Source organism: Sceloporus occidentalis, unplaced genomic scaffold (genome assembly GCF_023333645.1).
Source record: "Sceloporus occidentalis isolate IW3139 unplaced genomic scaffold, rSceOcc1.0.p SCAF_152, whole genome shotgun sequence".
In the NCBI taxonomy this organism is placed as follows: domain Eukaryota; kingdom Metazoa; phylum Chordata; class Lepidosauria; order Squamata; family Phrynosomatidae; genus Sceloporus; species Sceloporus occidentalis.
This window is the reverse complement of record NW_028317132.1, coordinates 1,686,356-1,747,303: the sequence shown is the minus strand read 5'-3', so window position 1 is coordinate 1,747,303 and position 60,948 is coordinate 1,686,356. Positions and strand designations below refer to the sequence as shown.

Below are 60,948 nucleotides of genomic sequence, written 5' to 3'. Positions count from 1 at the left end.
TGTAATACGAGGCCTACCAAACAGGTGTAAGCATGCAGCAAGAAACAGTGTATTGGCTGTACAATGTATACAAAAAACAAAAACTGTCTGCGCTTCTTACCCTAATAAAGTTGGCAACAAATATATAAACATAATATAAATGAGAGGTTTTGGTTATATGAATTGGCCAAAGCATAATTAAGCTCACCCGCCACGTCATAATCATTTATATTATGTTTATATATTTGTTGCCAACTTTATTAGGGTAAGAAGCGCAGACAGTTTTTGTTTTTTGTATACATTGTACAGCCAATACACTGTTTCTTGCTGCATGCTTACACCTGTTTGGTAGGCCTCGTATTACATATTTGTATTATTTGAGCCTGTGACTAGCTTAGCGCACCGACATTTTTTCTTTTCCCTGTTTGCACATATTTGAGGTTGTTGGCTCCTCATCAGTCTGGTTGCAGCTTGCTGTCCAGGGGTTAATGGGGAGGAGGTTTAATTGCACCTCCCCCAACACATTAATAAGGTTTTGGTAGCAGTATAAACTGCTTTGTGTGTCCACTATGTAGGAAGTGAGAGTAGGTTCTCACCCTATTGAGAGTGTGCCTTGACGTGGCGGGTGAGCTTAATTATGCTTTGGCCAATTCATATAACCAAAACCTCTCATTTATATTATGTTTATATATTTGTTGCCAACTTTATTAGGGTAAGAAGCGCAGACAGTTTTTGTTTTTTGAGCTACAGTTCATGCCAGACTCTGGATCTGTCTATTGGATTTGCCTGCCTGCCTGCCTGTTACCTTTTTGACCTGGACTGCCTTTCGGATTTACCCTTTTGCCAGGACTAAAGGCAGGGAACACGGAAATGGGCCAATGGATGCACGATGATGTCATTGCGACAGACGCAAGTGAATATCGTCGTCGCGATGGCAACAGCGCCAATAACAACAAGCTCTGCCTGTGTTACCTCCGCGGAGGCACCACACAGGCAGAAGCGGTAATGATTGAGCGCCGAGAGCGTGTCGCAGCGGTTCGTTATCACCCGATCATTGCTGACCTGCCGCGGAAGCTTGAGCACACAACAGTACATGGAGAAGATGCGAGAGCGGCACCTCGAGGGGACCGCCCACCAGTAACCGGACGACGTGGGAGCCCAGCGGACACGGTAGGCATAACAGTTACAGACATCTTTTTTGAACATTGTTTGGAGAGGAAAAAGACCTCAAATAAAATTAAAAACAATGGCAGGTAAAACAAATAAAGGAGGACTGGGGTTCCCTATAATTCCATTTTATTACGAAGCCAGTGTAATTTCCCATATTTCATATTTCATTATTACACAAAGAGGAAATGAGAGAGGAAGGATGGTGGCTAATTGAGATCGAATCCACACAATCAAAAGACTTGAAAAGATTTATCTGGAATTCAGGGAAAGATAAATTAGATAATAATTTTATTTTAAAACAACTCATCCCAATTTGGAATAAAATCAAAAACAAATTAGGAATTAGACTCTGGCTAATTTCAACCCTTAGATATTTTAGAATATGAATGAGAATATTTATCTCTAAGAACCTGGAAGAATAAAGATATAACTATTATAAGAGATCTATATTTAAACAATGAACTGATGTCATTTAGTCAGCTCAAAGAAACATATGACTTAACTTCAGCAGAAATTTTTAGATATCTCAGAATTAAAAGCCTCCTAAATTCTCATAACCTCATAAATCAAGGTAAATTGTACGATCTGTTAAAATATATATTTTTTTACAACCTATGGGGAAGAAATTATCACTAAATGCCATGAGTTATTAAATTCTATGATGAATGTGGTTAAAAATGGAATGTGGTATTGCCAAACATAAGTCCATAGATCTCCACGGTTGTTCTTCCAAGTAGGGTGTTGATCGTTTACATGAAAAACAAACAGAATGATCCATACATAGTGCAACTTGTAACCAGAAGATATAAATAGAAAATGAAATAAGCACCAAAAACAGATACACTTAAAAAGAATAATACAAATTTTATAGATAGTGGAGAACCATCAGCAATGGACTATCAAATTCTTCAGTATCGATAATCAAAGGTAAAGTGAATGTGCTTACGAGAGCAGACGCAATATATGCGTGTTGAAAAAGCTTCACAGAGCCTGTTCAGATAATCAATCCATGCGTCTCTCCTCACGAAAAACGGACGTCAAAAAGCAGCAGTGTATGGGGAATGAAGAATTAAAAAAGACTGGGTGTTCCAAACTAATGGTTGCTATATCAAAACCAAGCCTTTGCCACACTGATAACTTGCCTGAGCTTTAGAGAACAGGAAAGTTCCCTATATGAACTGACAAACTAAATGTAGATACTTTTCTAAAAAGATAGCTTTATACATTTTCATGTTCTAAAAGGCGTTAGGTAAATGTTGATGTAATGCTTTGTTTTATTAAGTGTTGTACGCGTCACAAAAGATTGCTGCATATTTATATTGAAGATGTAATAAAGTTATAAAAAAAACTACAGGGGTCGCAACAGTGTGACCCCTGTAACTGTTTGTTCCTGTCTCCTTGTACTGGTTCAAAATAGTTTAAAAAGGGTCCTTCTGAACTGGACCCCACCGATCCAGGTTGGAAGAGCCCTTTCTAAACAATTTTGGTCTGGCATGGGGAGACAGGAATGTATCGGGGTCACGTTACTTCACGTGTGTGTTAGAATAACTGTGTACATGTATGAGTAATTGTGTGTAATTTGTATAAGTGTTAACATATGTGTGCCAGAGAGGGAAGGGGGCCAAGGGGTAAAGAAGCCACAGAGATGTTGCTTGGGGGCAATGATGGCACAGGCCAGCTGTGAAGTTTTTGCAGCAGGGCCCTATGGTTTCAAGTTACACCCGTGGTCCCTAAATCAGCATCTGACAATAAATGAATATCAATCCTGTAATGCTTGGTAAAGGTATGCAAGGTTTTCAGTGTCTCTGCCCTGCAAATATGATCTGGAGAGGTGTCTGTCTTCTCTGCAGCAATTTCTTGCCACCAACCTCATGGAATTTGATATTTACCTGTCGCCTTATAGGCTTCTGGCTTTAAAGAGGTGGAAATCCACTCTCTTAGATGTAGTCCTCAGAAGATACATAAGAAGACATCTCACATCTTGTAAATGGGAGACATGTTAGGAGAGAGTAGAGGGATTAAATCGGGTGAGACTTTCTGAAGGTTAATAGAGCTGAGGTCTCTGGTTAGTCGAGACTGGGCTGCAAGGGAGCGAGACAAGAATAGAGACCAGGAACTGCCAATTCACTGTCCCTAATAAATCCATATACTTTTGAAAACTAGACACCCCAGGGTATTTAAAATGCTGGTATTTTAACTCTTGCACACATTTTACTACCAGCCTTTGTCAAAGTTTGCAGTAGTATTTTTTGTGTTGTAATTTAGGTATGAATTTACAGCTCCTGGTATATGTCACTGTCACACAACACTCCAATATGTGTTCAGCAACATCTCCTGGTTACAGTGATACCCCACATGCATGGGTTTGTTGGGTTGTTTGGGGTCTAAAAGGTCACATTTGGGACGTGTGCATTATTCAAATTGGAAATTTGACATGTGGTGATCCACATAATTGGGACATTGTTGAACCCGGTCAACTCATTTACCCCATCAAATCATACTTTTTTTTTTTTTTTAAGTAGAAACCCCATGGGCTAAATGCCAGTATTTTAACTTTTTCCATGCAGGAATTGTTTGAAGATATAGCGCTAATCTTAGGACTTGCTCATAATTTTGCCTTCATTCTTCGTGGCATACTTTCAACAAGGTGCTAGAAACATTCCTCAGAGATTTTGGTCCATATGAACATGATGGCATCACATAGTTGCTGCATATTTGTCAGCTGCACATCCACGATGCTTCTTTTCCACCACATCCCAAAGGTGCTCTATTGGATTGAGATCTGGTGACTGAGGAGGCCATTCGAGTAGTGAATTAATTGTCATATTCAGGAAGCCAGTTTGAGATTGTGAGCTTTGTGACATGGTGCATTATCCTGCTGGAAGTAGCAAAAGGGGGGAGACCCAATAAAAAAACAGCAGCAGAAGTGCGGCACCAGGCTTAATACATATCCAGGTGATCACCCCCAACCCAAAAACCATCTCCAGTGCAACAGAATGGCAAATATAGTCCCCCTCCAGGCAATTGACATATACACCATTGCAAAATGAGGGGTTGGATGTATACAGTAGCTATCTGACTCCATCCATTCAGCCACTGGTAAAGGCTTAACTATGCACATATCGTCCACTAGAAAATTAAGTCAATGCAGGGTAAGTGAATGGGCATATTGGGGCAGACCAAAGATATCGATTGCAGGCCGTGAGGGGCACAAAACGGTGGGGTCCAGGTCAGAGCAGGGTACTGTAAAGAAGGGCACGTGGGACAGCAATCACAATCTAATCAGCAGACGTCTGAGACCGAAGGGAACGGACGTGGGAGCCAGAGGCATAAACTAGCCAATGGTACCAAGTCTGTCCACTCCGCCAGACGCTCCAGAGGCTTGAGCCCCGTAGTGGACACAAAAGAGCGAAATCTCGAGTCACCCCCCGGCTCAGTAGCAGGGAAAATATCTACCCCCATCCCAGGAGGAAAGTTGGGATTATGCCTAATCCGGGTGAGTGGGGAAGGAACAGTAGAAATCTGCAATGTAGGAAGCAAAAAGGGGTGAGAAGAGGCCAGGTGCTGTGCCGTAGCCACTCCCACCCATTGCTTGTGAGGTAAGGAACGGGTCCACTCCACAATACGTAGCAGGTAACAAGCCCTGTAATACGTTCGCGCGCAGGGCGAGGCCACCCCTAGACTTGCGGAGGATCAAGGTTTCAAATTTGATGCGCCACGACCAAAGACCCCACATAAATCAGAGGAAGGCGGAACGGACAGAGGAAAAGAAAGAGGGCGGGACTAGGATCAGCAAGGTTTGGAACAGATATAAAAGACGAGGCATGACATTCATCTTAATGGTGTTAACCCTACCCAACCAGGAGACCTTAAATCTCGACCACTTGAGCAGGTCAGATTGACTCGACGCCAGCAAGGGGGGGGGAGTTAAAACCAAAAAGGCGGGATAAATCGCCCGTCAACCAAATTCCCAGATATTTCAGCTTGGAAGGACACCAAGCAAAGGGGAAGGAAGCTGTTAACAGGCCACCGTCAGTCGTCGGGTAGGGTAAGTTAACATTAAGGATCTCCGACTTAGTCATGTTTACTTTAAAATTAGAAAGCATCTCGTATTCAGAAATCTCCTTTAAAATGACCGTCAAGGACAGAGGTGGGCGGATGATGGTGAACAGAAGATCATCGGCCTATCCCAGGACCTTATGGTGTGACCTCCCAACCATCAGACCCCAGATGTCTGGGTTTAACCGAACAGCATCTGATCAGGATGTACAAGCGTAGACATATATGGCTTAATACGGTTGGCTAGGATTTTGGCAAAAAGCTCGAGGTCCAAATTAAGAAGGGATTTCGGCCGGTAGCTGCCGCAGTTTTCGGTGTCCTTACCGTCCTTGGGGATCAGGGTGATGGAGGCGGATAAAGTGTGGGCATGAATATGACTGCCTTCCACATAATGATGACCCAGTTAGTTGCTAAACCGTAAGTAATATTTTAATGGAAACCCATCAGGGCCAGGGCATTTTCCGGTCGGAGACGACCGGATGGCCAGGAAAACTTTTAAATGCCGATCGTGCATTCCCTTCCGGGTCTCGTCACTGCTGACGTCACCCGGAAGGTCATCGGAGGACAATCGCTCCAATGAGGCACAGACACTGTGATCTCTATGCAAGTCTGTGGGGATTTGCATAAAGATCACAGTGTGATCGGTGCAGGGGGATTGCAGGGAGGAGAGTGAGAAACCATGTTTCTTACTCTTCTCCCATGCAGAAACACGAAACAAAGAAAAAAAAAATGATTAGTGATTTTAAAAAAACCCAAAGTGAGCTAAGTGATGTAATTGTGACATCACTGGCATTAATAACATGTTCAAGAGGTCCCTAAGAGGACCTCCAACCATTTAAAAAAAAATATATATATATATTAAGAAAATACGAAAAATAAAATAAAAATATATATATAAAAAAGATAAAAATAATAAAAGAAAAAACCCTTACATCCCATTGCCCTAACACATCTAAACAGTATAATCCTCCTGCCCCCATTCAGAACCCCCAAACCCTTTAAGCCATAAGCATAAAAATTCTACGAATAATGTACACTTTATAGTATATTCCCTATAAGTGCTGTGAAAGTATGGAAAATCTATATAAATTAGGTATTTCTGAAATCAGGACACATTAATTGATAAATTTGGAGGGGATTTTCCATCACTTTACCTCTTTTTGTGAGGATTAAGAGGGAAAAGTTATAAAAAAAAAAAATAGGTGTTTTTGTCTAATTTTCGCTAGCTCTTGCTAAATTTCTCATCCTAAATTTCCAGCTAATCATTCAAAAGAAAGCTCTATCTAAAAATAGTTTACATGGGTACACTATTCACAGGAAAAGAGAATAATCACTGAACCGACATACTGCAAAAATGGGACTGAAGGGGTTAAACTATTTTTATTATATTTAAAAAAATATATTTTACTAATCACATTGTGATTAGAAAGCTGGGCTCCACTGACTTGCATGGTTGAATGCAGTACCTGTATTCAACCTGCAAGGGGAGCCAGAGCTTCTTGGAAACTTTGGCAACTTGTTTAAGGACACGCCCCTATCTTGCGAGTTGCAAAATCTCTTGCAGTGGCGGTTGAGATTAGTGCGTCCTGGGGTGGGTGTTCGGTGTTGCTGAATGCCTCGCTATCGTTGATCGCCTCCCCTAAACTCTTTTCAAACGGGCATCAGCCACCATATAGTGTATGGTGGAGGTTGATGCCCCTAATGCTGATCTCGGCGTTGCTGAATGCCTCGACATCTCAGGAGGGTCTGGAGAGACCCTCTTGGAAACTTTTTCAAGTTTTTTTGTTTTTTTTTTTGAAAGGATGCGCCCACCATCTCACAGCAAGTCCTGGAGTGGGCGTTTGGTGTTGCTGAATGCCTTGCTATCGAGGCATTATAGCTACATAATTGAATATCGCCTCTTAAACTCTTTTAAAACAGGTGTCCACTGCCATACAGTGTATGGCGGACGTTGACACCTAGGGGCGGGGCCAGATACAGCCCCCGATGCCGATCTCGTTGTTGCTGAATGCCTCGACATCAAGGCATTATAGCAACACTGTTTGGGTGCACCCGTTTAAATCCATGACAATCCTGGCACGCCAATTGTTGCTAAGTGAATGTTTTTGTGTGACGTGCCCGGTCCGGGGGTCGTCGAGGGGTTAAGCAGTCCACCTCTACTATCTCATTTGGCCCTCAATAGCCCTCTTCTCCTTCTGTACCAGTATGTTTTAAAGGGTGTTAATATCTGTGATAGAAAACACCACTTGGACTGAGTAGCTCTGCCATAGATGCACTAGCCTGATGCACTGCCCCTATTTTACCCCTTCATAACTACATAGTAATATAGTTCATAAGGTTGAAAAAAGACCAAAGTCCATCAAGTTCAACCTATATACATATTGCGTCCCTACTGTGTTGATCCAGAGGAAGGCAAAAAAAACCCTTATGAAGCAGATGCCAATTGCCCCATACCAGGGGGAAAATTCCTTCCCGACTCCAAATATGGCAATCAGAATAAATCCCTGGATCAATGTTCTGTCCCTATTAATCTAATATCCATAACTTGTAATATTATTGCTTTCAAGAAACATGTCCAGGCTCCTTTTGAACTCTTTTATTGAGTTTACCATTACCACTTCCACTGGCAGAGAGTTCCATAATCTCACCGCTCTTACTGTAAAGAACCCCCGTCTGTGCTGGTGTAGAAACCTTCTTTCCTCCAACCGTAGAGGATGTCCCCTTGTTCTAGATACAGTCCTGGGTATAAATAGGTCCTGGGAGTGATCTCTGTACTGTCCCCTTATATATTTATACATAGTTATTAAATCCCCCCTAAGCCGTCGTTTTTCCAAACTAAATAACCCTAATTCTGATAATCTTTCTGGGTACTGTAGTCCTCCCATTCCCCTTATTACTCTGATTGCCCGTCTTTGAACCCTCTCCAGCTCCACTATATCTTTCTTGTACACTGGTGCCCAGTACTGTACACAGTATTCCATGTGTGGTCTGACTAGTGACTTGTACAGTGGTAGAATTATTTCCTTGTCGTGGGCATCTATGCCCCTTTTGATGCACCCCATGATTTTATTTGCCTTAGCAGCAGCTGCCTGACACTGGTCGCTACAGGTAAATTTACTGTTAACTAAAACTCCTAAGTCCTTTTCCATGTCAGTCGTCCCCAGTGTTTTCCCATTTAATACATATTCCCAGCCTGGATTTTTCTTCCCCATGTGCATAACCTTACATTTATCTGTGTTGAACCTCATCTGCCACATCCCAGCCCAAGCCTCCAACCTATGCAGATCCATTTGTAATCGTGCACTGTCCTCTATTGTGTTAACCACGTTACAGAGCTTAGTATCGTCTGCAAAGATTGATACTTTACTATACAATCCCTCTACAAGGTCATTAATAAATATATTAAAAAGAATAGGACCCAAAACTGACCCCTGTGGTACCCCACTAGCAACAGTCACCCACTCAGAGTATGTACCATTAATAACCACCCTCTGTTTCCTATCACTGAGCCAGTTACTTACCCACATACACACATTCTCCCCCAGCCCAAGCATTCTCATTTTATGTACCAGCCTTTTATGTGGCACCGTATCAAATGCTTTGGAAAAATCAAGATATACGACATCCAGCGATTCACCCCGATCCAGTCTTGAGCTCACCTCCTCATAAAAGCTGATCAGGTTAGTTTGACAGGACCGATCCCCTGTAAACCCATGCTGATATGGAGTCATACACTTATTTTTATTGAGATACTCCAAAATAGCATCTCTTAGGAAACCCTCAAACAGTTTACAGACAACAGAAGTTAAACTAACAGGCCTATAATTCCCCGGGTCACTTTTTGTCCCCTTTTTGAATATTGGCACAACATTTGCTATGCGCCAGTCCTGGGGAACAGACCCTGTCACTATAGAGTCCTTGAATATTAGAAATAGGGGTCTGTCTATTACATTGCTTAACTCCCTTAGAACGCGGGGTGAATGCCATCTGGACTTCCTAAAGTTCATAGTACTTGTGGCTCCTCTAAGAGTTCCCTTATTGAAGGACAAGTTATAATGTATCATATTGTGATCACTATTTCCTAGATGCCCCCTGATCTGCACATTAGTTACTCTGTCAGGTCTGTTGGTTAATATTAAGTCCAGTAGGGTGCCCCCTCTGGTCGGGTCCTGTACCATTTGGGACAGATAATTATCCTTACTTATAGTCAGAAACCGTTTTCATTTATGAGATTCACAGGTCTCTGTTTCCCAGTTTATGTCGGGATAGTTAAAGTCCCCCATAATAACCACCTCATTGTGATTAGCTGCCTTGTTTATTTGCTTTAATAGTTGATCTTCTGCTGCTTCCATTATATTTGGTGGCTTATAGCAAACCCCGATCAGTATTTTATTATTTTTCTTTCCATATATTTCTACCCATAATAACGCCACATTATCATTTCCCTCACATATATTCTCCCGCAGTGTGGCCTTTAGGCTGGACTTTACATAAAGGCAAACTCCTCCCCCTTTTTGTTTTTTTCGATCCTTCCTGAATAGACTATAACCCTGTATGTTAACCGCCCAGTCATAGCTATCATCCAACCATGTCTCTGTTATACCCACTACGTCATAGTTTTCTTCAGACATTATTAACTCCAGTTCGTCAGTTTTATTGGTCAGACTTCTGGCATTAGTAAGCATACAATTTAGAGGTGTATGGTTTTTTTCCCTATGAAACCTATCCCTATTGACTATTCTAACCCCTCCCTCCGCTCCACCCCCAGGTACATTTATAAGCCCCAGCTCTCTATCTACACTATCTTCCCCTTCTATATTGTAGTTTCCCTCCCCCCCTTTACCTAGTTTAAACACTCCTCCACCCTTCTGGCCATCTTCTCCCCGAGCACAGCTGCACCCTCCCCATTGAGGTGCAGCCCGTCCCTACCGTAGAGCCTGTATCCGACAGAGAAGTCGGCCCAGTTCTCCATGAACCCAAACCCCTCCTTCCTACACCAGCTTCTGAGCCACTTGTTTAGCTCCCTAATCTCCCGCTGCCTCTCTGGTGTGGCACTTGGTACAAGTAATATTTCAGAAAATACTACCTTGGAGGTCCTTGCCTTAAGCTTGCTACCTAAGTGCCTGAAATCATTTTTAAGGACACTCCGCCTACCTCTCACTTTGTCATTGGTGCCAATGTGCACCATACAATTCCAAAATAATGCACCATGACTGCTGGGTCTTCTCCAGCCCCTCCCAGTAATCTGTCAACCCGATCCGCGATGTGCCGAACTCGAGCGCCAGGCAGACAACACACTGTTCGGCGATCCCGGTCTTTGTGACAGATCGCCCTGTCTGTCCCCCTAATAATTGAGTCCCCCACTACCATCACCTGTCTGGCCTGCCCTGCGCGCCTCCTTCCCTCCTTACTGGAGCAGACACCCCTCTGGTGGTCAGAGGCAGTGACTTGCTGCAGTACTGCTAACTCTGAACTAACATCCCCCTCATCTGCCAACCGGGCAAACTTGTTGGGGTGTGCTAGATCAGGACTAGCCTCCCTGGTGCTTTTCCCCCTACCCCGCCTTCTAACTGTAACCCAGCTAGCTGCCTGACTGTCCTGTACCTCCATCCCGCTATCCTCCCCCACCTCTACCCCTGAGAGAGCTTGCTCAGTGAGCAGCAGATCTCAGTGTTGCCAGTTGCTCCTCTAGACTCAGGAAACTACGAATGTCACTGGAGCCTCCATGCCTTGCGCTCCTGTTGGGGCCTGAGTGCCAGCCTCCTCCCTACCTATGGGCTATGGGCCCAAGCCTTGGAAGGGGTTGTTTTTAGAGAAGTCTGTACTGATTTGGACTACTTCTTCCCCCTGGTACAGACATACTTCAGACTGTGGAGCTCAGAAGCACATTTGGGGTACCTGCATTTTGGGAGGGAGGGGGGGGGGGGGGGTTTGTGTTTTACTTTCCATCCGGTCAGGACTTTCAGGCAGAGCTCTCCATGGCCAGTATTTGCAGCAAGATCTGATATCCCGTAGGTTTCAGCCAGAAGTCACGGAACTTTACCATCTTCCCCAGACTACAAAAGCAACCCCTTTACTAGGCTGAGGTTGGCCAAAAACACATACTGATCTGTGTACAATGGAAGGCCTGATTGAGAACTATACATGTTTTGCTGTGACTGTTGTCTGTAAGTTACCCCTTGTACAGTTTTAAATACCAGTGTTTCCCATTAAAGTCAGTTCATGACTCAAATCATCTAGCCTCGGTTGATGTTTCTTGAGGGGAAGGCAGTAGCGTGGCAGATAAGCGTGAGGGTCAAAGGTCAGAGTAGAGGAAGCTTAATTTTAATGAATATAGCCATTTGGGTAACAAGAGCCCTTACAACTAATATGAAATAAAAAGCAGAGATACAGAAAAGGGAAGTTACAATGGTCAATGATCATGTATATGTTACCTAATCAGTCATTAAGCCCACAACTTTCATTATGCCAATAACTGAATGACCAAATCTTCAAAATCAAACACATGAAAAAAGGCTTCAATGCTCAAAACATGGCCTTCTGATTATCTTGCTATTTTATCTACCCTTTGTTGTACTGCAGGCTGGGTCAGTTCTTCTGGATCCACTGTAATCCAATATAGCGGTGCCACCGTATGTTTCATTCTCAGTGCAGTACTTAAACCTGATAAAACCTCACATATAAAACTTTTAAACCAATATGAGTTGAAAAATGTATCCTTTGTGGCTGCATATAGGGCTAGGACTAAGACTGCCTATTTTATAGCGTGCCCGAAGCAGACCTGAAAGCGGAGAAGAAAAGATTGGTTCTTTTAACTCCTTTGGCCAGTAAAGTATTAAAGCTTGCTTCACACATCACATGTACAAAGCTCTAATGAAAAGGGAAGTCCCATAGAAAAATATTTTTGATCATAAAAATACAAGCCGTTTCTCATTTTGTTCCAATACACTTCTTCATCTGCAGACCTGGAGCATGCCATTGCGGTTATGTTACATTTTGGGTGATTTTCTCTTTACTGATTTGATTCTCTATGCTAATAAAATCCATTGCTCCACAGGCTTTAAGTGAGTCACTATGTCTGGTTGATTAAGACCAAACCTTTCTGTTCACCACAGGCAGCAAGATCAAGAGCAAGTGGGGGGGGGAAAGGAAAAATTGCACAATATTTTTGAAAACATTTTTTTAATCTGACATCAATAAAATAAAAAAAATTTGCGAGAGCTCCCCGATAAGCAGCCTTGGATGTCATTACTTATGGTAATAGTTGGTTACATATGGTTAACCAACTATGAAAAAAGCCTTTTTATGGTGATTTCAATGTAAATTAGTAGTATTCACTTATTACCAAGAATAATCACGATTAAATTCCACTAAACTTAGACTGCAATTGGCTAAGGTTTGGGGTATCAAGATATCGTGAAAAATGAATCAAAGCAGTGTCTGGTAAACAGAGTGCCCGCGACGGAGTATGTACTGGAATCTGCAGGAGGCAATGAGCAATTTGCACAACCAGAGTAGACCTGAAAATTAGACAAAAAAAAAAAAAAAAAAGTTAATTTTCAATTAATAAGAGGATGGCCGACATTTTTATATATATTACACATATATGTATATATATATATATATATATATATATATATATACATACATACATACATATATATACATACATATATATACACACACACACACATACATACATACATATACACACACACACATATACTTAATGTCAAAAAATAGAGTATTGCAGAGTATGCGGTGATACCTTTTTTATTGGACTAACATAATATTAAAAAGACAAGCTTTCGAGAGTTATCCTCCCTTCATCAGGTCTGAAGCAATACTAATCAACATGATAGAGGTTACAACTTAAAACAAGTGATGGTATAAGGGGGGGGGGGTTGTTTTAAGTTGTAACCTCTATCATGTTGATTAGTATTGCTTCAGACCTGATGAAGGGAGGACAACTCTTGAAAGCTTGTCTTTTTAATATTATGTTAGTCCAATAAAAAAGGTATATACTCTATTTTTTGACATCGTGTCTACTAGACTAATACGGCTTCACCCTTTTACATTACATATACATACATATACATACATACACACACACACATCATGTATCCAGAGTAGTCACAGCGTGCCCTGGAGTGGGTGTTCAGGGTCGCTGAATGTCTCGCTAAAATGGGCGTCCGCCGCTATACAGTGTATGGTAGAAGACGCCCCGGGAAGGGGCCAGACATGGCCCCTGATGCCGAGCTCTGCGTTCCTGAATGCCTCGACATCAAGGCATTACAGCAACACCGCTTGGGTGCAGAGAGCGATCACTTTCTGCACATGTTGAAAGCCATGACAGTCCTGGCATGTCCATTGTCACTAACTGGATGTTTGTGCATGACGTGCCCGGATCGTCAATAGTCATCAAGGTGTTAAATAAAAACCAAGATCTGTGTCTCAGTGTGACAGTAGTGTTATATCAATTTCCTGTCCTAAATTCATCACCCTATTCCTCATCCCACAATTACAAAAGGCAGCCGGAACCAATTAACCAGCAGCTTAACGAGTAAGTTGATAATCAGGAAACATAATCATGAGATCATTGTGACAGAAAGTCAACACAGCTGGTACCACAGTATACAAAAGGGGCGATTTTCTTTTTTTTTTTTTTAATATGAACATATTAATATTTTAATATAATCAATACACAGGTTTGTGAAAATTTGACAGACACACTATAACTGGTAACAATTCTTGACTCACCACTGAGTTTGGTTAAATACTGTAGAATTAGCAGAGCGTAACAGCTCTTCACCTCGATCCAGAATCTGGCACAGCAGAGTGAGTCCAAACTATACAGAAGACATAAGTTGTTTTATCGTGCTTATCTTTTCCACAAAAAAAAATTAAACAAAAATCAGTGTTATGAAGCCATTTATAGACATTACCTTACTCTGTAACACAGATGAAAGCTGCTGCTGAAGAGGGGTTATACCAGAACCACATAGACTCTGCAGTACAGACAAAAGAGCAGCTGGAGACAGTTGATTAAGCACAAGGGCAGAAGGACCAGCTAAATATATTAAAACCTGGAGATTCAAGTATAAAAAAATAAAAATAAACAGTTAGGAGAACCTTTCCTTTTTAGCTATTTTTCAATGCATCATGGATAGAAACGAGGAATGAGGATGGAAATTGAAGTGGAAGGGTGGAGAACAGGAGTAGTTCAAGTTCAGCAAAGACAAAATAAATACCTTATTTGCTTGATTATAAGGCAAATGCTCTGAAGAATACCCCTTGTCTTATATTCGAGGTTGTCTTACAATAAGACTCCAAATAGAGGTCTGACTACAAGAATAAGATTCAGATCCCCCGCAGTGCTGAAGGAGACCTGGATCCTGCTCTCTGGCAGCCGGTGGAGGTGTGTGTGTGATGCGAGGAGACATCCTCTGCAGCTTCTACAACTGAGCACCGGTGTCACATGACCTTCCGGTGCTCCACCATAAAAGTCCCGGCGGAAGTACCGGCCAGCAGCAGCTCAGGTTGTCATCGCACAGATGTCTAGCGGCAGAATCCTCCACAACGCTGCAGGGGACCTGGATCCTACTCTCTGGCAACCGGTGTGCGATGCTCGCAGACAACCTCTGCTGCTACCCGACACTTCTGCCTGGGTTTCTCTGACGGAGCATTGGCGTCACATGACCTTCCATTGCTCAGTTGTAGAAGCCCCAGCGGAAGTCCCGACAGCAGCGGAGGCTGTCTGCGCCACATCCATCGGCTGCCCCCATCGGGGAGCAAGTCTAGGGACCTATCGGTAAGTAGGGGGGGCATATGGCATATAGGGGGGGCAGAGTGGCATTTAAGACATATCACGGAGGCAGAGTGGCATATAGGGGAGTATAAGGCATATTGCGGGGGGGGGGCAGAGTAGCAGGCCGTGGGGCAGATGTGCATAACTAGTGGGCAGGTTGGCAAATAAAAGGAAATAAAACCAAAAAAATGCCTTTTTATTAAACATGAAAAAATAGTTTGCATGTGAATATTTACAAAAAAAAAACGTTTTTCCTATAGGGTAGTCTTATATTCGGGCTCTCTTTTTTGGGGGGGGGAGGGGTCATCCTATAATCGAGCAAATACAGCAATACTTCTCAGTAATGTTTAAGTTACCTGGTCCTGTGCATCCTTTTTGATGAGGAAAGGCAAGTTATGAGCTATGGTACAGAGCAGAGCAGTGACCGGCTGAACCAGCAGAAGAGGCAGGATACGAGCTATCATACGTTTTCCCTTCCTTATGCACATGATCTGAACAAACTGTTCATCTGTCGCTCTACAAAGAAAATGTAATCATCATCAAGCACACATAACGTGGTTAATTTAATACAAAAGAGTTTTGGGTTTTTGTTTTTTTTTAACCTGTCTCCTCCTCCTCGTATTCCAAGAATCTCAGACAGCTTCTGGAGTTTTAGTTTACGTTGCTCAGCCAGGGCCTCTCTCTCTTCATTTTCACAGCACAGTGAAAAACGACGCTCAAAGTCTTCCAGTTCCAGCACAACAGAGAATGCCTGCATGGAAAACACAAGATCATTAACTCACCATCTCATAGCATGCGACAAATAATGTCTGGATACAGCAGAGATGTGAAGGTAGCAATCGGTTCTATGCGACTTGCACATGAAACAAAAAAGCAGCAGGTGTTGGGGTAAATGCACTTTTGTGTAACTTAATTTTACAATGTGTGGACTGGATCCCATACCTTTTCAATGACAACAAGTGTCTGGCGCCTTTTGTCTCTAACCTGCTTCTCCCGATTCTCCTACGGAGTGATGAAAAATGGTAAGGTGACAAAGCACTGTAGCCACAGTTAATAAAGACAGCTTTACACATACCAAATACTCACATCTTCATCCGTGCGAGATGTTGCAACAGCATCAATCATCTTTCGAGGGTTATTTACACTTGAGACAGTTAGCTTTCCAAGAGAGCCTTCAAACTGCACTGTGAGAAAGACCAAATTTAAACAATCTCTCTCAGCATACTAATATCCTCAATAAAATAATGTGCTACTCTACCAGATAATTTTAAATATCCAGAGGAAAGGACACAAAAATCCTTGTTTATCTCATGACACAATAAGCTGAACGTTACTTAACCCCTTCGTGACAATGGCTGTTTTAACATTTCTGCGGTGCTCGTGTTTAGCTGTAATTTTCTTCTCTATCGTTTTCTGAACTCACACAAGTTAGATTGTTTTTTTTCAGGACAAGGAGGGCTTTCTTTTGATTGTATCATATCATTTACCATTAAAAAAGTATAAAATATGGTGAAAAATTGAGAATTTTTTTTACTCATGTATAAAAGCTAATGGAAAAAACCTGCTAAATAGATTCTACTATTTGTCCTGAGTTTAGAAATACCCAATGTTTTCATGGTTTTTTTTGCAAGTTATTGTACAAGTAGCGTTTTGCTATTTCAAATTTTTTTTCCAAATTTGGTAATTCTTTCCCCATGTGCTATTTCAGGTATCTTTGAAGCGGGCCAATACACTTTACCCTATCAAACCATATATTTCTGAAGAGTAGGCACCCCAGGGTATTTCAGATGTTAGTAATTTAACTTTGCACTAATTCTACCTCCAGTCTTTGTCAAACTTTGTGGTAGTTATTGTTTTTCACACACATTTTACTTCATGTATGCATTTATAGCTCCTGATATATGACCCTGTCACACAACACCCCTATATGTGTTCAGTAACATCTCCCGTGTACAGTGATACCACCCATGCATAGGTTTATCTGGCTGTTTTGGGGCAAAAGGGCCACATATGAGGCATGCACATTTTTCAATGTTGAACTATTTGGTGATCCTGTGCCCATGCCCTATTTGGCACATCTTTGAGTCTGGCCAATTCAATGTGCCCTATAAAATCATATCTTTGAAAACTAGACACCCCACACACTTACTTTAGGTATGTATTTACAGGTCCTGGTATATTTCATACAAAACCCCAGCATGTATTCAGGAACATCTCCCGAGTACAGTGATAGCACCCTTGTGTGGGTTTGTTTGGGGGCTTAAAGCCACATTTAGGACGTGTGCATTTTTCAAATTGGAAATTAGACATATGGTCATCCTTCACCTGGTGTTAATAGGGACATTGTTGAACCCGGCCAACTCAATTTACCCCATCAAATCATATATATATATTTTTTTTTTTTTAAAGTAGACACCCCAGGGGCTTTTAACATGCAAGTATTTAAATTCTCGCACGGAAAGAGCTGTCTCCAGACCCTCCTGAGAACTCTTTTCAACACCATTGGTTTTTTTGAAGGACGTCGCAGTGGCGGTTGTGACTGCTCTCCGGAGCGGTCAGGGCACGTCCCGGGGTGGGAGTTTGGTGTCGCTCAATGCCTTGTGATCGACGCGCTTCAGAGATACCATTGAAGATTAGGAGATGATCGTTGATTGCCTCCTAAATGCTTTAAAAAAACAAAACAAAAAAAAAAAAACGGGCGTCCAGCGCCATACAGTGAATGACGGATGCTGACGCCCCGGGGAGGGGCCAGACCGATCTCTGTGTTTCTGAATGCCTCGACAGTGAGGCACTACAGCAACACCGTTTGGGTGCAGAAAGTGAACGTAGATCGCTGTCTGCACCTATTTTTAAAGCCATGACGGTCCTGGCACGTCAATTGTCACTAACCGGATGTTTTTACATCCATCAGATTAACTAAGCAAACACCGACTCCTTACCATACCATCTGCAGAAAACAATACAGTTGCTCATTCATAAATCTCTAAGCTGGACATGGACTCTTGAAAGTGTACGGAGGAAGGGAGTACTAAACACTGCCATAAAGAATTTACTCGGTGTGATATTTGAGGAGGAATATTCGCCCAAAATGTCACACGAATGACAACAAAAAAATGTAAGCTTGTGTTGAGGTTATAGGGTTCTTGGGGAGATGGATAGTTGTAACAGATCCAATTTTTATTCGTAAAGCCAGGACTAATAGTGCCGTATTTGCTCAAGACAAGGCTTTTTCCAGAGCAAATGCTTATATTTAAGGTCGTCTTATAGTCAGACCCCAAATAGTGGTCTGACTTCAAGACTAAGATCCAGATTCCCCGCAGATCCAGATCTGGCAGCCAGTGGGCACAGACAACCTCCACTGCTACCCGGCACTTCCGCTGGGGTTTCTATGATTCAGGGAGTCTGAAGCACAGGTGGCAAGTCTGGGATGCATTGGTAAGTCGGGGAGGCAGAGTGGCATATCAGGAGGCAGAGTGGCATATAGTTGGATATAGGGCGCATCTGCCCCCCAGATATGCATTTCTGGGTGGCAGGTTGGCAAATAAAAACAAGAAATGCATTTTTCTCAATCATAGCTTTAAAAGTGAAAAAATAGTTTACATGTGAATATTTTAGTAATTTTTTTTTTTTTTTAGGGCTGCAAAATCGATAATGAAAATCATTGACAACTATTTTCTCTATCAATTAGTTGAATTGATTTTATTGACTATACCATGAGGGTTTTTTCAGATGCTCTGAAAAATACTCCTCGTTTTATAATCCGACCTCAAATAGAGGTCAGATTACAACACTAAAATCCAGATCCCCGCAGCGCTGCAGAGAAGCTGCATCTTCCTCTCTAGCAGCTGGTGGGCATCTGTGCGATGCGCGCAGACAGGCTCTGCTTCTGCCCTCCACTTCCGCTGGGGCTTCTATGATTGAGCACCGGCATCACATGACCTTTCGACGCTCAGTCATAAAAGCTCTAGCACCGGCTGCTCCCACTAGACACCAGGGAGCGTGGGGGGGTGTAAAGCATATCGGTAGGTATAAGGAGTATCGGTGGGGGGGGGCAGAGAGCGGCATATCTGTATAAGGCATATCTGGGGGGGGCAGAGTGGCATATCTGGGGGGGCAGGTTGGCAAATAAAAGGAAATAAAAACAAGAAATGCATTTTTCCCAATCACTTTTTATTAAATATGAAAAAATTGTTTACATATGAATTACTACTAAACCTTTTTTAGGTATTAAAACCTAGTTTGAGATATATTGCTGTTTGGGTTCTTGTACCTTTAAAATATAGCTTTTATTAAGTCAGTACAATTTCGTTCAGTTTGTTCATTACATTATTTTAAACGAAAAATTTGCATATTTCTTTTTTTATCCGATTAATTGAGAAAAAATTAGCCAACAGATTATGAAAATAGTTGCGGCCCTATTTTTTCCTACATGGTAGTCATATTCAGGCTCTTTTTTCTAAATTAATATTCAAATTTTGAGGGGTCGTCTTATAAACTGGGAAATACAGTACTTAATCATAGGCCTGACGGGAGAATTAAAGTGGTGCATTTAAACATAACTAAACTACACACATTTGTGACAAACTTCCAAAATAATGCCCATGCTTTAAAACTTATACCACAGTAAAAAAAAAATATAGAATTGCACAAAAAGGAGAGAAAGCAATGAGAAATTAGGTACAGATATATAAATATTCTTATTATTTTATCAAATCATTGGGATAAACATGCATATTCATCTTAAAATGACAAACTGGCATCAGTTGAACAAAAAAAAAAAAAAAGAAATTTGATTTTCTATACAACTTCTAGGTCATTAATAAGTAAATTAAAGTGCTGGACTTCTAATTATTCAATGTTCCCAGAGGGGGAAAAATATATTTTATTATAAATATATTTTATTATATATATATATATATATATATATATATATATATATATATATATATATATATATATATATAAAAAAAAAAAAAAGAATAGTGATTTTTTGTTACGACTTTCTCACTTTTATTTGAAAAATCTTTTACTCATCTGCAAAAACCAATGAAAAAAACTGCTAAATAGATTCTACTACTTGTCCTGAGTTGAGAAATACCCAAAGTTTTTTTGCTTTTTTCTGCAAGTCATTGGGCAATAACTACAAGTAGCGTTTTGCTATTTTAAAACCATTTTTCCCCGAAATCTGGTCATTCTGCCTCATGTGGTATTTGGGACATATTTGAAGCAGGACAATGCAATTTACCCCATCAAACCGTATATTTTTGAAAACTAGACACCCCAAGGTATTTGAAATGCTGGTATTTTAAACCGTTCCATGCACTAATTCTACCATCAGCCTTTGACAAACTTTATGGTAGTAATCTTGTTTTGTTTTTTTTCCCACACACATTGTACTTCAGGTGTGAACTTACCGCTCCTGGTATATGTCACTGTCAAACAACACGCCAATATATGTTCAGTAACATCTACTGAGTACAATGATAACCCCCCGCCCCCCCATACACGGGATTGTTGGGTTATTTGGGAAGTAAAAGCCCACCTTTGTGAGGTGTGTATTATTTGGCATTTGGACATCTGGTCAGTCTGTGCCCATGTCCCATATTTGGGACATACTTAGTCAGCCAATTCAATTTACCCCATCAAATCATACATTCTTTTAAACTAGGCACCCCATGGGCATTTAAAATGCCAATATCTTAACTTCATGCAACTTGTTTTGTGAAGATATAGCGCTAATTGTAGGACTTACTCAAACTTTGTGTATGTATATTTTATTTTACCAATCACTTTGTTTTTCTCTCTCGGGGAGGGCTTTCCTCCCCTGATCCACTGCCAGCCTCCCTTGGGAGGCTTCCGTGGATCCTACAAAGTCGCTGATTGCGGCAAAAACAGTATTAAACAGCAGCCCGTACATGTACGGGCTTTGTCACCAATGCAGTGCATTTTGACCCCGTACATGTAGGGGCTTTGTCATGAAGGGGTTAATAATCAACATTCAACCTACAGCCCAATTAGGTTTTATTGCAAACATGGAAAACAGCTCTGCTCACCTGGTTTATATGCGTGTTCAAGTTTAGCAACTTGAGGTGTAATAAGTTTTGTGCGTTCCTTCTTGGGGCCTTCACTGGGCTCATTTTGTGAGGCAGATAACTTTTCCAACTTTTCAAAGTAATTCTAGAAAGTAGTACAGCATATGACAAAACAAATGAAACACGCATATAACTCCATTGAGTATATTGGACAATACTCTGACAAATTACAAAATACAACTACTGTCACCTGATAGTAGTAATCATCATGGTATGGGTCTGTGCTCTGTAGCTGAAGAAGTTGGATTCGGCAGACCCACTCCTTCTCCCTTTGAAGCATAAGTCCTGCATAAGGATCCTTTTTATGATAGTCTGAGTGTGAGGGCCGACAGGAACGATCACCTGAAGTACCATTTACACCACGATGCTGACTACACAGAGTAAAAACGTTGCTTAAATGAGACCTCACAACCCATAAGCTTAACTTTCGACTACATTTATATATCAAAGGAAAATTTAAACACTTACTTGCGGTTTTGTTGGCGCTGGTGGAGAAGCCGTCTGTGTTGAGGGTGCAAGTGAGTGGTGTCCGGGTGGAACTGAGTTTGGGATCTGAAAGAAACAACTGTTAAAATATAACATTTGACTATATATTTCATGTTCTGACTTCATTATACAAAACATACAAACCTTAAATTCTTGAGGTGAACACCTGGTGCAGCAGGAGAAGGAACACCAAAAAGTGGATGAAATCCACCACCTCCATGGCCTACCATTTGCCCTATGTGCCCCTGCAAAAGCTTCGGTGTAACAGGGGCCATTGATGGTCCATGAGGTCCTGAGACACGGGTAAACTGGCTTGGTGACAGTCTGCCAGCTGCTGTCTGAAGGGGTTTGAAAAGCAACCAATTTATTCTTCACAGTATATACCAACTTAACAGATGAATAAGAATATAAGACGACCAGGAGCTTAAGAAAATAATTCATATAGCAATGTTGAACTACTGAAACAAGAAGATAAATCTGCTATTTAATAAATACCTGTGTACCGCCTACTAGCTGGGTCCTTTGAAGTGGAGAGAGGGCAGAAGAAAATGGGTGTCTCAAGATTGAAGCTGGTTTGCCCTGCAAGGAATGGATTTTTTTTTTAAATCACATCTAATCAGGGTTTGTAAGTAATCTGAAACAATATGAAATGCCAATCAAGCATGAATAGTGAAAAAAACTGTTAAAAAAAACCCCATTAAATAAGGAGTAAAAAAATAGGTAGTAAATTCAAGTAAATGAGAAACATAGAAAAGGTGACTTACAGGGTGACTGCTGAAGGTTGATGAGGCGGCTCTAATGTGAATTGGATTTGGGCACAAAACCTGAAATAGTAGATAAACCAGGAAAGTTTCTTAGGTGTAACAAAAAATAAAAATCAAGAAGTGTACATTTTCTCTGGGCAAAAATCAAAAATGTTTAGTTGAACTTAATCTGCTGAGGACATGCTCATTTAAATTAAATTTGTCAAGCTAACAAGGAAGACACACACTAAAAATATACAACCCCTACCATTATTTTTATTAATTATTCACCATATAAAAGTTTCCCATGTACCTGCTGCTGACTGAAGCCAGGGCTCACTCCCTGTTTTGGAGGAGTCCCAATTGGCACAGCAAGCACAGGTGGACTCCCGATGACGGGGGAAGTTGAACGTCGAGGAAGGGCTCTTTCAGAAGCATCCCTGCCCCTTTCATCAGGGCCAAGATGTGACAATGGTGCAAGACCATATTCATGCAGGATGGATAGGGGACTCATATCCTGAAACAAAATCAACACAAAATTAAAAACACTTGGATTCCCTCTAATTCGCATATTTGAAGCAAACATATGACATGATTTGTGACTCCAGAATTTACCAAAGGTAAATATGCGGTGGTCAACTGACAAGATCAATATACGCTTACCTCTGTTAGAAGTGGCCCCCTGATAGGTCGCAGGCCAGAGGCATTGTCCCAGATACAAGAATTCATCCCCGATGAAAGCTAAGGAAATTAAGTAGAGTGTTATGTATCACATCGGAACACCTCCTAGAGTACCCCAAATATATGTTTGTGAGCACCCTCTTTCTTAGAAGGTACAAAACTTCCAATGGTGTTGGCTATTAATATTTAGCAAATTTTGTCAGATCAGATTCCAGGTGCTAGCCCAAACTGTTACCATGGTACTTTTCAGTTCCTTTAACATTAAATTACATTTCCATTTTTGGGTGCCAGAAGACAGGAATGCCGACAATTTAAATGTGATAAATGCATTCAAAGATGTCAGAGTTGTGAATGTTTCTCTTTGACTCTGTATATAAACATCATTTTCATTTGAATGATGTTGAATTTTCAACACACAAGTATATTAATGGACTGTTCCAAGTAGGAAATATTTTACAGTGACTACTGTTTCGCAACATGTTAGATTATTACTAGCCCTCCCACCTTCACTATCTGAGTGCTATCTGGCATGGTTAAAGTACAAAATAGGCACTGCAATAATGGCGATAGCGTGAAATAAAACCGGAAAGAGTTGGTAAGTTTCATTTGCATACATCCTAAACAAGAGAACCAGTAAAACAAAACAATTTGAGAGTCGTGCAATGCATTGGAATATCGTATTGTATGTAAAATACACCATACCAGCTTATGTAGCTTGCACACCAACACAAACACATATCACTGGCTTGTTGCAATGCCTGAACCACACTACATTTGTTTTGTCTGATATTTCAGACCTGTGTGCGTGATCCACAGGGCAAGGCTGGTTCCTCATTCTCCTTCACCAGCTGACTCAAGCTATGCTCCAACTCTTCCTGTTCATCCCCAAGAGGGGATATGTTGGAGGAGGCGATACTGCGTGAAAAAATATCGGAAGCGGGAAGCTTCTCCATCTCTGCCAAGCGCTCATGTGCCTCACGCCAATCATCATCTATACAGGAGGCAAAAACAAACAAACAATGTGGAGGTTTCAATACCTTTTTTTGTGGGTTTTTTTTCTCCCCCAGCCATGTCTGGAACATAACTTCTTGCATCCAACACAAAATAGCTGTCTAAATGGATTTGTCATTTATGATATATTCCACGACATGCTAGGGTGATGAATATAAATGCAGAGGAAATAAAAAAAAATAAAAAAAACAACCAAAAGTGAAGTTAGCAAGGTTATAAAATGAGATTAGACAGTTTGTTAGCCCAGTCAATATAGCAGCTTAAATTTAGGCATTGTACCTATTCTCCCCTACTAATTCTAACTGTAAACATAGAAAGCGACAGCAGATATGAACCATTCAGCCCATCTAGTCGCCTCAAAACAATTGGTAAAAACCTAACTTCAAAGAAACATACAATTCATCTTCTTAATAGACCAAAAATCTGCATTATTTGAGGAAAGTGTCCATTTTACTCATCTAAGAGATCTCCGGGCCACCGGCTTCTCCACATAACCTTTCCTACAATAAATAATCGACAGCCAAACTGTAGTTTACCAAGTTCCTCATTCCCCTAATACGAATAAACTAACAACACAAGAGCAGGGACCTCTTCCATTAAGGGGTTAAAAGTGTTCATGTTATTGTTAACTTTATAAACATGCCTTCAAAACAAAAGGCATTTGAAAAATTTGTGCTATATCGATGTTAAACTATATTTTTTTTCACTTAGTGTAATCATCCCAAGGTGTGTGGTTTTTTCCAGGACAAAGCAGCATTCCTTTTTACACCATATTCATCTATAAAATCCATCCTTTACTATGAAAAGAACAGTGAAAAATGAGAAATAAGCCTAAATATATTCATATACCTGTCCTCAGTTTGGATAGACGTCATGTCTATGATTTTCATTACTATATGGCAAATATCCCATTAAAATACAAACAAGTTCTCAAGACGGTCACTCCACAGACTCTTGAGAACTCTGCATTCAACCATGCAAATCAATGGAGCCTGGCTTACTAATTGCAACGTGATTAGTAAAATAAACAAAAAAGAAAAAGTTAAATAAAAATGAACATGTGGTAACATGTAAAAATCATTCCCCACACGTGTCACCCCTAGGGGAACTATGCTGTCCCCACAAAAAGTAAAAAAAAAAAAAATCTACACTCACTGGCCACTTTATTAGATACACCTTGCCAGTAGAAGGTTGGACCCCTCTTGCCTTAATTCTTCATGGCATACTTTCTACAAGGTGCTAGAAACATCTCAGAGATTTTGGTCCATATGGACATGATGGCATCACACAGTTGCTGCAGATTTGTCAGTCCACGATGCTAATCTCCCGTTCCACCACATCCGAAAGGTGCTCCATTGGATTGAGATCTGGTGACTGTGGGGGCCAGTGGAGTACAGTGACCTCATTGTCATGTTCAAGTAACAAGTTTGAGATGTGAGCTTTGTGACATGGTGCATTATCCTGCTGGTGGCCCGAAGTGTGCCAAGAAAATGTCCCCCACACCATTACACCAGCACCAGCTTGAGCCGTTGATACAAGGCAGGACGGATCCATGCTTTCATGTTATTTACCCCAAAGTCTGACCCTGCCATCTGAATGACACAGCTGGAATCGAGACTCGTCAGACCAAGCAACATTCTTCCAGCCTTCCATTGTCCAATTTTGGTGAGCCCGTGTGAACTGCAGCCTCAACTGTTTCCTGTTCTTAGCTGACAGGAGTGGCACCCGGTGTGGTCTTCTACTGCTGTAGCTCATCTGCTTCAAGGTTCCACGTGTTGTGCGTTCAGATGGTATTATGCATACCTTGCTTGTAACAAGTGTTTTTTTGAGTTACTGTTGCCTGTCATCGCGAACTAGTCTGCCCATTTTCCTCTGACCTCAACAAGACATTTTTTTGTCCACACAACTGCTGCTCACTGGATACTTTCTTTTTTCAGACCATTCTCTGTAAACCCTACAGATGGTTTTGTGTGAAAATCCCAGTAGATCAGCAGTTTCCGAAATACTCAGTCCAGCCCGTCTGGCACCAACAACCATACCACACTCAAAGTCACTTAAATCCCCTTTCTGCCCCATACCGATGCTCGGTTTTAACTTCAGCAAGTCTTGACCACGTCTACATGCATTGAGTTGCTGCCATGTGATTGGCTGATTAGCTAGTTGTGTTGACAAGCAATTGAACAGGTATACCTAATAAAGTGGCCAGTGTGTGTATATCTGCTTTTATGAGGTCCTAAGATTGGTGCTGTATCTTCACAAAAACACTCGCATGGAAAGAGGAAATACTAGCATTTGAAATACACATGGGCGCAGACCAACCAGATGTAAAAATTCCAATACGAAAAGCACACCTCCCAAACACGTCCGTTTAGCCTGCAAATAACCCAACAAACCTATGCATGGGTGGTAGCAGTGTACTTAAATGTTGCTGAATATATATACCAGTGACATATACCAGGAACTGTAAAATCATACTTTAAGTACAAAGTGTGAATCCCCCCCCCCCCAAAAAAAAGAAAATACGCTACTGCAAACTTTGACAAAGGCTGGTGGAAAAAAGTGTGTGCATGGAAAGAGTTAAAATACCAGCATTTATTCCAATTTGAATAAATGTGCACCTTCCTAATGTGGCCATTTATGTGACCAAACTGTACTCAGGAGAAGTTGCTGATGTATGTACATTAGGGTGTTTCATATGACATGTTCCAGGAGCTGTAAATTTATACCAGAAGTACGTGTGTGTGTGTGTGTGTGGGGGGTGAATATATACTACCACAAAGTTTGACGACTAGTTAAAATATTAGCATTTGGGATACCTAGTGGTGGTAACTGGAAAAACATTAGGTATTTCTAAACTCAGGGAAAATAGAATCTATTTAGCTGGTGTTTTTTTTTTTGTAGATGAGTAAAAGATTGTTTAAAAAAAAAAGTCAGTCTTTTCCCACCATATTTTAAACTTTTCTGATGGGGCATGGTGAAGCGGGTGCCGTGATACACAATTGTAGCCCTGGTGAGTTTTTACCCTGGGGGGGGGAACAGACAAGGGCTTTCTTTAGATATTGAGGCATGGGAAAAGTATAGTTAAAATACCATTTATTGACTAACCGAGAGTTTAATTGCGAGCTTTCGAGACCAAGTTGTTGGTTCCCTTCCTCAGGCATTAATGAGGCATTGCAGCAACACTATACGAGTGAAGAAAGCAATCGATGATCACTTTCTAAGCTCATTTAACCCCATGAAGTGCCAGCGACATTTTTTTTCTCCATTAAATTATTGTCCTCTAGTGGTCAATAGTTTGTCATCTTTGTTGAAAAGGGTGCAGATATATCATCCAGACATGAAATGCATTATTTCTGGCATATTTCAGCATTGGGAGACTTTCCTCATAATAATATATTAAACCATCTATTTTTCGGATCAGAGAACATTGCCCATAAAAGTATCCATTTTTAACTTAGATATAAAATGTTGCTCACAATTAGCACACAAACCAAATTTTTGTGTGTAATATTATTCCTGCAATCATCTTTGTGCATGAGGGCAAATTAGGTGTTCTTCAGTGAGCAAGGTTTCCCCACAAGCAAAAACAAATCTTTTTACCAACAGGCCATGTGCTAATATTTCAGAGTCTCACCAATTGCTCCGGCTCCAAAGGTATCCTCATTAAACTGATCAATGTCTTCATCTTCTTCCAGGTCAGGGAACCCATCACCATCATCAAGAGACTGGAAAAGAAGAAAAACAATTAAGTGGAAAGTATTTCACATGGCCTGCTGATAATCAGATGCGTTAATACCAGAACACTATGTCCATAGAGCTTTTCCTAAAAAGTGTTGTGTTTGATAAGTCAAGAGTGCTTATATATACACTAGAAACTAGTTTGTAAGCTCATGAGCAGGGCACTCTTCGCCTTATGTTTTTGCAGGTCTAGATAGTTTTGTGATAAAGTATTGCCTATGTCCCACTTACCCATTACTCAGTATACTAGAATATGATGGCAGTTTAAATATAAATCAATACTATAAAGACATGGGACAGAAGGATTGTGCCGTAAAGCAAAAAAAGCTTAGTGATTCATGGATACAACAGGATCCCATGAGCTAGACCTTTCTTAAGATTAGGTAATGTTATTCACATGCTTTAGTCTTGTATATCTTACTAGAATGTTTTATATATCTCCTGTTCTAATGTCAGGAAAGCAGTCACAAATCACTGTACCTTACCCTACTTGCCATATTTAAAAAGATAAATCATGTCAGACCTTTTTTTCACCTTTAATGTGACCTAAAACGTGAACAATTCAAAAATAAATAAAAAAAACTCACAATAACCTGGCTGCATAAGTGTGCACACCCTTAAACTAATACTTTGTTGAACCACCTTTTGATTTTATTACAGCAATCAGTCTTTTTGCCCACTCTTCTTTTGCAAAAGCACTCCAAATCTGTCAGATTGCAAGGACATCTCCTGTGCACAGCCCTCTTTAGATCACCCCACAGATGTTCGTTTGGAATCAGGTCTGGGCAATTCCAAAACGTTTCTCTTCTGGTAAAGCCATGCTTTTGTGGATTTGGATGTGTGCTTTGGGTCATTGTCGTGCTGAAAGGTGAACTTCATCTTCAGCTTCCTAAAAGACACCTGAAGGTTTTGTGCCAAAATTGCCTGGTATTTGGAACTGTTCATAATTCCCTCCACCCTGACTAAGGCCCCGGTTCCAACTGAAGAAAAACAGCCCCAAAGCATGATGCTGCCACCACCATGCTTCACTGTGAGCATGGTGTTCTTTGGGTGATGTGAAGTGTTGTTTTTCACGCCAAACATACCTTTTGGAATTATGGCCAAAAAGTTCAGCCTTGGTTTCAACAGACCATAACACATTTTCCTGGGTCCTTTTGCGGGACTTGATGTTTGTTTTTGCATACTTCAGCTGGGCTTTAATGTATTTCTTTGTAAGAAAAGGCTTCTGTCTTGCCATCCTACCCCATAACCTAGTCATATGAAGACTATGGGAGATTGTTGTTACATTGTAACACACAGCCAGAACTTGCCAGAAATTCCTAGAGTTCCTTTAATGTTGCAGTAGGCCTCTTGTAAACCTCCCTGACCAGTTTTCTTCTCATCAATTTTGGAGGGAAATCCAGTTCCTGGGAATGTCTCTGTTGCGCCATATTGACTCCACTTGATGATGACTCTGTTCCATGGTATATCTAATGCTTTGGAAATTATTTTGTACCCTTCTCCTGACTGATAAGTGATCAATGAGATCCCTCTGATGCTTTGGAAGCTCGCTGTGGACCATGGCTTTTGCTCTGAGGTGCCAATAAGCAAATGTCAGGTAAATCCTACTAGAACAGCTGAACCTTATTTGTGATTAATCAGTCATTTTCAATGATGGCAGGTGTGTAATGACTTCTATTTAACATGAGTTTGAATGTGATTGGTTAATTCTGAACACAGCCCCAGTTATAAGAGGGTGTGCACACTTATGCAACCAGGCTATTGCGAGGATTTTTTTTTACCCCTCAAAAGATTTCAGCTTGTTTTGCATTTGAATTGTTCACATTATAGGTCACATTAAAGGTTGAAAGAGTTCTGACATGATTTATCTTTGTCTCATTCTTTAACATCACAAGAACCTGGCATTTTAACAGGGTGTGAAGACTTTATATCCACTGTAAATGCCCTTCTTCTGTATGTATAAATAATTATCACAGTACACACAGTGTCTTGCCCCACACCTAAGGTCAAATCTGGTCTATTTATTTGATATGCAGAGCAATGATTCCCAAATCTGTCCTCAATATAGCCCTAAAGACAAGTGTTTAATCTACCTGCTATAAACAGAATGTGCCAATGTTTTAATTCATTAGGTATTCTATTTAGCATCACATTTTCATTTAACCCTTTCAGTGCCAGAAGTATTCTTCTACCCCTCTTTGTGTCAATTCATTCACAGCAATACTGCCTGCCCTTAACGGGCCACACACTGCCCAATTAAACCAAACAAGGCGTCTCAAGTCACCAGACCTCAAGACAGCATCCTATAATTCTCACATAATAGTGCTCTCAACTCCAGGAAAGCCAGCTTCATACCATAACCACTCACTATAGTAAAATAGTAACCACGATATATGTCGATTATAGCTCTACAATTCTACAATTTGAGCTGCGCCAATAACCAGGAAAAATAAACCCGCCACCCAACTACATTCAAGACCAGAATGCTAGCACACAACACTATACCCACCCACCGCTACACTGAACATAAATTCTAACCCAATGCTCTCCACGCACCACAGAACTCCTAATGGCCGTAATCTAACTCTGCGTCAATTCTCTCATCTAATATCAGTGTTCGTTCGGGCTGCTTGATTTTCTAACAACGCCTGCCTTTTCTACCTCACCTGACACCGCAGCATATCTTTCTCTTATCTTTCCCTGGAATCCCCGTCTTCCTTTTTCCGGTCGCGCGCACGAGCTCCCGCCTCTTCACATTTCCTCTATGCGATTGGTTGGCTGTCCCCGCGCGCTGCTCCGAACCATGTTTTCGGACACAGCTGCCAATAAACTATCCTTCTCTATTACGCGAGGTAGTTTGCGCGCGCGTTCCCGTGAGCTCCGTTACCCGCATGATCTGCGTGTTACGTCGGCGCTCCGTCCAAAACACACCCATAAGTAATATATTTGCAACTTCATTGATAAAAAACTACTTTTAGGCTTAGAACATGTTGTGAGGCGTTGGACATGGTGTTTCTAACGCTCGCGGTGGTGTTTTCTACCGGAAAACATATCGGACAATGAGAGAGCCGAGTAAATAAATGGAAAAAAATGGTTGTTTACAACGTTTATAAAGCAAAATGCTTTAAATTGATGCATCTGCGGTCTAACTCTTAAGGACGCTTTCTTCACCCTCAAACCAAAGGAATCAATGCCATGCTATTTTGTCTTATATTTACCTGGGAGACGTGCATTAACAGAGGTCTGATACGTGGCTTAAGGAGGATATAAGGCTTAATATCTAACCTTTTTTTTTTTAATTTTTTTATTTTTAAAAGTGATTTAATCCCTTCAGTTCCAGCTGTGCCTCAAATACCAGAGCTATTTTGCCACAGGGTTGAACCATTATTCCTCTTTCCTGTGAATAGCGTACCCATGTAAACTATAAATCGTTTCTTTTTCAAGGAGAGCTAGAGCTTTCTTTTTTTCTTTTTCTAGAAAAATAGAAAAAAAAACATTTGTGAGGATTAAATTGACAAAAAAAACCCCTCAAAATGTAAACATTCAGATGTCCTGATTTTCTGAAGACCTCATTTAAATAGAACTTTAACCCCTTCGAGACAAAGGCTGATTTTACTTTTTGTACCCTTTGTGACAATGGCCTTTTTAACATTTCTGCGCTGCTTGTGTTTAGCTGTAATTTTCTTCTTTCCCGTTTACTGAACCCACACACATTAGATATTGTTTTTTTCAGGACAAGAAGGGCTTTCTTTAGATGACATTGTTTTGATTGTATCATATTATTTACTATTAAAAAAATTATAAAATATGGTGAAAAATTTAGAAAAAAATGACTGTTTCTAACTTTTAGTTGAAAAATCTTTTACTCATCTATAAAAGGTAATGAAAAAACTTCCTAAATAGATTCTACTATTTGTCCTGAGTTTAGAAATACCCAATGTTTTTATGTTTTTTTGCTTTTTTCTACCCATTATGGGGCAATAAGTACAGGTAGCGTTTTGCTATTTCAAAGCCATTTTTTCCAAATCTGGTAATTCTTCCCCCCATGTGCCATTTCGGGTATCTTTGAACCCGGCCAATGCAATTTACCCCATCAAGTCATATATTTTTGAAAACTAGACAGCCCAGGGTATTCCAAATGCTAGTATTTTAACTCTTTCCATGCACCATATCTACCACCAGTCTTTGTCAAACTTTATGGTAGTCATTTTTTTGCATTTGTTTTGTCATACACATTTTACTTCAGGTATGAATTAAAATGTTCTAGTTTATGTCACTATCACAAAACACCCCAATATGTGTTCAGCAACATCTCCTGAGTACAGCGATACCCCACATGAATGATTTTGCCTGGCTGTTTGGGGGCAAAAGGGCCACATTTGGGGCATGCGCATTTTTCAATGTTGAACTTTGGCATTTGGGGATCCACTGCCCATGCCCTATTTGGTACATCTTTGAGCCGGGCCATTTCAGTGTGCCCAATAAACCCATATATTTTTGAAAACTAGACACCCCAGGGTATTTCAAATGCTAGTATTTTAACTCTTTCCATGCACCATATCTACCACCAGTCTTTGTCAAACTTTGTGGTAGTCATTTTTTTGCATTTGGTTTTCCACACACATTTTAATTCAGGCATGAATTAAAATGTTCTCGTGTATGTCACTATCACAAAACACCCCAATATGTGTTCAGCAACATCTCCTGAGTACAGCGATACCTCACATGAATGATTTTGCCTGGCTGTTTTGGGGCAAAAGGGCCACATTTGGGGCATGCGCTTTTTTCAATGTTGAACTTTGGCATTTGGGATCCACTGCCCATGCCCTATTTGGTACATCTTTGAGCCGGGCCATTTCAGTGTGCCCAACAAAACCATATATTTTTCAAAACTAGACACCCCAGGGTATTTTAAATGCTGGTATTTTAACTCTTTGCATGCACATATTTTACCACCAGCATTTTTTCAAAGTTTGCAGTAATATTTTTGTGTGTGTATTTTTCCCACACACACCTACTTTATGTATGAATTTACAGCTCCTGGTATATGCCGCTGTCACACGACACCCCATAATGTGTTCAGCAACATCTCCTGAGTGCAGTGATACCCCACATGCATGGGTGTGTCATTTTTTGGGGGAACTAAAAGGCCACATTTGGTACGTGTGCATTTTTCTAATTGGAAATTAGATGTGTGGCCATCCTTCCCCCCCGTGTTAATTGGGACGTTGTTGAACCTGGCCCATTCAATTTACCCCATCAAATCATACATTTTTTAAAAGTAGACACCCCACGGGCATTTAATATGCCAGTATTTTAACTCTTTCCATGCGAGAATTGTTTTAAGCTAATATGCTAATTTTAGGACTTGCTCACAAAAATATATTTTTTATATATATATATATTTTTTTTTTTATTTTTTTTTTTAAAAATTTTAACATTTTTTTTTCAACTTGGAGGTTCCCCTGATAGTGACATCAGTGGGAAATGATTTTTACATTTTACTGTTTTTTTACTATTTTTTTCTAATTATTATTAATTTTATTTTATTTTTTAATTTATTTTTACTAATCACACTGTGATTAGAAAGCTGGGCTCCATTGACTTGCATGGTGAATGCAGTACCTGTATTCAACCTGCAAGTGGAGCCAAAGTTCTCTAGATGGTCTGGACCATCTAGCGATCTTTTAAAATTTGTGGTTCCTGTTACACGACGGCGGCCATCTTCCTTGATGGCGAAGATTGCCGGCAGCTGCGGCTGTGACCGCTCTCCGGAGCGGTCACAGCCCATCAAAAGGTTAGTGTTTGGTGTCGCTGGATGCCTCCTGATCGAGGCATTCCAGCGACACCATTTAAGTTTAGGAGGCGATCGTCGATCGCCTCCTAAACGCTTTTAAAACGGGCGTCCGCCGCCATACAAAGTATGGCGGATGTTGACGCCCCGTGGAGGGGCCAGAGATGGCCCCTTCGTGCCGATCGCGGCGTTGCTGAATGCCTCGAGGTCGAGGCATTCAGCAACGCTTTTTGGGTGCAGAAAGCGATAGTAGATCGCTTTCTGCACCCGTTTAAAGACGTGCCGGTCCTGGCACGTCAATTGTCGTAAAGCACATGCTTTTCCGTGCCGTGCCAGGACCGGCAATTGTCATTAAGGGGTTAATCTTTTCCCAGCAGTTGTAGGGCACATGCTGTAAGATTTACATTGTGGTTTCAAAACTATTTAATTTTTACACTTTTATTGCCACCAATCACTGCCAAAGCTGTAGAAATTATTTCTATGTGCTTTTTTTCACCAACACTTTTTTTGCACAGATTATGTGTTATGGCGGAAAGATCCAGACAAATGTATTCACCTGCATCTGCAGTTTATAGAAATACCCCACAAGCAGACGTTTTTTTGGGACATACTAAACAGCATATTGGGTTGATGGGATCATTGGCTGCAATCCTCATCACTATCACTAGGTGTCAGTATACTTTTTACACTCATACATGGAAACTCATAATATGTTTTTTTTCTGTAGTTCTTGATACTAAATTGACACGACTAAATTGCAAAAAGAAGCTGCAAATGTTCAACTACGGTATTCACTTGCTGAAATATGTACAGATTTATAACGGAATCATAGTGAATTCTATAGAAATAATAGAAAAACGAGTCAAAACATTTGTAGGGCTGGATTATTGATTTAATATGGTACATGTATGTGCAAACACCACATTTTAGCTGTTTTGATTATCATCATCTTGGAATATATATATATATATTTTTTTTTAAACTTTTATTTTTGCCGCAAACAGGAGGTATGCAGTTGAAGTATACAAACATATGTATACAAAGATCAAAAAGAATAAAGATTACAAAATGATTTTAAAGCAGTCGTCAGTGGTACAATGGTAAATAAGACAAAGTAAGAGTATGACGAGGAGTACGAAGCGGAAGGGACCCCCGACACAGCACACAGCCAGGACAACAAACGATACATCGTGTACCAAAGTATATAATTCAAGATACATAAGTAAAACCTTACAATAATAATAAAATAAAATGAGAATAAAATAAAATCAACCTAAACCCGGCAGGGGGTGTCTGCCCAGTAGGATTTGCCGAGAAAACCATCCAGTGTATTGGAACATGGAAAGGAGTGAGGCCCTAGTGGAGGGAGCCAGTGTGGGAATATACGCCGACCATTTAGTAAAGAAGGCACGCGCTTTGGTTTCTCTATGTAGGGAAGATTCGGTCCAATCCATTTGGAAAATATAATTAAGTCGTGACAGGGACATGGCTAAAGTGGGTGGATGTGGTTGGATCCACTGAGAAAGAATGGCCTTCTTCCCCACCGCCGCCACCACCACCAGTAGGGATCTATCTCTCGACAAGTATCGGTGGAGGAAAAAATGCCAAATAAAGCCCATTCGGGGGTCATAGTAAGAGGCAGTTTCAACGATGTAGTTACAAAATCATGAATGGAAGCCCAGAAAACCTGAATTTGGGGACAGAGCCAGAGGCAGTGCATTAAGTCTGCGTCAGGATGGAGACATTTCAGGCAGTGGGAATCAGCCGCCATGTGCACCAGTTTCCATAGCTTTGGGGGAAGGTAGGCCCTATGTAACAATTTTTAAAACATTTCAGAATAGGATTTAGAGACTAATATCCTAGTAGCCCTAATAGTGGCGTCAACCAGGCAGTCTGTCGTAAGGTCTGGGAAGTCCAGCCGCCATTTAGCAAGGCCCTGAGTCACGGTCTCTAGATCAATCAACGGGCGAGTCAAACAGTATAGTCGGGAGACAGAGGTAGGACCAGTCTGCAAGAGTAGGGTCTGTTTATCTAGTCTATTGTTCTTGTCAGATGGAGAAAGGCAGGAGAGAATTTTAGAAGCGTAACTGGAGATTTGTAGGAAATGCAACCTATGAATAGGAATGGGGTAGAATTTAGTCAAAAGACCTTCGTAGGAAAGTAATGCCCCAGTACCATCAGTTAAGAAATGGGTCAGGAGCCTGCCCCCCTTAGCATACAAGTGGGAAAACAGAGCAGCAGCCCTGCCGTCATGGAAATCAGGATTGCGGAGGAAAGGCAGGAACAAGGAGACATTTGGGCTAAGGCCTTGGGCCCTACGCACCAACCTCCAAGCCCTGGCAGGGGCAACAAGTAGTGGGTTGTCTCGTAAGGAAACAGGCCAGTCGGAAGGGGGCAGGTGGAGAAGAGAGGCAAGGTGAACGTCAGGTGTAAACTGTTGATCCAAGAGAGGCCAGGCGCAGCAAGGTGTTTGTAAAAGCCATTCAAGTGCTATTTTATAGTTAGCAGCAAGGCTATATCCCAGGGGGCTCGGAAGGTTAAGGCCACCGTGGGAAACAGGCTGTTGGAGTTTAAATAAAGAAATCCTATGTTTCTTATGTTGCCATAAAAAGTTACGGAGGAGTCTATCATGTGCGCGGAGGTCGCATTTTTTTTATGATAAGCGGCAGCATTTGAAGGGGGTAGAGAAGACGAGGGAAGGTCACCATTTTGTATAAATGGCAACGACCCGTTAGGGAGAGCGGTAGTCGTCCCCAGGAGCGGAAATCGGTCGCCATGCGAGAGAGGAGTGGGGAAAAGTTTAAATCATAAAGAAGATGTAAATTTGCGGGAATCTGCAGACCTAAGTAAGTTATGGAGCGTGAGGAGGACCATTGGAAGGGGAAAGTATCACCCCAACCTAACTTAGCCTGGTCATAAATGGGCAAGGCCACTGTCTTAAGCGGGTTAATTAGGAAACCGGAGGCCTCGTGAAATAATTGTAATAAAGTCAAAAGGTGGGGGATGGCCGATTTAGGATCGGATAGGAATAAAAGAAAATTGTCCGCAAAAACCGCTGATTTAAGTGCTACCCTGCCCACCTTGATACCTACAATAGATTGAGAGGCCTCTAGAAGACGTATCAAGGGTTCCACCGCCAGGTTGAAAAAAAAGTGGGGATAAGGGGCAGCCTTGTCTAGTACCCCTACCTAGTGAAAAGAATCGGGAGTTAAGACCATTAACTGTCAGTTGTGCTACAGGGGACTCATATAGCGCCCTAAACAGGTTCAGGAATGGCATTCCGAAATGATAAAATTTGAGAAAACCAGTGAGGTATTGCCATGAGATCCTGTCAAACGCCTTATCGGCGTCGCAACTGATAATAATATTATGGAACTGACGGGCAAGTTTAGTGTGGTGAATGGCAGCTAAGACACGGCGAATGTTCTGCGTCGAGCACCTCCCCCTCATAAAACCGGTTTGAGAAGGAGAGATTAGGTTAGGTAATATAGTTTGGAGTCTATTGGCCATTAGCTTAGAAAGAATCTTAAGATCTTGATTAAGAAGGGAAATGGGCCTATACGACGGAAGAAGGGTAGGGTCCTTATTAGGTTTTAAAACAACCACTATTCGAGAAGTATTAAAATTCGGTGGGGGGGGATTGCCATTCAGAATATTATTGTAAAGATCCTTCAAATATGGGAGAATATGGGGCAAGAGAAGCTTGTAATATTCGGCCGGAAGGCCATCAGGGCCGGGCGTTTTGTTGTTAGGCAAGGATTTAATGACTGTTTGTAGCTCCCGGAGTGTAATTGGGGCCCCAAGGACCTCCCTATCCTCGGGAAGTAGCTTAGGTATTTGTGCTTTGGTGAATATCTCCAAGACCGTCTCAGTAGTAACCGGAACAGCCGAGTAAAAAGACTCAAAATAATCCGCAAAACTGGAGGCAACGTCTTTAGGGTCTGTACAGGAGGACGTCGGGGTGGGACGCACCTCCCGAACCCCCCGGTGAGTATGTAGGGAGTGCCGCACGAGGTTGGCCAACAGTTTTCCAGAACGATTGCCCCAACGGAAAAAACTATTACGGACAAAGGTATATGAGGTCTGGGCCTTCTCAGCTGCCCAAGCATCGTACAAGGCTTTAGCCTACTTGTAGGCCCGTTCTGTCTCAGGGGTGGCATGAGCCTTATAATCCTGGTAAGCCTGAGTCAACGTCTTATTAAGAGAAACAAGTTTTTCATCAGCCCCCTTCCTACGCCTCGCCATGTATGCGATAATCTGCCCCGGAGTACAGCCTTGGAGGCCTCCCATAACAGATTAACATCGTCCAGATGAACAATGTTATCATCGATGTAATTGTGCCACTCAGTTTCCAAAAATGATTTGAAGGACTCTGACTGGGACATGAAAGATGGGAATCTCCAGTTACGTGAAAAGGCAAGGGGGTCACCAAGCGTCCAGTCAGTCCAGACAGGGGCATGGTCAGAAATGACAATATTACCAATATGGGAAGACAAATGGAAGGGGAGTAAATCGTCAGAAAGGAAAACATAGTCCAGGCGAGAGAAGGACTTATGTGGATCTGAGAAAAAAGTGTATTGCCTGTCTACTGGATGTGTGAGCCTCCAAACGTCATTGAGGCGGAAGTGTTGTAGCAACGGAGCGGAAAGGAAGGACCGAGGTCTGGCCTGAGGGGCAGAGGAATCTAAATGAGAGTGGGCAGTCATATTAAAATCACCGGCCAGGATCAAATTTGGACATTGGAGGCCCGACAAAACAGAATATAAATCAGCAAAAAAGCCTGTTTGATTCACATTAGGTGCATAGACATTAACCAAGGTGTATTTAATACCATTAAGAGTCAGTGTAAGTACAATGTATCTACCCCCCCCGGATCCCTGATAACCGACTCCACGAGCCAGGGCAATCACCTTGTAAGGATAATTGACACCCCTCGGGACTTTGAGGAATACATGGCTGAGTAACAGTCGCCCAGCCAAGGGGCTTTTAAAGTATTAGAGGCAGGATCCGTCCAATGGGTTTCCTGTAAAAACAGGAGATCTGGGGACAATTTCTTAAGGTAAGACAAAACCTTCTTTCTCTTTACAGGGGAGTTCAGGCCCTCCACATTCCAGGAGACCATCCGAACATGTGCTTTAGAATATGTAGAGGTAGAATCAGGATTCGTATGCATTTGTATTAAATGCTCAACCAATGCCCGCCCGTGGAGTCGGGAAGAGAACGAGAATAATTAGGAAACACGGTGCAGGAGAGTCCCAGCGAGCCCCCCACAGCAACCAAAGAACAATGTCTGACAACTGCTTAGAATTTACCAGTAAAATACCTCCAGTTAGCATTTTAGAACTTTTAACCAAAACCATGGTGCGCTGGAAAGGGCACCAAAAACAACAAACAAAAGAAAAACAAAAATCAAAAAAGAAAACCAGAACAGAGAGAGGTAGCCTGTGAAGCGGGACCTCAGTCCCTAGAAGGTTTAGAAGAGTGAGAGCGAAGAGGAGAAGAGGAGGCAGAAGAAGGGCCTGACCCCCGAACAACCTCCACATCAGTCGCAGCATCTGCCAAGTCGGTACGGACAAAGGAATCCGTGGACTCAGGTGTCTCAAAGAACAGCGTCTTCCCTTGATAGGTGACACGAAGCTTGGCCGGGTATGTAAGAGCAAACTTAACTTGACGTTTGTGTAAAATTGAGCACACTTGTGAGAATTGACGCCTCTTGGCCGCAACCGCAGCTGACAAATCCTGAAACAATAAAATAGTATGACCTTGATATTGTAAAGGCGAGTGTTTTCTGTAGGCTTCGAGAAGCTTAACTTTATCGAGATAATTCAGGATCTTGAAAATAACTGTTCTGGGTCTAGCGGTCGGCGACTGGTTCTCCTGCCCCACTCTGTGGACTCTCAACCACCAAACGATTTTGGGGGAGGGAAAGATGCAGTGCAGCGGGAAGCCACTCCGTGACTAGAGGCCACAAGGCGGCCGATTTGACCGATTCTGGAAGACCAACGAGACGCAAATTATTGCGCCTGCTACGGTTCTCAAGGTCTTCGACACGGGCCTGTAGAGCGCTAATGAGTTCCTCGTGCGATTGTTCTGAAGCTTTAAGGCCAGCAGAGTCGTCCTCGAGATCAGAAAGTCGAGTTTCCAGTGTCTGAATTCGCTTGCCTTGCGAGGTAAGTTCGGCAAGGGTGGAGTCGATTGCAGAGGAGAGCTTTTCCAGTTTCTGATCCAGTAAAGGTGACAGAATGTTAACCAGGTCATGCGAGGAGATAGAAGCAGGGGGCGCAGGAGCAGCAGGAACGGAAGCATCTACATTCTCGCCTTGCGCAGAAGCCTGGAGCAAAGAGGACCTGAATGTTGAGCTCGACTTGTCCTTAGCTTTCCCCTGCCTGGTCGATGTCTTCGACATGTTGTCCATGTATTTTTCCATGAGGAGGTAGGGTCAGGCAAGAAGGATAGTAAAGCAAAGCAAAAGAGATAGAGAGATAGAGAGAGGAAGAGAAAAAGAGAAAAGAAAAAAAACAAAAAAAAAAACAAAAAAAAAAAAACAGATACTAAAACCCCACCGAAGCAATGGAGCAGCACACTAAAGGCACGATATATAGGTGAGGCACAATGGGTTGTGAGGCCAAAAGCAATATGTAAAGACACAGTGAATGTTAACCCAACAATGTACACCCAGTTTGCTGAGCACCAGCCTAAAGCAGGTGTACGGGTAGTGTCATGGAGCGATGTAAGTAGTATACAGTGTCCGGCGCAGTAATGCAGAGAAGTCTCTAGTGAGGTGAGGCAGGCATCACAGGAGAAACAGGCGCCCAGGTGCCAAACACAGTATAGGTCAGTACTCACAAAACGGCAACAAAAACAAGAAAAGGGTCCAGACGAGCAGGTAGATCTCTGTGTGGCAGGCTGAGTAGCCAGCCGATGAACAGGAACAAAACCTTCAACGCAGCCGTGCAGTAGAGGAGGGTAGTCACCGCCGAGAAGAGTCCAGAACCAGGGCAGGAAAGTAAACTGAGGGACAACAAAAACAGCAACTGAAACAAGGAGAAGGCCCAGGCGAGCAGGTAGATCTCAATGTGCCATGTAGAGTGGTCAGCCGATGAACAGGAACAAAACCTTCAAGCCGTTGTGCAGTAGAGGAGGGCAGCTGTCGCCATGGGTTGCCTGCAGGATGTGTAGAGAAGAAGTCGACCGGTAACGTGGCGGATGCTTAGAGGAGGAAGAAGCCACCGGGTTCAAGTGGACCAGGACATCACAGGTGAGTATTGAGGTAGAGGCCGTTGGCAGTGGTGAGTGATGTGTGGGACAAGGCCCAAAGTTACCACATGGTGATCCCGTAATGGCCGCCGAAGAAAAACTAAATAAGAAAACGCCAATCCGAAAAAACAAAAATCATAAACGAAGCGGAGTAAAATAATAATTAAAAAAAAAAAGACCGGAAAACGAAGCGAGGTGGAAGGAGTGTCATGTCGCCAGCCCGCGGTGCGGGACAGAATGGCGGACGAGCAGCAGCGTGGCACACGCGCCAAACGTAATGACGGGTAAATAACCCAGACTCCGGGGGAGAAGAGGTGAGACTCACTGCGACGGTGCCGGAGATGGGTAAGTTGGGCAGGAAAAAAACAAATCTCCGTCCGATGGTAGCGGATAGAAGTAGGGTCGCAGGAGCCCATGTAAAAAGCAGCCTGTCCGTTCAGCCGCCGCCCCGGAAGTCGGAATATATTTTTTAAACATAGCGATTATGGGAGGAATATCATTGTTACACATGCCAAGAAACATAATTGACATGTTTCTGATAAGAATGTGGGTATAATCTTTTTTTTACATGGGAATTATGGGTGGAATATAATGGTTAGACATGCCAAGAAATTTATTTGACCTGTTTCTGATAAGAATATGGGTATAATATTTTTTTACATGGAGATTATGGGTGAAATATCATGGTTACACGTGCCAAGGAACACATTTTACCTGTTTCTAATAGGAATATGGGTATAATATTTTTTTACATCGGGATTATGGGTGGAATTTTATGGTTACAGATGCCAAGGAACATATTTGACCTGTTTCTGATAAGAATATGAGTATAATCATTTTTTACATGGGGAGTAATCCCCATGTAAAAAAATATTATACCCATCCTGGGTAAAAAATATTATACCCATCCTGGGGTACCAATGGAGAGCTCAGGGTCCAAAGACGTTATGGTCCAAAAAGCGAATTGATCCGACGTCAGTGACAGAAACTTACCCGGGAGTGACAGTGTCAGAAACTTACCCGGGAATAGTCCACACAGTAGCCAAGCCAGAGTTCCATAGCCGCGGCTGGGCAAACCCTGGCCCTAAAGATTGGTAATAAAACCAGGGTTCCCAAACGAGTTTGCTCTCTATAACCACCACTGAGTGGTGTTGGGACAAAGGATCAGCGTCTAGATCCCAAGCTTGGTCAGGCGCCAAGCATGGGGAAGGTGGAATCCGATGAGGCCTTAATCCTTGAGAAAAACACAGGAATGGTGTGTAACATATGAAAACAGGTATAGGGCCAAAGTAACATAGGGAATAAACAGATGGGCTGTCACACCCTGTGAGGACAACTGAACATAGGAGTGCTGGGTTTAGGGTCACCATTCATCCTTCACTAAAAATCATCCCCCCTCTCTTCTGTTTCCAGGACGGGGCAGTGTGCAGTGAAAAGCAGTTACACTTTCTACTGATATGCCCTTGTCTTCAGTAGTTTTTGGCTCACCTTGTTTGTTCATCCATTGTTGAGTGTTCTTCTTTGAACTTCCATTTCTCAAATGCTTCTTTCATCCCTGAGCGCCTTCCAAACTCTACAAATAGAGGGAGAACCAGAGGAACAACGCTCACCCGGCATTCTCTGGGTCAAACGCGGAGAGTTCCCAGGTATGGTAATCTTATACCCTGACAGACTCCATGACACACAGGACAATCTTATACCCTGACAGACTCCATGACATAGAGGGAATCTTATACCCAGACAGACTCCATAAAACATAGGGAGCCTTATACCCGGACAGACTCCGTGACATACAGGGAGCCTTATACCCCAACAGATTCCATGGTAACAAACCTAAAGGGGGAGTGGAGGGCGTTCACCCCGGGTGCCTCTTTTAAGGGGTGCCCATTGGCCAGCCAAGCAGATGTCGATCCTAGCAGCCGCCTATCATACATACTCTCTATTCAGCAGCATCCTGGGCAGGAAAAGAGAGTTTCCTCACACAGTGTGTGGGTGCCACAGCAGTAAACTGTGGGCCAGGTCACATAGATGTCTGCACGGCCCCAGTGATTCTCGGCTGGCCCCTGGACCAGTGAAATCTGCAACAGAGGTACGGGGGGGGGGGTGGCTCGTGAGAGTAAATGGTTGAATGAATAAATGAAGTGGCAGAGGCAGGCTGCTAAAGGAGCAGAGGTGGCACAGGCAGGCTGTTTCTGGGGCAGAGGTGGCACAGGCAAGACACGTTATGCTGTAGCATATATCCAGTTGACATACAGTTTACAAATTTGTGAAATAAATATGATTTTTTTTGTGTGTGTATGTGGGTGCCATATACAGGATCTGCCCCTGGTGCCAAATACTCTAGGTACGCCCCTGAGACTCCATGACACACATTAAAGTAGGTAATTATTCATAGAGCCCTGATGTTTGCCAAAGTTGGAAACAATAGTGCTAATTGCCATTGTTGCAAGGGCGACAAACTTAACAAAAAACATATCAGAGGAGGGGAAAGCTTCACTGATGAATCATCTTCTGACATAGTTTGAAATTCTCTTTTTGAAATGCCAAAGTTGCAACTTCGGCAGACACCTGCCCTCTTTGAATAACTCCCGTAGTACTGTTTTTTTTCCCTGATTTTTAAACTATAAAAAAAAGCTTTCAAGTATTTTCCTCTCTTTGTCAGATCTGAACCAATACTAAGGAAAAGAGGAAAACTCTTGAAAGCTTGTCTTTTAAGTATTAAAAGTATGTATATATAATAAGTATCATTGCATACTGCAATACTCTGGTGTTTTGGCATCGTGTCTGCTGGACTACATTACTACAGCAGGTACTGCATATAGTTCTGGAAAGAAGCAAAGATATTGCTTCAGACCTGAGGAAGAGAGGAAAACTTTAGAAAGGTCGTCTTTGAAGTATTATGTTAGTCCAATAACAAAGGTATCATTGTATGCAGCATTACTCTGGTATTTTGGCACTATATGTATATATATATATATATATATCATCCCCCCCATAAGGCACCCTGTGTTGACTTGTCTGCCTTTTTAAAGCTGCTCTCCCTGTATGCCAGCACTTGTAAACAACTTTGGGCTGGCATGGGGAGGCAGGAAAGCATGACGTGACCCAGAATCAAAAGCAAACTTGTGGGTGAGGCAAGGGGGTGCGAGAGGGAGGGAGAGAGAAAATGGGAGGTTAAGGGAAGGAGTACTTATGTTAGAATGAGAATGTATGGATAAGTATGTTTGTTAACATTAATGTGTATATGCACTTGCATATACCTTTGTGTGTGTAAGCATGAATGTGTAAGTGTTTTGCGGGCAAAGATGGCGAAGACAGGCTGTTTGGTGGCATTGACAAGCGGTTTCATCTTTGCCCCCAAACAGCTTGTCAATGCCGCCAAACAGACAGACTGTTTGGGGCAAAGATGGCACAGGCAGGGTGTTTAGGGCACTGACAAACTGTTTGGGGCAAAGATGACACAGACAAGCTGTTTGGGGGCTAAGATGGCACTGTGGGACATGTTGCTTGTGTCAGGGGGCCCGGGACAATTCACACCAGGGTTTCTAGCTATGCCCTTGCATGCTGTGATTGATGAAGGTATCAGAAAAAGTGATATTACATCTTTAAGTGCCAGTTTTAACCCCTTAACGTCCATTGCCGGGTCAGGCACGTCATGCAAAACGGTCACTTAATGACCTATGACGTGCCTGACACGTCATGAGACTTAAACAAGCTTAGAAAGTGATCAACGATCACTTTCTAAGCTTAAACGGTGTTGCTGTAATGCCTCGATGTCGAGGCATTCAACAACACCGAGATCGGTATCATGGGCCATGTCTGGCCCCTCCCCGGGGGGCGTCAACATCCACCATACATTGTATGGCGGCGGACGCCCGTTTTAAAAGCGTTTAGGAGGCGATCAACGATCACCTCCTAAACTTCAATGGTGTCGCTGGAATACCGCGATCAGGAGGCATTCAGCGACACCAAACACTTACCCCAGGACGGGCTGTGACCGCTCCGGAGAGCGGTCACAGCTGCCACTGCCGGTGATCTTTGCCATCCGCAAGATGGCGGCCGCCCAGGAAAAAAAATAATAACGTTGAAAAAGTTTGCTAGATGGTCTCCAGACCCTCTAGAGAACTCTGGCTCCACTTGCAGGTTGAATACAGGTACTGCATTCAACCATACAAGTCAATGGAACCCAGCTTTCTAATCACTATGTGATTAGTAAAATATTTAAAAAATAATAATAATAAAAAAAAAAGCTTAAAAAAAAACATGGTAGCATTTAAAAATTATTATGCATCAGAGGAACTATCCAGTTCCAGCAAAATGTAAAAAAAAAGTCCAAAAAGAATAAAATAAAAAAATAAAGTTTATTATTATGAGCAAATGCTAAAATTAGTGCTGTATCTTCCCAAAAATCCTGACATGGAAAAATTTTAATAAAAGCATTTCAAATACCCAAGGGGTGTCTAATTTAAAAAAATTTATGGTTTGATGGGGTAAATTGGAGTGGCCGGGCTCAAAGATAGGGCATAGGCACAGACTGACCGAAATGGGGAAAAAAAAGCGCACTTCCAAAATGTGGCATTTCAACCCCAAACACCAGACAAACCCATACATGTGGGGTATTACTGTACTCGGGAGATGTTCCTGAACACACATTGGGGTGTTGTTTGATAGTGACGTATACCTGGAGCTATCAATTTATACCTAAATTACAATATGTGTGAAAAAAATACCCAAAAAAATACTACCACAAAGTGTGGCAAAGGCTGGTGGTAGAATCTGATGCATGGAAAGGGTTAAATACTACCATTTTAAGTACCTTGGGCTGTCTAGTTTTCAAAAATATATGGTTTGATGGGGTAAATTGTAGTGGCCGGGCTCAAAGATAGGCACAGACTGACCAAAATAGGGAAAAAAAAGCGCACTTCCCAAATGTGGCCTTTTAACCCCAAACAGCAGTCAAACCCATGCATGGGTGGTATCACTGTACTCGAGACATGTTGTTGAACACATATTAGGGTGTTGTTTGATAGTGACGTATACCTGGAGCTATGAATTTATACCCAAAGTACAATTTGGGTAAAAAAAATACGAAAAAAATACTACCACAAAGTGTGGCAAAGGCTGGTGGTAGAATCTCATGCATGGAAAGGGTTAAAATACTAGCATTTGAAATACCTTGGGGTGTCTAGTTTTCAAAAATATATGGTATGATGGGATAAATTGAACTAGCCGGCTTCAAAGATGGTCGCGAGTTCAAATCTTACTGGGGCCTACTTTTTATCTTTAGTGAATGCGTAATATAATTTACACAAACGTGCATTCATATCACTGTTTACGTTGTTTGAAATTCACAATTTCTATTATATATATTAATTGTTAAGTTGCAGAACAAGTGTAATTCATGTTTGTTTGTAAGTATCTTAGCTTTTATATTGTCCTTTAACAAGTGAACATTAGTGAACAATATAACACACCACTAGAACCGTACAGTTGGAAACCGCAGTTGATACCCTTACCGCCGCGCAACGGGATCGTGACGCAACCGTCGCACGTTTAGAAGCCACGTGCGCAGACCTCCAAGACGCCATGGAGGACAGTCGTTCCAGACGCTCCAACTTGCGGGTCAGGGGCATTCCGAAATCCCTACCTGATGTCCGCTCCTTTATCCTCCGCTACCTGCGGCAACTTTTACCTGATGTACCTGATGAGGAGCTGCGCTTGGAGCGGGTCCACAGGGCTCTGCGCCCAAAACCTGGTTCTGGGGAACCCCCCAGGGACATTGTTTTGAAGTGCCACTATTTTACTACGAAGGAGGCAATCCTGTGCGCCACGCGGAATGTTTCCCCTGAGCTGGATGGCGTCACCCCAGTGTGGTATGCGGATCTCGCCCCCTTTACCCTCCGTAAACGCCAGAATCCCGTACCGCTGGGGCTTCCCCTTTAAGCTTCTGGTGCAAAAGGGTGGTCTGCTCTTGCAGCTCTGGGAATTGGAAGACGCCAGCCCTTCCTGCGCCGCCTTGGACTGCAGCCGATCCTCGGAGAGGACCCCCTCACCTCGTCGCAGCGGACGCCCGCCGCAAGCCTCGACACCTCCGCGGTCTTCACCCAGTCCGGGTCCCTGAGGGGACGGGTCTCCTGGAGTGCGCCGAACTCTACTAGCGACTACCTTTGACACCTGGGCAGCGGACAGCTAAATTTTACCGTCGAGTGCCTTTTTTTTCATTTTTGCCATTCGCGTTTTTATTTATTTTTTGGGGGGGACTTTTGCTATGTTTTCTATTTTGTGTGTATTTTATTCCCGGTTTAATGTGACCCTCCCGGTTTCATGCGCCACACCTATACCACGGCTGCTCCCTTGTATACCGGCTGCTTCCGGGGTTTGGGTGCTCATACTTGTGTGCCATTTTTGATGCTCTCTCCTGCACTCATGTCACATTTTGTTTTGATGACCGGGGGACATTGGTTCCGACCATACCGACACATGACCTTTCATTCGCTCCAACCTATCGCACTCACATGTACACATATCTCTTTATTTTTTTATTTATTTATTTTTTTCCACATGTCACTTGCCTTCCTAAGTGCCTATGTGGCCACTACTCCTGCTGCCTCTTTTTATACGTGGGGGATATCTATGGCTTATGTTGTCCCCTTGTGAGACCAGTTTTCCCGGCTATTATCCCCTCTGGTCCACTTATGTGTTCTGCTCTTCCCGCTCCAGAACTTACGTCCTTGCTAGGGACCATAGCTTCGCTCTAACCTGTCACTCACACGTACATATACATTCTTTATTTTTTTTTTATTTTTAATTTTTTTTCTCCACATGTAATTCGCCTTCTTATGTGGCCACTGCTCCTGCTGTCCCATCTCATACCTGGGGGATATCTATGGCTTGAGCCGTCTCCTTGCGAGACCAGTTTTCCCGGCTACTATCCCCTCTGGTCCGCTTATGTTTTCTGCTCCTTGGTTAATATATAGGCTCTCCCCGCTCCACGGTTTACGTCCTTGTTAGGGGACTGTAGCTTCCCTCCACCCTATCATACAATCGCACATATATCTCTTTGTTTGAGGGGTTTTTTTACGCATTATGCGCCACTATGGTTACTACTCCTGACGCGTGCGCGCTACGGCCCGGGGTTGTTCTCTTTCTCGGGCGGTTTCTCGGGGGGTGCTGACTCTGGAGATTGCTGCCGTCACACTGCCGGTCCCTCATTTGCTGTAGAGTCTTATTATACCTAGTTTTGGTTTAATCTGTTAAATGGATGTCATGTGCCTGTTCTGATTGTTGCTAGAGGAGCGCTTTTACCGTCTCCTCATCCAGGTTCCCCTGCAATACCCTGTTATAGACGTACCTTTGTAGAGTCTATTACCTTTGTGCTGTATTGTTCTTTTCCTGGTGGTCTTTCCCGCCAGTGTTTTTTTTTGTTTTGTTTTGTTTTTCTTTTCTCTCTTCTTTCCCTGCCTCCGACTCGGTCTTCTGGCAAATGGCTTCCACGCCTCCGCTCGGGCTGAAAATCGTATCTCACAATGTGAAAGGGCTGATTTCCCCCGCAGAAGAGGCGTATGGCGATGCGTCACTATCTTCGCTCACGTGCTGATGTTGTCCTCCTTCAGGAGACCCACTTCCGCAAGACGTGTATCCCCCAATACTGGGACCCCCGATTTCCTCTGCATTTTCATTCTGCGGCCCCGGACAAGCACAATGGTGTATCCATTCTCATCCACAAACGGCTTCCTTTCCGCGTCCTTCATTCGTCCTCTGACCTGGACGGCAGATTTCTCAGATTGGATGGTCTGCTCAACGATCAACCAGTTTCTATAGTGAACGTATATGCTCCTAGCCCTCCGTGCTCCACGTTCTTCGACAAACTTGTACAGCTGCTCCTCACGTTTCCGCTGGGAGGCCTCATTCTAGGAGGGGACTTCAATTCTGTGATGGATCCCTACATGGATAGGACGCTTTCGTCAGCCTCCACATGCCCAAAGCTCCTCTTTAAACCTTTCCAACATTCTTGGACTGTTTGATGCCTGGAGACTTCACCCCGCAGACCGGGACTACTCTTTCTATTCGCACCCTCACACGATGCACTCCAGACTGGACTATTTCTTTCCTAATCAACGTCTCCTCCCCTCGCTCCTTAGTTCTAAAATTCACGAGATCTCCTGGTCGGATCATGCGATGGTGGAGATTACGCTCACAGATTTTCGTCCTCCTAATTTGCGACCCTTTTGGCGGCTTAATGATGCTCTTCTTCTTGATCCTGAAGTACGAGGGACTATAACGCAATCTCTCACCGACTACTTTGTCGAGAACACCACTCCTGAGGTCGCACTGAGTACTGTCTGGGATGTACATAAGGCGGTCCTTCGGTGCCAATTCTAGCACTGGCTTCCGCCAAACGGAAACGACTCCAATCCCAACTCCAAGAACTTACTGCCAAGTTGTCCACATTGCAGTCTGACCATAAGCGCTCTGGCGACCCCTGCCTTCTTCGTGAGATTGTTGCCACTAGGGGCCAACTGAATCTGTTGCTCTCTACGGACTCCATCAAGGCACTTCTTCGTACCAAGCAAAAGTTTTTTGAGAAGGCTAACAAGCCTGATACTATGATGGCCAGGAGACTGGCGAGCCTCACTTGTTCCCGGACTATACGCAACATCAAGACCTGTTCGGGCTCCCTGACATCCGACGCTGAAGCCATTGCGGACAGGTTCGCAAAGTATTATTCCCGTCTCTATGATGGCAAAAAGGCATCTTCCTCTCCTGTAGTAGCGTCTGACCTGCAGAGCTTCCTCTTGGACTGTAAGCTTCCTTCACTCACCCCTACGGCACTTGCTGCCCTTAATGATCCTATTACGGTGGACGAAGTGGCAGCTGCTCTGAAGCTCTTTAAGAATCCGAATCCCGACGGCTTCACGCCAAATACTACAAGTCATTTGCCGAGTATCTTCTCCCGCACCTGACGAATCTCTTCAATGCGTTCCTCACAGGTGAGGCATGCCCATCCTCGGATATGCAGCGGGCCAAGATAGTCATGATCCCTAAGGGGGGTAAGGACCCGTCCCTATGCACTAGCTATAGGCCCATCTCGCTCATCAACATAGATTTAAAATTATTCACCAAAGTGCTTGCCCTTCGCCTGAATACGGTCTTACCTCGCCTGGTCCATCTGGATCAGGTGGGCTTTGTCCCGGGTAGGGAGGCCCCAGACAGTATCCGGCGTACACCGAACCTGATCCACTCGTGTCGGAGGACCGGAATCCCGCTGATGCTTCTGTCTCTAGATGCTGAGAAGGCCTTCGACCGAGTGGATTGGGGTTATCTCTGGTCCACGCTGAGGGTTTTTGGCTTTACTGGAGCCTTTTTGACGGGTACGCAGGCCCTATACACCCAACCTTCCGCTATGGTCGATATCGGCACGTTTCGTTCCCAGCCTTTTCCCATTCAGGGTGGGACCCGCCAGGGATGCCTCCTGTCACCCTTATAGTTTGCACTGGCCATTGAACCCTTAGCTCAGCCTATCCGCCTGCATCCTGACATTAGGGGCCCTACGATTGGTGGCCATGACTATAACCTTAGTTTATTTGCTGACGATGTCCTACTCTCTTTGACGTCCCCACTCACATCCCTTCCTAATTTATATAATTTGTTAGGGAGATTTGGGAAGTTTTCGGGTTATAAAATCAACCCTGACAAGTGTGAGGCCTTGAATGTGTCCCTTCCCTCTCCTGCAGTGAAGCTCCTCTCTCTTAATTTTGACTTCAGGTGGCAATCCTATTCTTTACGGTCACTGGGCATTAACATCACGCCCTCCCATGAGCAGATGTATGCCGCTAATTACCCGCAATTTCTCACGACCCTTAAAACGTGATCTATCCACGTGGTCCTCCTACTCTCTGTCCTTTATGGGGAGAATTTACGCAGTGAAAATGACATTATTACCTAAATTGCTGTATCTCTTCCGCTCCATCTCTTTGCCGATTAACCGGAAGGATATTACTGTTACCTTTCGCCGGCGTGTCTGTCCAGGGAGCTCCTCTGCTGCCGTCCTCGGTGCTATGGAGGTGCACACACGTGCACGCTGTCATGGCGGCCAGGAATCCTTACCCAGCAACTGCGTACGTCACGCTAGGGGGCGGGTCCTCCCTCTTTTTATCTGATTGGCTGATTATTGCCTGCAGCTGTTTGGCACCAAATTTAAACCCACTGCTCACTCTAATCTGAGCCCTTGTGTGGTACAAACGTTATCACTGTCTCAGTGTGCTATATTCTGATTTACTGGTTTCCTGACTCCTGCTTTGTTCCTGACTACTCTTTGATCGCCGCCTGGATTGACTTTGGATTGCTTTTTGGACTTTGCCTGTTTGCTGCCTGCCTTGACCTTGGACTGTGACCTGTTTATGCTATTGGAACTTTCCTGCTGTTGTCCCACTATTCCTCCTGCTACTACCCGTCCTGATATCCTACCATTCTGCAAACGGGACCCGTCTCTCGTCGAATTGTTACAATTACTAGCCTCCAGAGCGCTATTGAGAGATTCATCTGGCGTGGTCGATGAAGTCGGCTGGCTAAATCCACCCTTTACCAACCAAAATCGGCCGGAGGATTGTCCGCCCCCCTCCTTCATGAATACTATGTTGCTGCTCAGTTGGCGATGCCTCTGTCTGTGTCCGTGAGCCCTTCTCCACCACGTTGGGTCCGTTTGGAAGCGGATCTTTGTCCCGGGATACGGCCGCACTGGCTCTAGACAAATCAAAGATTCAACACAGCCCCACCCTCCTACATTCGCTCACCTTGTGGTTTCAGGTTCGACGCAAGCTTCGACTCACGGCTGTTGGCTCCAGGTTGAACCCGGAGTTCCCAGTGGGCCTCAGTGTGCGCCCGTTCTAATGGTGGGTTGCTAAGGGTCTTGTCTTGGTGGGGGATCTTCTCCTGAATAATCGCCCCGTAATAATCTCATTGTTACATGAGATTCCCGCCACAGAACTCTTCCGATATCATCAGCTCTCCCATTATCTCCAGTTGTTTCTCAAGCGCCATCCTGACCATGTCCCCACTTTTTACGAAAATGCGAGCCGCCAGTCTCATAAACCGTGTGGAGCAATTTCCCAATTATATACTCACATTTTGGGAATCAAATTTTTGAATCCACCTTCTTTCGAACAGAGATGGGAAACTGACCTTGGTCAAACCATTGACTCCTCCGACTGGGGGGAGATTTATGAGAATGTCTGGAAGGTCACCGCCTGCACTCTCGTACAGGAGAACTGCTTCAAGGTGCTGTCCCGCTGGCACCTCACACCCTCACGACTCCATCGTATGTTTCCGGCGTACTCTCCCACCTGCTTCCGGGGCTGTGATGATGATGGAACTCCTCTGCATGTCTGGTGGACTTGCCCCAAGCTCACGCCGCTCTGGATTCACTTCTTCCGTATGCTGAAAGAGGCTCTTGGGGAGTCTTTGCAACCGGAGCCTTGGACAGCTCTCCTTTGCAGAAATTACCCTTCGGATACTTTAACCAAACCAGCTCACTGTCTCATCTTTCGTATTTGTACAGCGGTTCGTCTTGCGATAGCCAAGTTCTGGAAGTCGGGTGCTCCCTCAATTCCCGACATTGAGGCTAGAATATGGAGTATGCTAAAACTGGAGAAGATCACCGCGTACCTGCATGACACGTCCCACCTATTCCTTGCCATCTGGGGCCCTTGGCTGGAGCAGTTCGCATCGTCAAGTGCACCTATCTTGTGGATTTGAGTGAGCTGGTCGTGGGTGGTTGCACTCTGTGCTGTTGACCGTGGCCGGATGGCGCTGCTACCTCTTACCTCCTTTTTATATAGCTCTCCCTTTCCTCTTTTTTTTTATTTTTTTAATTTTTTTTTCTCTTTTCGTTTTCCTCTCTCTCCTCTATATTTCTTGCTTGTCTTTCTCCTTCCTTTCTCTTTATTCTTTTTTTCCATGGGTGTTTTCCATTGCCTATATCGGGTTTTATTCCTGGTTTTGAGCTTGGTTGGTCCTCTTATGTAATGGACCATGGTCCTGACGACATTTTCTCTTCTGTTTCCAGATATGTTGTCCACGGCTAATTATGTGTTATCGCTATGCCGCTGTATCATGACCACATGTCTTTGGAACTCACCCTTTGTACTTACAATATAAAATGTAATAAAATACCAGCATTTGAAATTACTTGGGGTGTCTAGTTTTCAAAAATACCGTATTGGCCCAAATATAGGCCGTACTCCCCTCCCCCCACACACACACTTTAGGTCTTTAAAGTGGGGGTGCGGCCTATATTCGGAGTTTAGTGCAGGGATGCGCAGTTCATATCGCCCGATGCTCGGGACATGCAATTCCGGGCGCCGAGCGGTGTCACTGCGGCGATACTGGCTGTGGATCCACACTGCAGAAATTGGATGGAGATGAAGAGCTCAGCAACCAGCGCAACGGGGACGTGAGCAGAGAACAGCAGAATCAGCAAATTCCAGGGGTCAGGCAAAAAAGTAGTCAGGGTCACAAGGTCATAGGTCAGAGCAGGCAGCAAACTACGTAGGTCAGGATCAAGCCGGACTCAATAACAAAATAGATAAGCAGGTCAAACGCTAGTGTAGGCTATAAGGCATTATCACAGGCAAAGGTGGTGTAGTGCTAACTGAGAGTTTAAATATCCCTCCACCAAACTGGATCCTCCTACCCACCTAATTAGAGGGAGGAGGAAAAAAAAAAAATGTCGCTTGTGACAGTGTAAACCCCAGGGAGATGCTTATTTTGGCATTTGGGTACAGGTGCTATCCAGAATGTAAATATGGGTCCCTGGGGTGGAGCAATTGGAGAGCAGGGTGGGCCAATGCTGCATTGCCCCATTCTGTGGAAATTCCATGCCGGCTTTTCCAGAAGGCTAGAAGTCTGCAGGATCCGGTCCGGGGTTCCTATGGGGCTGGCATCAGGCACAGGTGCTGGGCATTAAAAACCCCTGGAGCCTGATACTCAGAGAGACTGTTGGGGGAAGAGGAAGTTTCCCTGAGCTCCCAGGGCAAGGAGAGGCCCTGAAGAAGACCATCCCTGAGCCAAGTGAGGCAATACCTGCCTGGACCTTTGTGTGCTGTCTGGGGGAGGTTTTCCAGAGCCTGGCTTAGCTGGGTCTGGCGGGAAGGTCAAGTTAGTGGGTGATTAGGCTGGTCAGTCTGGGCCAGCATCGTACAGTTAGAGAGGGCTCCAAATGGGAGCTAGGTGTTTCTTTTTATGATTTGGTTTTTGGAGTTTAAGCCGTTCAAAATAAAGCGCTGTTTTGTTACAAGCTGGTGTTCCTGACTCTGATTGCCCTAGAGAACTGTGCTTAGGACCCCTAAATGTGACATGTATGGCCCTCATGCTACAGGGTTTGTCACACGCTTTAAGAAGCCCTGTCAAGATCCCTTGATCTCTGCGGGACGCGCGTCTAACAGCAGGACGGACCCGGCGGCAGCTTCCGTCGACGGAACGAGCAGGGGGCTGAACATGCGGGCTGCGGCTCAGCTCTCCTGCCCGCGGAAGAGACAGGACAACGGAGGAGGTAACAGGCGGGAGCTTTTTTTCTTTTTCATTTGGCCCTGCTGTGGGTAAACAGCAGGGTTAGGATCCAGATCCCCCGCAGCGCTGCAGGGGATCTGGATCCACCTCTCTGGCAGCCGTGGACGTCTGCGCGATGTGCGTAGACAACCTCCGCTGTCGGAACTTCCGTCGGGGCTTCTATGGTGAAACACCGGCGTGACATAACCTTCCGGTGCTCCACCATAGAAGTACCGGCAGCGGAGGTTGCCTACGCGTATCCCGCAGATTTTCACCAGGTGTGGCGATGCGCGTAGACAACCTCTGCTGCCGGCACTTCAGCCGGTGCGTCTCCGTTATAGAAGCCCCGGCTGAAGTACTGCCAGCGGAGGTTGTCTGTGCGCATTGTACATACGTCTATTGGCTGGCCCCGCTAGACACCAGGGAGTCTGGGGGTGCAATGGTAAGTCGAGGGGGTGTCACTTCTAGAAAGCAGAGTGGGATATCAGGGGGGGCAGAGTGGCATTTCTAGTGGACATAAAGCATATCAGGGGCATAGTGGCAAATCTGGGGGGCAGAGTGGCATATCAGGGGTTATAAAGCATATCTGGAGCACAGAGTGGCATATCAGGGGGCAGAGGGGCATATCTATGTAAGTAAGGTGCATTATGAATTAATGGGGGGACCTTAAAATGGCTATTGTTTATTTGTCTGTATATAACATATACTGACAAACTGATAGATACCAAAAATTATGGAGAGAGGACACTTGAGTATTAATTTTAACACTGATTTTTAAAGCAGCAGTTCTCAACCTGTGGGTCACGACCCCTTTGGGGGTTGAACAATCCTTTCACAGGGGTCACCTAAGACCATCGGAAAACATATATTTCACAATATATAATTACATAATTTTATGGTTGGGGGTCACCACAACATGAGGAACTGTATTCAAGGGTCGCGGCATTAGGAAGGTTGAGAACCACTGATTTAAAGGGTTAAAATCGGACGGTTGGGTCATTAAGATTGAATGTTACACAAGTTACAAGAAATGTATGTTTTAAAGTTTGAATAAACTTTCCGTGTCACAGTACGGCCTTTTCGTTATTTATTATTATTCATCATTTAATCTTTAACATGACCCACAAATGTATCTAGTGCCTTGATCAGGCTGAACACATATTGGGGTCTTGTGACGTATACCAGGAGCTGTAAATCCATACCTGAAGCACAATTTTAGTGATAAAAAAACACAAAATAAATTACTATCACAAAGTTTGACTAAGGGGGGTAGTAGAATTAGTGCATGGAAAGGGTTAAAATACAAGCATTTGAAATACCTTGAGGTGTCTTGTTTAAAAAAAAATTTGGTTTGATGGTAGGGTTGCCACCTTTCTTGCAAAAAAATACCGGCCATGCTAATTTCCGTTATATGCATAATCTGCAATTTAGGGGGTTAAAAGGCATATCATGGGACAGAGTGGCATATAGGGGGTATAAGGCATATCATGGGACAGAGTGGCATATAGGGGGTATAAGGCATATTATGGGACAGAGTGGCATATGGGGGGGTATAAGGCATTCCTGGAGGCAGAGTGGCATATAGGGGGCCACTCTGCCTCCAGAAATGCCTTATACCTATACCTGGGAACTTCTCGGCTCCGGCTACCCGGAGCCTTACCTTGCGGGACGCGGCCAGGACTGCACACTGACGTCAGCGGACGGTCCCGCTGAAGTTGGTGGGCGGTCCCGCTGACGTCGGGGGAGTTCCCGCTGACGCCGGTGGGCGATGCCATTAACGTCAGGGGAGTTCCCGAACCACCCCCATGTAAAGGAAAAAATGGGCGGGGAGCGGGGAGGGGGGGGCAAGACCCCGCTCCCTCGACCAGGAGCATTCGGGTCTTGACCCAGAGAACCGGAGGAGCAGCGCTCACCCGGCAATCTCTGGGTCAACCCCAGAGAGTTCCCAGGTATGCTTATAGTGGCATATAGGGGGTTAAAAGGCATTTCTAGAGGCAGAGGGGCATATAGGGGGTTAAAAGGCATTTCTGGAGGCAGAGTGACATAAAGGGGGTTAAAGGAATATCATGGGGCACTCTGCCTCCAGAAAAGCCTTATGCCCCCATATAACCACCCCCCCCGACTTACCACTGCTTCATGAAATTAAAGGGGCCGGCGTGCACACACTGCACTGCCCAATGGCCACGCCTTAGCTCTTTGTTCCACCCCTTTTAAGACTTGGGGCCCCTTTAATTTCATTAGGAGCCGGCAGACGGAGGAGCGGCTTTCAATTCTACTTGCAGCCGCTCAGCGGTTGTTTTGGATGTTGGTCTGGCCGGTATTTTTAAAATCCCGATACTGGCAGGGTGCTCTAAATACCGGCTGTGCCGGTGAAATACCGGCCAGCTGGCAACCAGATTTGATGGGGCAAATTGCATTGGTCAGCTTCAAAGATACCCGAAATAGCACATGGGGCAGAATGATCAGCTTTGGGGAAAAAAAATCTATTTAGCAGGTTTTTTCATTAGCTTTTTTGGATGAGTAAAAGATTTTTCAAGTAAAAGTTAGTAAAAGTATTTTTTTTAAAATTTTTCATCATACCTTTTTTTTATATATAGGAAATTAGATAACATGATTAAAATCTAAAGAAAGCCCTTCTTGTCCTGAAAAAAATAATATATAACTTGTGTGGGTACACTAAATTAGGATAAAATTAGATCTAAACACGAGTACCGCAAATGTGTTAAAACGGCCTCAGTCCCAAAGGGTACAAAAAGTAAAAAACAGCCTGGTCCTTAAGGGGTTAAACCAGTCTTGGTTACAAAGGGTACAAATTTATTTATTTATTTATTTTTTTTTTAAAACAGCCTGGTCGGTAAGGAGTTAAAGGCATTCCTATGCACTTAGTTTGTGTTTTGTTCCCCTAGTCTGTGGTTAATAAAGTTATTTTGCAGAAAAAAATGTATTTCCACTAGTCGCGGTGGTTGTGCCCAATCAGTTGGATATATTTTCGTCCCTGCTGTAGTTCGTGGGTATGTATATTTTTGAGTAGATATATTTTTAGCGCCACAGTTGGTAGATGCAAACGTATTTTTTTCCTTGCGGAAAGAGTATGTATTGTCTGAAATGTCACAGCCGGCTGACGGCCGTTTCAAAAGTTATCCATATGGGGAGGCTGTGTAGCCAAAGAATACTTGCAATTTTCCTCCTATCTGCAGTGTGTCGTGCGACTTTTGTTACACATTAACTACTCGGGTGTTTCATTTCAAAATGCAGTGACGCCGACGGGAAAAAGAAACTACAGGGTAGTCTTGGCGCCGGAGCGTATTATTACATAGGCTGACAGAAACACGCTTTCTTTAACCCCTTAAGGACCAGGCTGTTTTTTATTTTTGTACCCTTTGTGACCTTTTCTCCAGATGCAATTTTTTTGATCATGTTATGTAATTTCCTATAAAAAAAATTAAATATAAATAAAAAGAAAATTCTTATTTTCATTTGGAAAATCTTTCACTCATGTGAAAAAGCTAACAAAAAAACCCTGCTAAATAGATCCCACTATTTGTCATGAGTTTTTTCCATATCTGATCATTCTGCCCTGTGTGCTATTTTGGGTACCGGCCAATGCAATTTACCCCATGAAATCATATTTTTGAAAACTAGGCTCCCCATGGTATTTCAGATGCTGGTATTGTAACCCTTTCTATGCACTAATTCTACTACCACCCTTTGTCAAACTTTGTGGTAGTAATTTTATAATTGTATTGCCGGTATGGATGTACAGCTCCTGGTATTTGTCACTGCCACACAACACCCTGATATGTGTTCAGCAATATGTCCCGAGTACAGTGATACCACCCATGTATGGGTTTGTCGTGTTGTTTGGGAGGTAAAACGCCACATTTGGGGCAGCAGCATTTTAACCCTTTCCATGCACTAATTTTACCCCCAGCCTTTGTCAAAATTTGCAGCAGTAATTTTTGTGTGTTATTCTTTCACACGCATTATACTTCAGGTATGAATTTAGCATTCCTGGTATATGGGGCTGTCAAACAACACCCCAATGCATTGTTTGGGTCACATTTGGGAAGTGCACTTTTATTCCCCGTTTTGGTCAGCCTGTGCCTATTCCCTATTTTTTAACCCGGCCACTCCAATTAACCCCATCAAACCATTCGTTAAGTAGACACCCCTTGGGTATTTGAAATGCTAGTATTTTAACTCATTCCATTTTTTGGGGGAAGAGACGGTGCTAATTTTAGCACTTGCTCATAATAATAAACTTTTTTTTTTTTGATTTATTTTTGGACTTTTTGTTTTACATTTCGCTGGAACTGGATATTCTCCCTGATGGCGACATCACTGCATAATTTTTTTTTTTTTGCTCTTTTAATTTTTTAAACCTGTATTCAACCTGCAAGGGGAGCCGGCGTTCTCAGGAGGGTCTGGAGAGACCCTCTGGAAAATGTATTTTTTTTAAATGTCGCCATCTTGCGAGTGGCAAAATCTCTCGCAGTGGTGCTTGTGACCATTCTCCGGAGCAGTCACAGTGTGTCCTGGGGTGGGTGTTCGGTGCCGTAGAATGCCTTGCTATTGAGGCACTTCAGCTATACCATTGAAGCTTAGGAAGTGATTGTTGATGGCGGTGGATGTTGATGCCCCTGATGCGTGTTGCTGAATGCCTCAACATCGTAGATTGCTTTGTAAGCTTGTTTAATGCCAGGCACGTCATTGGTCTATAACTGACCATTTTTGCTTGATGGGTCTTTGTGTTGTTTTTAGTTTGATATTTATTTAAAAAAAAGAAATACTTTCTAAAGGCACTATGAAGTGATCCTAAACCCTTTCCTTGTTAAAATAAATACTATAGTCATATACCATCAGAATATCTAGCCATTGGCTTAATTTGAATCCTGTGTGTTAACAAGTAATTCCTTTTCAACGCACATGCAATTGTGGCTTGGTGTTTGTTGGGCAGATCTGTGCAGAGTTTAGAAGACAAGACAGGAGTAATCCCATTAAGTTCAATAAAAGGAAAGTGTCAGGTGTGGGAGTGAGTCTGCCCTGTTGGGAAGGGTGTTCCCATGATGGGTAACAGGACACTGCATACAATCAAAAGTAAAAGTTAAATTTTTTTTTCTTCCAGGTACCGATCAAAACAAACGGTTAAAATATGCTAAAGTTTTAGGCAAAATTAGTAGTGGCTTCATAACCCAGGTGTGGGGGGTACGGTCCGCACCCGGGTGACACCACACCATGCAGGGAACTCTTTGTTTCGTCCCTTTTTTGGTTGTTCTGCATTATAACGCGCCATCCACACCGGTATAAAGTTGTTAGATGGCGAAATGAAAGGAAGCCAGTTGCCCGTGTATTAGGTAAGTAGGGAGTTGAGGGAAGGGGGGGCACATGGTGGGTTCCCAGAGGCGGTTGCGGTGCCCGGGGCTTGATATTGGTACAGAGCAATCTGTTCCAATAGCCGGAGTCCAAGTATTGGAACATATTGCTCTGTCCCAATATCAGGCCCCGGGCCTGAGAGGGGGTGACACCATGTGACACCAACCCTAGTGACGTCACTGAAAATGAGCAATAGAATTTACACAGAATAAGCAGCGAACAGGCAATGGAAATTAATTTACTTTCAATGCCAACCTGTGAGTTGTGTCTACTCCCTCTGTGTTGTTCTTTGGGTAAGGTACACCACAGAGAAGTGCCTTTTTCCAAGATTGGTGGCATGTTTGAGGCAAACGTGAAGGATCCAGAACAGAGGAAAGGGATTGAAGATGAGGTTGAGTTGGGACAAGAGTGCATGAGACTGAATAAGATGATTCAGGATTCAGAGGATGCCCAATAACATACATAGCTGTACAATACCCCCTCCACTCATTTTATGTACATTTCAATCCAGAGGAGTGTTTTTTGGTTTTTTTTTGTTTGTTTTTTAACTGTACCGCATGATTCAGTGTTTAATATTCAATGATGCATTATTTGTTTTATTTTTAAGGGAAATAAAAATGCGATTGAAAGAGAAAAACACGAAGAAAACTCCAGAATCAGAAGGCTTCAAGAATAAGGTTATTGTATTTATTTTATTTGTTAGGTTTTTCTGAATTTCATTACAGGCCATCGTGTATGTATAGTGCTTTGAAATGATTGATAAAGCAAATTATTTATGGTGCTGCTTTAGCGTTGTGGCTTTTTTACAGAGGAGATTGGATGTATTGAGGTCCGTATGCGCAAAACCGGATACATGTTTGCATCTATGGGTCTCTTTGCTCTTTTATTTGTTACATATTTTTCGATGCATGTTCTGCCTATTTTACATGTTTAGAGTTTCGGCATTTCGTGGTCATACATTTTTTAAAACTAGGCACCCCATGGGCATTTAACATACCAGTATTTAAACTCTTTCCATACGAGAATTTATTGTGAAGATATATATATATATTTACATTGTGTTGCAACTGAAAGGTTCCCACAATGGTGATATTAGTGGGTAAATTATTTTTACCTGTTACCATTGTTTAATTTAAAAAAAAATAAAAATATTTATTATTATTTTACTAATTACATTGTGATTAGAAAGCTGGGTTCCATTGACTTACATGG

At 43.1% G+C, this 60,948-nt stretch overlaps 1 protein-coding gene across 1 annotated transcript; it reads right to left on the bottom strand.

Moving 5' to 3' along the window:
• Positions 1 to 14,808: 14,808 nt before the first annotated feature.
• On the bottom strand, positions 14,809 to 30,660 carry LOC149280597 (protein PAT1 homolog 1-like). Its single transcript, XM_089500354.1, has 13 exons — positions 30,655 to 30,660; positions 27,664 to 27,754; positions 23,816 to 24,009; positions 23,001 to 23,078; positions 22,651 to 22,854; positions 22,359 to 22,418; positions 22,090 to 22,173; positions 21,739 to 21,932; positions 21,577 to 21,660; positions 21,299 to 21,479; positions 21,070 to 21,193; positions 16,092 to 16,200; positions 14,809 to 15,013 (listed from the first exon to the last, which is right to left on the bottom strand). The coding sequence occupies exons 1-13, from the start codon at positions 30,658 to 30,660 to the stop codon at positions 14,809 to 14,811; spliced, it is 1,614 nt and encodes a 537-aa protein (XP_089356480.1).
• Between the last annotated feature and the right edge of the window lie 30,288 nt (positions 30,661 to 60,948).

Coding starts and splice junctions, on each gene's coding strand:
- LOC149280597 (XM_089500354.1), bottom strand. Junction 22,419..22,650: donor CTGGCTTCAGTCAGCAGCAG/GTACATGGGAAA, acceptor CTACTATTTCAG/GTTTTGTGCCCAAATCCAAT. Junction 16,201..21,069: donor TGAACACGCATATAAACCAG/GTGAGCAGAGCT, acceptor TCTTTCTCACAG/TGCAGTTTGAAGGCTCTCTT.